Source organism: Nelumbo nucifera, chromosome 4, assembly GCF_055504915.1.
Source record: "Nelumbo nucifera cultivar China Antique chromosome 4, China Antique-T2T, whole genome shotgun sequence".
NCBI lineage: Eukaryota > Viridiplantae > Streptophyta > Magnoliopsida > Proteales > Nelumbonaceae > Nelumbo > Nelumbo nucifera.
In genome coordinates this window covers 5,382,781-5,454,365 of record NC_142652.1, presented here as the reverse complement: position 1 = coordinate 5,454,365, position 71,585 = coordinate 5,382,781, and the positions used below count along the sequence as shown (strand labels likewise).

Below are 71,585 nucleotides of genomic sequence, written 5' to 3'. Positions count from 1 at the left end.
AGGTAATCCTTGCTCTCTAACTCTCTCATTTCTCTCCAAGCTCCCTACAATCATAATGCTAACTTAGGCATCGGAGAGTCCCCGCCGAGAAAATACCCCCAGGTCCTCTGATTCAGTTCTCGCAGGTTCCTCAGCTCCCGCCACCTACAAAGGAGAGGAGATCACCTCATGCAGAGGGCAGTCGGGTTGCGCTACACCAGGGAGCTCCACCATCCCCTGAGTTACAGGCCGCCTAGGAGCAGGTCAAATGACGAGTCCACCCAAGTAGCTCTCCACCAGGGAGCTCGTTACCAGGTAGCTCACCACCAGGGAGCTCGTCACCAAGTAGCTCTCCACTAGGGAGCTCGTCACCAAGTAGCTCACCACTAGGGAGCTCGTCACCAAGTAGCTCTCCACCAGGGAGCTCGTCACCAAGTAGCTCACCACCAGGGAGCTCGTCATCAAGTAGCTCTCCACCAGGGAGCTCGTCACCAGGTAGCTCTCCACCAGGGAGCTCGTCACCAGGTAGCTCTCCACCAGGGAGCTCGTCACCAGGTAGCTCACCACCAAGGAGTTCGCCACCAAGTAGCTCATCACCAAGCAGTTCACCACCAGGGAGCTCCATCATCCTCTTGAGTCACAGGCCACCTGGGAGCAAGTCAAATAACGAGGTACTTAGCCAAAAAATTTGTACATCACAAAAAAATTGGTACGTGACTAGAAACAGTTACATCATATATATATATATATATAATATAAATAATATAACAATATATTTAATATAAATAACATTTAATACACACGCACAGAGATATATACATACATACATACATACATACATACATACATACATACATACATACATACATACATACATACATACATACATACATACATACATACATACATACATACATACATACATACATACATACATACATACATACATACATACATACATACATACATACATACATACATACATACATACATACATACATACATACATACATACATACATACATACATACATACATACATACATATATATATAAAATCGAGGTCAGGGTGGGGCGGGGACCTCAATCCCCAACCTCGATCGGGGATTCCTATCAATCCTCGTCCCTACCCCCGCCCCGCCAAAACAATCCCCAACCCCAACCCCAATGGTTCAAGGAAGTCAAGTCCCTGTTTGGGATGGGGATAATTGCCATCCCTAAAAGTGTGTTCTAATAAATGACCCTAATAGAAACACATAAGAGTATACAATTGTTTTATATTTTCAACTTTTTAAATAATTAATAATTATTCATATTTTATATACTACTTTTAATACATTTTTAACAATACAAAAATAACAATAATTAATTTCAGTTAGCTTTATTTATCAAACTGATGAAACCAACCAACCCAATTAACTCGACCTGAGTTGGTCAGCTTTCTAGTATTTTAGGTTAGCTTTGGTTCAAAATTTTCCCAATTCAACCAAGTTGGATCAGTTCCACTTTGGCCATTTGTAAACCGACCAAAATCAGACAACTTAACCATGGATATATATTAATATTTTATATTTTAAATATAATTTTTAATATGGAAAAGTGATAAATTTCCCATATTTCTTAGTCTAAAATGTTTAAATCATAAATATAATTTTTAAATTTATTTTTAATAATTGCACTGTAATTTTTTAAATTTAATTTAATTTTTAAGTTCAAATCTTTTGAATAGATTGACCAAACCAAAAAAATCGACCAAAACCAATACAACTTGAGTGGGTTGGTTTTCACAAAAGGTTAGTCGATTTCAGCTAACCAACTCCCTAACCTGACCAGGTCAATTTGGTTGGCCAAATAACCTACAATTGTACCGAACCAACTCATGAACACTCATAATTTCTGCTAAATTAATAGTCTTATCTCTAATAAATAACAATAGTTTAATCTCCCATAGTTATTGAAAATTTATAGAAAAATACACAATTATTGAAAATATATTGATAATGAAAACTACAATAATTACAAAAATTACAAAAATACAATAAGTACTAAAAATATATTAACTTAGTCAATAAATAGTATAATCTCAAATAATACTTTAATCTCTACTAAATATTAATCAATAACTTATAACAAAAACACAATAAATACAATAAGTACAATAAATTAATTTTAAAAATTTCAATGATAGTAATGTAATCTCCAAAAATTATTGAAACTTTTCTATTAAATAACTTAACAAAATAAAGTTATACATACTTATTGAAAATACATTTATCACAAAAGACAATAAATATTAATTTTATTATATATAATTATCTAATAAATATAGATTAAGAGTTTAAAATTATTATTAATAAATATTATTTTTTTGAAAGTTATTTTCTCGAATAATTACTTGTTATAAGTAAAATTAATTATTTATAATATTATGTAAAAATATTCAATTATTATTAATTTCAATATTATGTTATAACTATTTTTCTACTTTTTAGATTTATTAAATTTATTACATAATTTATTTATTTTAACTATTTAAAATCTAGTTATGTTAAATACTTTGTTATTTAAAAACTTAAATAATATGTAAAATATTTAAAATTTAAAATATTAATTATTTATTGAATTTAATTTTTCATAAAATCATAATTTATACTATTATTACATAATTTCCTGATTAAATTTGTAATATATTAAATTATTATTCATTTAAATATTATGTCATAATTATTTTTCTACTTTGAAGAAAATTTTTAAATTCATTACATAATTTCGTTATTCTAACTATTTAAAATCTAGTTATGAAAAATATTTAGTTATTTAAATATTTAAATAATTTATAAATTTTTTTGTTATTTGAATTTTATTTATTTAAAGCTATTACATATTATTAAATATTTAAAAAACATTTAAGTTGATAATCTAGAAAAACATAATTTAAATTGTTAGTACATAAGTTTGTGATATATTTTATAAAAATATCAAATTATTTTTTGTGCTTTTAATAAATATTTTAGTTATTTTATAATTTTGTTAGAATATTTAAATAATTCTTAAATTTTTTAATCCATACTTTCTTTAGATAGATATAGATAAAAAGTATGGGAGAGGATAAATAGGAATTAGAGATAATTTAGGAGATAAATAGGAATTAGGGATAATTTAGAAGATAAATAGGAATTAGAGATAATTTTAGAGAAAGTTGGGGATAGTGGGGGATGTAGTTTAGGAATAATTTTTGGAGAATAAATTATTTAGGTTATTGGGAAAGTGCATCTCATTGGTGGTTTCAAAAATGACGTGAAATTAAAAAGTAAAATATATATATATATATATATATATATATAAATAGTTTCTCTGAAATGAGAGACATGCTGACATGGCAAGACCAGTTTTAATAGATAAATAGATATTGAGACTCCGATTTTTCTGAATTCCGAGGTCCATGAGTATAAAGTGGAAGACTTCATAATTTGGTTGGGCTTGGGCGTCGCAAACAAAAAGTCAATAAATAAAAACAAAAATGAAATTTTGTTTTAAATTGAATTTCGTTATATTGATTTCTCGCTTTTTTAACAGATTTCTAGAAATCTCCATGATTATGTATAACATGTGCCCTTCCATAATTATTTCTTACCAATTAGGAAGGACAAGGCTTCTAAGTTGAAGCCGGAGATTTTTTATTGATTGATTTTTTGTTAGAAGTCTCCACAATCGTGTATCTCTTCTCACTCTCACACTGCATCCGGTCTGGGCCTCAGACCCACCCCTTGGGCCCGCTTGGTTTCCCTACCTCTCCCTTTCTTTCCTTCTTTTCCTTCAAACCAAATACAACATGAGAGTCGTACCGCCCGTGGCCCGGCACAACCCGTCACTGTAGCATGTGGGCCATTCCGGGCTTGGGTTTTTAGGCCCACAGGCTGGTGTGACATGGGCCCATATTATATTATTTTATTTCAATTGTATTGTACTTTTTTTATTTTTTTATTTATTATTTTATATATAAATAATTGTATATATCAAAATTCATATAAAATAAATTTTAGATTTTTTTATTTTGTCTATTTTGTTAATTTATTTATTTATTTATTTTAAATATACATTTTATAGCTTGGCCTGACCCGCAACCTAGACTGGCCCAAGACTCGGCCCATGGACCAGCACGGGCTGCCCATGATACACCTATGTTAGCTGTTATTGCTGCTGCTGCTGCTGCATTGTTTTAACTGTTTTGTTCAGCTTCAATTTGAACCATATTTACTTGAATCTCTCTCCCAAAACCAAAATAAGTGAGAACTCAGTTAGAGTTACTGGCTACTGGTTTCTGGGCCAACAGTTTGACTATCCAGTTTGAATAGATGGCCTATTTTGACAAAAAAATTAAAATAAAAGACAGTCAAAACCATTGAACGGGTAAACAGTTCAACCACCTGGATCAATGGGTTGTTGATCGATTCAACAATTTTTTGCCAGGGACCGTGTGGGGTAAAACAGAACTGGTTGCCTGAATGGTTCTTGGGCCGAACGATCTCACCATCCGGGCCAATGGCAATTTGAAAACCATAGTATCGGTAATTTATTTATTTTGGTAGAAATAAAAGAATTGGCCTACACAAGCCTGGGGTTAGTTGGAGTATCAATGACGCAGCGTGGAAGCAATGGAATACCGGAGCTGACTATGCGAGCGCCGGGTGAACGCTAGTTGCTAACGAAACTACACGATTTCTCTAGGAGAGAGAAAAGGTGGCGAAAATTGGAAGAAGAAATTTGAAGAAATTCTGGTGTCTATTAACTGGAAAATAGCAGTACTTATAATACATCTGGAAGTTGTAAAAGAACTAGGAAAGAACAACTAGGATAGATCCAAACATCTAATCTGATAGGATCGAACTCTTCTTGGTTTGATCTCCACCATTCGATCTCCCTTGATGCATGAATCTTGGATTATCTTGAATTCTTGGAAATCTTGATGGGTCTTGGATTCTTGGATTCTTGATGAGTCTTGAACCCTTGAATTCTTGGTGAGTCTTGAATTCTTAAATTCTTGATGAGTCTTGAATTCTTGGATGATTTATCTTTTCTTGAATTATCTTCTTGAATGATCCTATCCTTATCCTTATCCTATGGGCTGCCGCCCCCATGGTGAGATGGGCCTTGGGATTGGCCTCCATCATTCTCCCCCACTTGGAAAGAACTCGACCCCGAGTCATGACTAGGATAGGTAAGTGTCATCTCTGACAGGTAGTGGTGAAGAACAGCAACATTGAAGGTCTTAGAGATACCCATATGATTTGGTAGGTCCATGACATAGGCATTGTCGTTGATTTTCTTCACGATCTTGTATGGTCCGTACTTCCGAGGCTGCAACTTGTTGTATTTTCCCACGAGAATCCTTTCCTTCCTCAAGAATACCATAACTTCATCACCAACGTCAAATACTTGGGCCCGGCGATGCTTGTCTGCTACCAACTTATACCTGGCGTTGGTTTGTTCTAGTTTCTGCTTCACGACTTCTTGGATGGATTGGATCTGGTCCGCCATTTGTTCTGCGGATGCACTGACACCGGGGACTCTGGGTAGCTTCACTAAATCCAAAGCATGATTAGGAACCTTCATATACATGATGGAGAATGGAGATCTACCTGTCAAACTATGCACTGCATTATTATAGGCGAACTCGGCCTGGGCTATGGCGAAATTCCACTGTTTTGGCCTCTCCCGACATATACTGCGAATTAAATTACCAAGGGTTCGGTTCACCACTTTTGTCTGTCCGTTTGTCTGCAGATGGGCTATGCTGCTGAAGTTTAGGGATGAGTCAAATAACCTCTACAGGGTCATCCAAAAGTGACTTAGGAACCTTGTGTCACGATCTGATGTAATGGTCTTGGGTACCCCGTGTAAATCTCCCTGAAAAATAATTTGGCTGTCGCTGATGCATTTGTTGTCTTCTTGCATGGGAGGAAGTGAGCCATTTTAGAGAATCTGTCAACCACCACAAAGACGGAGTCCATGTTCCTTTGGGTTTTTGGCAAGCCTAGCACAAAATCCATGGACAGGTCTTCCCCAATAGCAGTAGGAACAGGTAGGGGCATGTAAAGACCAGTATTTTGAGTTTGTCCCTTAGCTGTCTGACAAATATAACATCTGCTTACAATAGTGGACACATCCCTTCTTAACTTCGGCCAGTAGTAACGCCCTTTAACTGCTTCAATTGTCTTATCCCTTCCCAGGTGTCCTGCTAATCCACCCCCATGCAGATCCTTGATGATCTTTTCACAGAGGGAGGTGCAAGGGATACACAGTTGTTCCCCCTTCATAAGGAACCCTTCATAGATGTAAAAGTCAGCTGCTGACTGTCTATTCACATATTTCTCCCATACCTGTTGGAAGTCCTCTCCTGGGCATATAGGTCTTTTAAGCACTCAAAACCCATAATCTCAATACTGAGGGTCTTGATGAGGGCTATACGCCTGCTAAGAGCATCGGCTACTTTATTTTGTTGTCTAGCCTTATACACAATTTTATATGGGAATTTGTCTAGGAAAGCAGACTATCTAGCATGCAAATCACTTCTTAATTGTTTTTGCCCACTGAGATATTTTAGGGCCTGGTGATCAGTGTAGAGAACAAATTCTTTTGCAATTAAATAGTGTTCCCATGTCTTCAAGGCTCTAACCACAACATAAAATTCTTTGTCATAAGTAGACCATTTTCTCCTGGTTTCACATAATTTTTCACTGAAGAAAGCAATGGGTCTCTCTTCTTGGGACAATACAGCCCCTATGCCAACTCCACTGGCACTACATTCAACTTCAAATAATTTATCAAAATTTGGCAAGGCAAGGACAGGAGCAGTACATAATTTATCTTTTATGAGAGCAAAACTTTGCTCTTGTTCTTCTCCCCATTGAAATTTTTCCTTTTTCAAACATTTAGTGATGAGAGCCATAATACTGCTAAAATGATTAATAAATCGCGTGTAGAAAGTTGCAAACCCATGGAAGCGTCTCACATCTGTGACATTTGATGGGGTCGGCCACTCCCTAATGGCTTTCACTTTTTCTTCATCTACTTTAATTCCTTCCTTGCTCACAATGAATCCCATAAATAATAAATTATCACTCATAAAAGTGCATTTCTTCAAATTAGCATATAATTTATTTTCCCTCAATGCTTGTAGGACCTTCCTAATATGTTCCACATGCTCAGTGATAGATTTGTTGTAAATTAAAATATCATCAAAATATACTACCACAAATTTACCAGTGAAGGGACGCAGTACCTGGTTCATCAGCCTCATGAATGTGCTGGGTGCGTTGGTTAGTCCAAAGGGCATGACCAACCATTCGAACAAGCCATCTCTAGTCTTGAATGTTGTTTTCCATTCATCTCCGAGACGGATCCTGATTTGATGATATCCACTCCTGAGATCTATTTTTGAGAAAACTACAGCTCCATTGAGCTGATCCAGCATGTCGTCTAGCCTAGGAATGGGAATTTGTACCCAATAGTAATTTTGTTAATGGCCCTGCTGTCGACACACATTCTCCAACTGCCATCCTTCTTAGGTGTTAGCAAAACTGGTACTGCACAAGGACTCATACTGACTTGAATGTGTCCATTTTTCAATAATTCTTCTACCTTCTCCCGTAAAATTTCATTCTCCTTGGGACTCATCATGTAATGTGGGAGGTTAGGTAGACTAGCACTTGGAACAAAATCAATATGGTGTTGTATATCTCTCATGGGAGGGAGTCCATTTGGTAATTCCTCTAGAACTACATCATGGAATTCATCAAGTAGTCCCTGCACTTCCACTGGAATTTTATTCTCATCATTAACATTTTCTCCCTTTACTACTAACAAATGTACTTTACGAGTATCCTTACATTCTTTTATAAATTTAGAATGATGAAGGGTAATGGTAAGGAAATTTTTCTCATGTGCTTTTGGGGCCTTTGTAATATTCTTTTCAGCCATGGGTAACAAAGTATAATGTATACCCTCTTTTTCAAGTTGGTAGGTATTCTTCCTACCCATGTGCCTTGCATCTGTATCAAATTGCCAAGGCCTCCCTAACAAAATATGGCAAGCATCCATATCTACAATATCACAATATACTTCATCATGGTACTTACCAATAGAAAAAGGTACCTTGCAGCGTTCCTCCACTCGTACGCCGCCTCCTTCCTTGATCCACCCAATTGTATATGGGTTTGGATGTTTTTCAAGAAGTAATTGTAACATTTGTATGACATCCCTGCAAATAATATTTTCTTGACTGTCACTATCAATAATTAAATCAAATAATTTACCCTTGACAGTACATCTAGTACAATACAATCTATGCCTTTGAGAAGTATCTTTATTTTTCTGGGACAACATTAATTTTCTCACAACACAGGTATACTCTTCATGTTCGTATGGACCCTCTTCATCTTCCCCATCAGGTCCACAGTATACTTCCTCCTCCCTTTCTACCATATTAACTGTCTTCCTCCTGGGACAATCACTGGATCTATGTCCAACCTCATTACATTTAAAGCATTTAATAGGAGCAGGCTTTGCATAGGGATTATTGGGTTTAGGAGGGTTGGAAGGGTTACCTCGAGTATGTCCTCCTGTAACAACCTTACCGGCGTTAGCTGTACTTGCCGGGTGAGAAGGTTGAACGGCCAGGACTGATTTGTTCCTATCAACAGTTGCCGGTCTGTTGTCGCTCCCGCTGTACCAACAATAATTATCATTACGTGCCTTATCTTGGAACATCAATTCTGCTTTCAAGGCTAGGTTCCTTGCTTCCTGCACATTAAGAACCATCTGTACACTAATTTTGTCTCTGATGGACGGTCTCAAACTGCTTAGATAACGGGCTGCCTGCTGGTTATCACTTTCAGATAATTGATTTCTTTCAGCTAATCTCAAAAATTCAGATGTATATTCATTAACACTACGAGAACCCTGCGCACACCGCTGGTAAGATTCAAACATGTATTGTTCATAATCTAGGGGTAAAAATCTACCTCTTATAAGTTGTTTCATGCGCCTCCAGGTTCGAACAGAACCCCTTCCTTCTCTGATCCGGGTCTCTCTTAGGCGTTCCCACCAAACAGATGCGCCTCCCTTTAATCGGAAAGCTACCAGTTTTACCCTTCGTTCCTCTGGTATCTCCATGTACTCAAAGAATCTATCGACTTCTGTGATCCAATCTAGAAGTCCTTCTATGCCAAGATCTCCACTAAAAGTAGGAATATCTACCTTGAGTTTAAATTCATCATTATTCCTACGGGGATGGAAATTACCTTGATTGTGCCAAGTTCTGTCGTTTTTGTCGTTGCCGGGAAGAACTGGAGCACCACAAAATTCTAAATCATCTTCACTGTCGTCGTCAAGAACTGGACGTTGGAACGCAGTATTGACGGGTGGTCTGTCGTGGTCGTCTCCTTCGATCTGATGTGGATTTTCCCGGTTCCGTGGAACAACCTCCCGTAACAGGGTTCGCAGTTGTTCAGCCATCTCTGCCAACTGTTGTTCGATGTTACGTGTGGCCGTATGCTATTCTTCGATTGCTCTCCAAACAGCTGGGAACCCCTGATCTCCGTCATGGGGTGGGTTGCGACTGCTACCGTCTTGGTTGGCCATCTGACTGGGCGAACTCCCTGCTCTGATACCACCCGATGCAGCGTGGAAGCAATGGAATACTGGAGCTGACTATGCGAGTGCCAAGCGAACGCTAGTTGCTAGCGAAACTACACGATTTCTCTAAGAGAGAGAAAAGGTGGCAAAAATTGAAAGAAGAAATCTTAAGAAATTTTGAAGTGTCTATTAACTGGAAAATAGCAGTATTTATAATACATCTGGAAGTTGTAAAAGAACTAGGAAAGAACAACTAGAATAGATCCAAACATCTAATCTGATAGGATCGAACTCTTCTTGGTTTGATCTCCACCGTCCGATCTCCCTTGATGCATGAATCTTGGATTATCTTGAATTATTGGAAATCTTGATGAGTCTTGGATTCTTGGATTCTTGATGAGTCTTTAACCCTTGAGTTCTTGGTGAGTCTTGAATTCTTAAATTCTTTATGAGTCTTGAATTCTTGGATGATTTATCTTTTCTTGAATTATCTTCTTGAATGATCATATTCTTATCCTTATCCTATGGGTTGCCGCCCCCATAGTGAGATGGGCCTTGGGATGGACCTCCATCAATCAACATGAGAAAAGAGTTGAAATTTTATTGACCTCTCCCAACTAGATGTTAGCCTAAAAAAGGGAGAATGACAATTCAGCCCAGGGTCAAAATTTGTAGGCTCAAAGTACTGTTGGAATAGGTTCCAGCTTAGAATTAATGCCAATTCACAAGCCGGCCTTGGTGCATAGTGTGGGTTGTTACCATTTTGAATATTTATAGCTCTGCAGTGAAAATCAGAAATCAACCGTACTTTTCCGCAAAAAAAAAAAACTTATCCAAAGCAGTTTCGTAACCAAAAACTTCAGTCCTTTAGACCTCCAAACGGACCCTTCAGTGGATTCGTGTCTCCATTGGCTTTTGCTCAAATGTGCTCATCATTGCTTGACCGTCCTATCGGTATTTCTTAAATCATTCTTTAGTTGTAAGTCTGAATTTTACCTTAACATTGAAATAAAATGTGAAAACTTTATAAACCCACAGGTTGATCCAAACTGAGTTACACTTACAATTGCAGGAAAACTAAATATCATACGATCAAATCTCATCCCTTTTTTTGGTAATCAAGGAAAAGAAAATTTCTCATCCTTCAATTTTGCTGAAATGCATCACTCCCCACTGGCCACCCATTTTCTTCTGCTTCTGAGGTTTTCTTTTCTCTCAGTGGTGGGCCTGGTGCTGGCTGCTGCGTATCTTCCATGAGTGAAAGTTCTTAAGCTGAGAAGCACGGAACTGCAAAATAAAAAGGAATTCCCCCTGGCTGGCCACTGAGAATCATGAAATATGAAATATCTCCTTTAGCCAACTTATCATCCATGGACTCATGATATTAAGGATAGCACAAAAACATGCAGCAATGCAATTACCCTTAGCCAAGCCAAGTTTCTATTGTCGCAACCTGGTTTTTAGCCATTAAATCGTTCAAAGGAACTAAATGTCTCACAAGGCTCACATGTTATTTAGCACTACCAAATAATTTGCATTGCAGCAATCTTCCTTCCCAGCGAGCAAGGGATATTTCATGAGTACCCCGTACAAATGTTGTATATTTAAGAAACAGTATCATACATTCAGAGATAATATAAACCATACAATCATCTAGTTGCAAGTATACAACAACTTTTCAGAACCAATATCCTTCTGCTCTTTTAAGTATACCAGTAGACCTGGATGAATCACACCAAGGTTTTGTTTCCATACTGTACTTGTATGGTCCTGCTATAAGCATAAGAATTATACGTGTCATATTCTGCACTGGTTCTCTGCATTCCCCTTTTCTGTGCTCCAATGCCTAGGAAGAAACAACATATAAAGTGTTTGATTAAGCAAGAAGGAAACAGCTGCATGACAAATGACCAGAGAAAAAAATGAAGCACCAACCACAAGGACCGCCTACAACTGATTTGCCAATACATAAAACAAACATGGACCATCATTACCCACAAGGACAGCACACATGCAATGGGTTGAACACGCCACTTTCATTAATAGGAGGTTCTAAACCAGAATTTGACAGATTAAATGACCTTCAACACCAACCCATTGCATCATCTTGGACGGCAATAAAGAAACCATAGAATTTGTCAGACTAGATGACTTTCATCATCATTGTATTGTGTTATATTGAATGCATAAAAAGGAATTCCATCATTCTATTGCATGATCTTGGATAACCATAAAACAATTAGAAAAGCATGACAACAGAATAAGAATTCGCAACTATATATTTTTTTTCTTCTTTCTTTCTTATTTTCGTTCCATTTTTTATTTTTTTGGGGAGAACTTCAACACTCTATGACAGTTGGATTAGGGTTAGATGGGACAATTTATAGTAAGTAAAGGACCTTCATTTCCCCATCAAAATATGGAGAAATTTTCACTTCTTAAAAGCACAAGATTCTCAAAATCAGTGCCAAACAGAAGCATTGAAGAAACACACCTTCATAAATCATCTGGATCTCTTCAAGCTGCAACCTCTCTTTGCCTAGTCTAAACTTTCTGAACAGAACTGAGCTCTGTTGCCTGTCTAAGAAGGGTTAAGTACTCTTGACTCCTTGACCATTTGTCAATCTCACGGGCACGTAGAACAGGCAAAGGATGGGAGAGCTGCCTTGTCTGAGCATTTCTGAAATGAGATGAGCATGTTAGTTTCAAAACCTCATTGTTCACTATCTCAAACTTCGCATGATATTTTGATTGTGTGAGTTACCTTATATACCATCCAACTGGGCTTGAAGAAGCCTTGTCATAAGATCGAGCTTGCTCCAAGAATGCATCCACATTAAGTTGATTAGAGAGGGAGGGACAGCCCCCAGCTAGTTTCATGAGAACAGAAATGACCACCTCTTGGTAGAATCACAACGCAAAAATCAGATTACCAACAGAGAAGCTACAGAATATAAATGATAAATTTTGTAATCTAAATATGTAATTTGTATAGAATATATATACCTTGGAATCCTGGGCTACAAGAAGGGCTGCTCGATCACATGTTAGTTCTGCTGCTCGGAGCCAGCGAAAGAGCTGTTCTTCCAATCTCTGAGCAATCAATCCACCAAACCCTGCCAATGGCATGGGTGTATCGACATGTGCACACATTAATTCAAGATGAAAATCCAAGCATTTTAGATATATTTTCAATGGAAAATATGTATTCTGCACTAAATAAGATTGGTCATAATTCATAACCGGGAAAGATTGGTCAGTGTCCTAGACCCCCTCAAGTGTTCACCATTTTTTTAGATACAAGTGACATTTAGAACATTTTATATGTAAGATGAATAAGTTTCCTACATCACCACTCTTTGAAATGAACAGAAAACCTACCAGGTACAGTGTATGCACCAAGCATAAGAATGTTCGCAAATGTAAGCCATACACCATGATCACATTTAAGATGACCCAGCTCGTGTGCCAAAACAGCCTATTCAGTAATTTTGATAAATAAATTAGGGGTCATGCTCTCAGGGGGGAAAAACATAGAAGTTAGAAAGCTGCATTCATTTATTCCCTAGGGTTAATCATGCAAGATTTTTCAGAAGATTGTGTGTCAACTTTAAACAAAGATTCAAAATATTTAGAAAGCTAGACAGCAGTAATCATATAAAGAAAGAAATGAATAGAAGACTAAGGAAGGAAAAAAAAAAAAACAATGATAAACCCAAAAAAGAATGTCTGCATTAAAAGGAAGGCAGACCTGCAGCTCCCTTCTGGTCAGAAGCTCCACAAGGCTTGTATGCACAACAACAAATGGTTTTCTACCACTGATGGCTAGAGTGTATGCATTGGGTACAGGATTTTGGCGAATGTACAAATCAGGAGCTTCAATGTTTAGTATTTTTGCCGCCTCAACCATCAATTCATGAATTTCAGAAAGCTGAAAAGTTGAAAGAAAATTCAAAATCAGTAGCAGATGAAGGAACATGGGAATCTTGTTGCTGATCTCAAGAAAGGAAACACGGGCAGAATTACTGAGGTATTTATAAGAGATCAAACTTATGCACACAATGAGTAAAGTCCCCTAATTTTGTTATGATTATTATTTATAATTAAAAAAATGACTAGTACATGCTACATATGCATACTTGGACATCAGAAATGTTTAAAACAAGAAAGATGGATTTTGTTATCCACAGCCCAAGTCACAAGATAGTTTTTCACAATCTACACCCTGTTGCAAACCCACATGGACAAGATTGAATTGTCCAGTTAACTCAAACAAGCATGTCTACCTTCATGCTTATATTACATGACAAATATCCCAGTCTTCCCAAACTACTCTGGTCCACTTTCTTCTTAATCCTCCTTTGTCCGTCTGGAATATTCACCTTGCATCGAATCACAAGATCATATAGATTCAACAGAATTAAAAATACCCAATACTGAACCTTAGTTGAAAAGTGGATCACAAGACCAAGGTTTTAAAAGGCTAAAGGTGTAGTTGAGGCATAATGGCCCAAAAAGGCGAGGCCTAAGCCTCAAAGCTTAAGAATAAAATTAATTAAAGTTTATAAATTGATAAAAATAACATATAATATACCAAGTTAGAATGATAGAAGATATAAATATCCATAAAATAAAATTTTATAAGCAATAAGTTCCATTGGTTAAGAATTAAATAAAATAACAATGAATCAACTAACAATTATAAACGCTTTACATTTCATGTCTCAAAATGCAAAGTTCTCAAATAATTAAAATTACCAATTTAGAAGAAAGAAAACATATGAAGAATCATCCATATAATTGGATATTAGACTTCTAGTCATTCAATAGTTTAAAAGAAAGAAAATAACTTAGTTAATTTGATTTTTGCAAAAAATAAAATAAAATAAATCCATTAGGAGAAGAAATGAGAAAAATAACTAACATGGGATGTTAGATCTAGAATGATAAGAAAAATCATTTGATATATCCAAGGGAAACTAAGAACTTGATTGGCCCTTTTTGCATTGAACTCTCCTAAAACACTATGAGAAACTAATAGAACTTGATTTCCCTATTAGCTTTTCATTTTTACTCTTTTTATTTATTTTTCTCATAATTACTGAAGTGCTTCTTCCATATATTTTGAACTATAAAAATGCAAAAAATATATTTTGTATTAAATCTCTAAATAATCATTGATACTTGAGGCTTATGCCTCATTCTGACAAAGGCTTAAGCCTCACATCAAAGGTGTGAGGCTTAAGGCTTGAGGAAAAATCTGTGTGCCTCGCCTATAGGCTTAAGCCTTTTAAAACAATGCACAAGACCTGACTGCTGAGAATTGGAAAAGAAACACACAAAGGGAGATTCCAATGGGAGCACCCACATTGAAAGATGAGAGTAGCCTGTTTACCATCTTTATGTATGCTAAGCTCCATAATTAACTTCAAAAAGAATAAAGCAAGATAAAACTTACATGATATTTTTCAAGAATATTAAGATTGAACTTAACAAACCATTTAGCTCATCTAAGTTTTTTTAATCATTTATCTCAACTAGTTGATTAAGCTAAAAAGAGAATTAGGAAACAAGTGCCAAAGTCGACAAGTAGTAGCAAAGTACTAGGAATTTTGCATACATTAGATATTGGGTTTTAGAACACAAAAATTCACTGCATCAAATATGCTTGATTGACCACTAATCAGATGCCTGCCCCCCTTGTTCTAGGTGTGGTAGCTGAATGTTCAGCTACAAAACCATCCACACCATATTTACAACAGTTGTCAGTAGATCAAATTTTAATATACAAAAAGGAAACTCATAAACTGTTCAAAGTACGCGTTATATGGATTTTTACATTAAGAGGGCATCTTACATGGATTTGTACATTAAGATACCTATCAAAACAATAGGTCTACCTGTGATGTTTGCATAATTCAAAGAGGTGCAAAAGTATAAAATTAAAAAAAAAAAAAAAAAACATTGATATTTATCTTTATCATAAATCTTCTTTTATGCCAGAAGCATTGAATAACCTGATTTTCACCAACAAGAACAGATGTCCCTATATTCTCAAGAAGCATGACCTGCTCCGTAACAGTTCCTGCAATGACAATATATTCACATGGGTTGCTTCAGTAAACCTCAATAGATTCTGAAATCATGCAGGCAGGACGACATTCTCACTCCAAATACAAAAGTATCTCATAATAAAGGCGACTAGTGGTCATTTAGATGAGATTTGGAGCAAATGTCTTTATGATGCAATTTTTATTTTGTGGAGGGTGGTTGGAGATGAATTCTAAAGTCAACTAAGAAGTGCTATTGGACGCATAAAAGTTCTTTTATTTTTCAAATTATTTATGAAGCAAAATGTAGTTGTTTTTCAATGATAGTATCTTTGCACTATTTCTCCCATTGTACTTAGGATAACAAATGCACAAAAGCTTAAACAAATGACCCCTAAATGTTGACATATTTATCTTCAAGAAATGAAAGTTATCACATAGTTAGGTTGAGGCACATTTCAAGTCAAACACCTGTCAACATCTAGCTCCCTAGGGAACTTATTCCATTGTATGAAAGAAATAATGTTTTGTAGTTTCTTAGAGTAGATGTGCACCAATAACATCATTTTAATATACAGCGCTGATTAAGGCTTCTCTATTATTAACACTGAAAGATTTTTATTGATGTAATGAGGAGAAAGAGCCCTTCTTTTTTATTACTTTAATGAACAAGGAATACCCCTGCTGTTAAGATATTCTCACAACTGGAAGCAGTACAAAAGATATAGAAAAGCAAACACTGATAAAAGAAAGAGTGTGAGAATAGCTAACAGTCTATGTATTATCCCTGTAGGTGTTACCCAGGCCCTAGTACTCACCATAGCAGGTCCTATCTACTAGCTCCTTCTCTTGCAAGTCCAACTGCTTAGGTGCTAGCTAATCCGGGGGTCCAACTGAGCGAATGGTTCAAGGAATTGGCTATAGACTCAGCTACTCTAACTAGGAACCTGAAAGCCCAAAGTCCATCCATTGCCACAGACATCCACTTAATTACAACTCAGCAGTCACCTTCAACTACAAGACCACTCTGGCCAGATGAATTAGCCAACTTTAACCCTTGTGTATGAGAGCAAGCATCTGATCTCTAAGGAAAATTCCTTTTCCCACCAAATGCAAAAAACCCATGAGGATGTTGCCTTTGTGATTTCTTAAGATGCTACTGCTGGAAAGACCAGGGTTCCCAATGCACTGTCATCAGAATTGAGTTTGATCACCCACCGTCTGGAGCAGTGCCCACTTGAAAGTTCAGTATACAATAGTCTGCAGAGTCCATAGACTCCATACACAGTTATAGTTTCACAACCACTCAAAATAAAATTCATGAATACACCTTTGAACTCTTCTCTCCCAGAAATCCAGCATGCTGATTAGGGAATATCCCATTTACTATGCTAGACCAAGTGCATGTTACACATACTACAAAAAGGGATAGAAGCAGGGCTGCAAATTATCGGATTTAATCTGATTTGAATTCAAATCTGAATTTATTAAGTCGGATTGAGATATCTGTTTAGCTTTAATCAGATCTGAAAATATAATCTGTTTATTAATCGGAGCAGACTCAGATAATGCTTGATCTGTGTGTGTGTACATACCCTAATGGATCCAAAAAAGGGGATGTAAATGAGAGGATGTACAAAAAGCAGAAGCTCAGAAGGCCAGATATTACAAAGGCATAGCGCTAGTGCTATACAGTCCCTATCAACCCCATTTATAGCTAAGGAATCAGCCAAAGTATTCAGTTCCCTAGGAATCCATATGAAGGAGAAATGGAGGAGAGCTGAGCAATCACAGATTTCATTCAGCACGTGGTCCAGTCTCCAAGGACCAACCTCCAGATTGGAGACCCACCCAATAGCTATCCATGAGTCACTCTCCATTGCTGAATGGCTGAAATGACTGGAGGCAGCCACCCTTAATCCAACCGAGCTCAAACTTCAGATTCAGCAGCATCTGTAGAACCAATCAGTCCATCGTAATCCCATAAAGCAGCCCCTGATGAATTAGTGATGAGACCACCAATCCCAGCCAGACGCTGCAGTTGGAATCTGCTTGACAGTTACCATCAAAATTTAGCAAGAACTCAAAAGTAGGACTAGTGACAGGCCGGGGGTGGTCTAAGGCTGATGAAAGAAGGAAATAATTGAGATTTCTGTCCAAATCCCCCCAAGAAATCCCTCTAAATGGTTGAGATTTATGTCTAATGACATATACTTTAGTATTAAAGTTCTTTATAATTTATGATTTGGATAAACTATTTTTTATTCATGGTATATATTTCTATTTATATATAATTTTATAAATGTATACTAATTTTGTAAAAAAATTATTGACATTTTAATCGAACCAGATATCCACATATGCAAACGAATCAAATCAAATCTATGTTTTAGATATTTGTCGAATATCAAATCAAATTTAGATCTCTTGGATTCTTTTCAGATCATATTCGGATATACCCCTATCCGAGTTTAATCTGATCCGTTTGCAGCCCTAGATGGAAGCCATCATCCTCTTAACTCCAATGTATGACTGATGGAGCATTCCACCTAAGAGCATACTATTTAACAAAGATACAATACTTTCGCATATTAAGTATCTTATGCATTGTAATGTCCTTGACTCCAAAAGATTTTGTAGGTTGAAAGGTGGGATCTGGAAATTATATATGAATAAAAAAGCAAGTCATGTTATCGAGTAAACTATTCAACAAAGTCTTGGTATTTGTAAGTTAAGGAATACTCCATATGCAAACATGTTTATCATGTTAGGAATTTATCTAAGAAGTTGCTACCCTATTCATAAAATAGTCCTCAAAATCACGTGAAAAGAGACTGGTAAGGCAAGTCCATAGTTCATATTAAACACATGACCAGGGACACCTCTGCAACAAGGCACAGAATGTGGTCACAAGTTGTTCACCCTAACTGTATGTTCAAGTATCTTGTTAATACGTGTGTAATGAATCTTTTACAGCACGTTGAATGTAAAAGTATGTCTCTAATTTGGAATAGAGGTGCAGGTGAACCCTTTCTTAATACTGTAACGTGAAATGCAATTATTGAGGTTCTTTTAACAAATATGGCATAGTGTCAATTGAATGACAAATTCATACGCAAGCATTCCAGCATTTAACATTACTTGCACTAACTAGTATTTATTAATCTTTTTATAAACATGAAAACTGAACAAAACTATATACCAAGAAGAAAAACATACTTGGTGATGAGCTGCAGAGATTATAGGCATCTTAATTGTTATTACCTAAAAGAACTTTGCCAAGTTCATTAAGACCTGGAATTGCCCGCAAAAGCAATGTGTTCTGGAAAAAAAAAATCAGAAACATAAATCAGAAATTGCGGAAACTGCGGATACAGTAGACATACGATAACACGATCATAAACAAATAAGTCTCAGGAAAATTATAGCCAGATGAGAACGGTAGTGGTAAATAAACACCAAAAACATCCAGAGAAACCAAAATTAATGAAACAAAATTTTCGATGTTATTTTTAATGGAATGCAAATTCGGGTATCAATCACCTGCTTATCGAGAGGATGGCGAAAATCGTCGGCATCGAGGTCACGGAAGACAACAGAAGCAGCCTTGCACATAGAAAGTCTGACTCTTGATTTCTTTATCGACCGGAATCGCAGAGAAAATGACCCGAACCGCGACCGATCCGTGGAATTCGAATCGAGAAACAGATATGCCGGTCTCTGAGATGAGCAGAACGAAGAAAGAGAGATAGAGGCCATTGAACAGGGGAGAGGAGTTGCAGATAGGCGTACTTCACACTTCACAGCCCTCCCTCGTCGTTTTGTTCAGGCGAAAGCATTTTGTTGGTCTAATTAAGACCGTAAACTTGACGGTTTTGTTTAAGCAGTTGTTGGCATCCACACAGCCGGAGACCGGAGTTATGGTAAAGCTTTACCGCCATTTCGTTTTCCTTTGACTGATATTCCCCTACGCTTTCTGTTAACTTAAGCGGAGTGTGTAATACGCACCTGCGGATTTTTACCCTTTTCGGATCGCCGTTGACTCGGACGGTCTGACCGTTGAACCGTTTGACTCGGGCAACGGTTTGTAATCCAATATGTTTTATTTAAATTTTTAAAAATAAAATAACAAAAAAGAATAGAAAAACAGAGAGAAGCAAAATCGATATTAGATCTGAGATCGAGAGAAAGATGATAGATGAGAGAAATCTAGAGATCATGTCATAGACCCTCCTCCTCCTCCTCTTTTCCCTTCTCTCAGCCGACAGACGTCAGACGTCATAGACCCTCCTTTCACTGTTGTTTTCATGCCCCTTTCTCGTAACATTTATATTCCACCGTACTCTAATATTCCAATCCAATGTGTATGATGAGATATATAATTAAAATGTTTGAATCACTTGACAAGGTGAAAATCGGTGGTCAAAGCGGTTTCCTTCCCATCAGTTTTCAAAATCTTGTTTTACACCACCCACGAATTCTGATGAGTATTGTTGATTGGTTATTTCGGCATTAAATACAAATATGTACAGGACGAATACAAGGTTTAGAAATTATTATTATACATAAATAGATAGATAAAGGAATAGGTTAATTTTATAAATATATCATACATATTTATAATTGCACTCTTTCCAAATTGAGAATTTCTTTTCAAATTTAACATTATGAAATTTTATTTTTGATCGTGAATGATACTATTTGATTTTCTAATCAAAACCTAAAATAAGGTTTTATTTTTATAATTAATGGTTATGTGGAAGGTTTTATTTTTCCTTTTAGAAGTTTAAGACAAAGTATAACTTTTTATATTGGGTATGGAAGTTCTTTCTCACTTGTTGGTTAAGGAAGATGAGTTAGGCAGGATCCATGGGCTTAAAATAGCTAGGGCAACTCTTTCAATTTCTCATCTTTTGTTTGTTGATGATGTGTTTCTATTTGTTAAAGCATTTAGAGATAAAATTCATAATCTGTTGCAAATTTGAAATAATCCAGGACTTTTCTCGTTAAGTTATTGATTATCAGAAATCAGGAACTTATTTTAGTAATAATCTGCACCATAAATATAGGAAATTATTAACTAGACAATTAAAGATGAATAACTTGGAGTTTCATTCTAAATATCTTGGTGTTACTCTTTTGTGGAATAAAAGTTTGAGCACTTTTTTTAATTTATATTTTTGATAAGTTTCAGTCCAAATTAAATGGGTGAAAGGCATCTAATTTATCCCAAGCCGGTAAATTGTTCCTTCTGAAGTCTACTTTGCAATCTATTCCCAATCATGCTATGGTAGTGGTTTCTTTTCCTAATAGTTTTATTGAAAATTTTGATAAAATTCAGAGGAAGTTCTAGTGGTATTTTGGGAGGAAATCTAATGGTTTTAAGTGGACTAATTGGTATCAGATCTGCTCTCTCGAATCTTATGGTAGTTTGGGAATTAGGAAAGTGGTGAAATTAATGAAGCTTTTCGGTTAAAATTGGCTTGGGTTTTTCTCAATCATGATCATAAATTGTGGGTAAGGTTATTAAGAAATAAGTATGTTCATCCTCATTGTATTTTTTCAAATCCTCTAACAGTTCAAGGATCTGGATAAATATTTATAAATCTATTCCTGTTTTGAAGCCCGATCGAAATTTTAAAGTGAATATGAATTTTTCTGTCTGGAATGTTCTTGGATTATAGTTGTTAATCAATCCTCTGCTCCTCTGGGGCCAAACAATAGACAAGTGAGTAATATTTTGTTCAGTGATTTAATGGCTCTGGAGGAAATTGGAATGATCGTGTGATTAGAGATGGCAATTTTTAACATCCACCCAATCCACCCAGTACCCAATCCGTCCATTTACTTGGCGGGTTGTGTGATCAACCCATCACCCAACCTATCCATTTAAATGGGTTGGGTTGTGGATAACCATTGGGTTAACTATTATAGATATAAGTATTAATTCTTTAGCCTTTTTTTTATTTTCTTCATTTAAATTAAATAATTTATAATTAATGTATTAATTTTATATTAATAATTGACTAAATTTAGTTTTGTCTTGAATCAATACACTTCACCCAACATAAATCAAAATCAATTTGACCCGAGCCCAGACCAATTCAACTCGATCTGGCCCGATCTAATATATACTGATATTGGTCGACCCGAATCCGCAATAGACCCTAGGCGGGATGGTTCAGTGCCGCTTGCTTTGTCCAATTTGGGCCATCCGATCCAACTAATATTCACACACATCGACCCAACCCGGTACAAGTCGATCCAGGGTCGACCCGAACCCAAAACGGCTTTGGACAGGATGATTCGGCCTCTGCATGCTTTGCCCGATCTAGACCGTCCAGCCGACCAATATCCACACAAACCGACCCGATTTAGCTACATTAACCCACTTCGGGTTAACTAGTCCGGTCCCAACCTCATGCACAAACCTGATATGGTCCAATCCAAGTCAATCCACCATTGACTGAACGGGTCCAGTCCGGTCCGACCGGATTGATCCAAATTAAAACAATTCAACCACCCTTGAACCTAAGTGGTTTAATTTGGTCTGACCGGTTTGAACCTAAGTGGTTCATTCAAACCCGGATTCCAAACATAATCAAATGGCTTTGCCGCTTGTGTAAAAATAACATGCATGTAATGTGATTTGAACCTTCACCACTTATGTAAATAATAACTACAATAACCACCAAGCTACAACCAACTTATTTGTTAAGAGAGAGAGATAGCGTTTATTTTTTAAGTCCATAAATATAAGATTAATGGGTTTGGGCGGATTGGATTGGGTTAAAGTGGATTTAGGTTGAACCCAACCCATTTAATTTTATATAACTGGTTCATTAATGGATTGACGGGTTAGATGGATTGGGTTGAAACTCAACTCAAACCAACCTGCCCAATTGCCACCCCTGTGTGTGATTAACATTTTGAGAGAAAATTGGGTCCCTTTTGTTTTAAATGTGCATATTTTTAGGAATATTCAGTTGGATAATTTTTGTTGGAAACTTGCAAGGAACGAATCCCTTTCTGTTAAGAATGCCTACATTTCAATTTGGAAAAAGAAGGGAATTTCGGCTTCCTTCTCATAGAGAAAAATTAATTAAAAAGGTGTGGTAGCTGAAAGTTCCCACTAGATATAAATTATTTTTATGGTGAGTTATTAGGAATTTTGTTCCTGTTGCCTCTCTTGTTGTGGATCGTGGATTTAAGTGTTCAAATTTGTGTTTTGTGTGATGAGAATGTGCTTCATTTGTTTTCTGAATGCCCAGTGGCAAAAGTTTTGTGGTTTTCCTCTCCGTGGAATTATAGAACTTTTTGGATGAAGATTTGGAAAGAGTTAAAGTTATTGCTTGATTGGCAATCGCGTGTTACTACATCTGGATTTCTAGGAATAATGTATTTTTTTTAGATCTCAATCTTTCTCTTTGGACCGTTTACCACTACCCGGCACAATTGGTGGTTTTTAAAACCTATTTGAGATCTTTTGAGCCTCATCAACGGACTAGGTTTCAGGGATCTTATTTTGGTACGGTACAATCTCTGAACGTGATCGGTTGTTATATATTTTGTGATGGAGGTACTGTTGATGCTAATCTGGGTACTTTTGGTTTTGTTCGTTATAAGTCTGACGGACCATGGGCGATCTGGAAGGATTTTTTGTCTGTGATTATCCTTTGGGACTGCTCTATCTCGGTTAATGCTCTAGATTTAGCTGATTTTGGAAGTTTTTCTTGGTCTTGTATATTATTAATGGACAAAGTTGTTGGTTTGTTTAAGTTTTTTATTTTCTAATATTCAATATGTCAATAGAACTATTAATATGCCTGCCCATATGGTTGCTACTTGCTAGGGAGGCCAAGTACTGTAAATCTGATATATTTTGGGGGGCCATCCGCCCGCGTTTCTGGACTCGTAGTGGCCTAGTGGGGTGTAAATACATTTTTATAATAGTAAATTAGTAATGTTGTTTTAGTAAAAAAAAAAAAACCTATCTTTTCACCAACATTTCCTTTTGCAATTGGAAATTGGAGATCAATGGCATGCAAATTGATGAATGTTGTAATTCATTTTCACTTGTCTATGTCAGTCAATTGCTTTTGTCGAAATAGCATCAATGCCCTCATATAGCACATTCAATGTTCAAAATATCGATACACACGATATGTCATTAGAGGTGTATTGGGCAATATTGATAGTTTTTTTTTTTTTTTTAATTTGGCTCAGAGGGGCCAATTTAAGGTCCATCCACCCCCTGAAAGGGTCAAAACCCCGATACACCCTCTGTAGCCTATAGGGGCATATCGAGAAGTTCCCGATACGATATTTATTGGCCAATATGGCCTGATATGTGTTAATACTTTGAACCTTTAGCATGTCCCATAGCCCATCCCATCCGTGTATTGGGAATATCTCCCCATGACAATTACGAGAAATGTTTCCAATGCACACTGAGATGTGCATGTGAGGTGCCTGTGGGGCATGCTCTCTAGGCACCAATCTTATCTCTTTCCGTCTTTCTTGTCTTCCACAATCTTAGAGCGGTGGATTTGTAAATTGTAGAATGACACTTTTTTGTTTTTCTTTTTTTTTGGGTGAGCATGGGTCATCTCAGTTTGGTTCTAAGGCACCTACTTAGTAAGGATTGGTTCCAAGTATTTTGAAATATGAACTTACTCTGATAAGGTTGGTTTTGACCTTAGTAGTTCCAGGGCTGATTCTACGGTCTACCCATGGGATCTATTACTTTTTACTCACCACCCCTCCCAAACAAAAAATGGAACAAGTTATTTAAAAACTTGATTTTCAATAATTATAATATATAATTGAAATTTTATATCATCTTTAATGATTAAATTAAGTATCTTATTATATAGATTTATCATGATATATTAATAATGATTCAAAATTTAATATTATAATTTAAAATTTGTCAACATTACCTTTTGCATTATTTATTATACACATTCAAATATTGAAATGAAAAAAATGATGAAATCACTTAAATGACTTAATGGCCAAGTGACACCATAGCCTTTAAACCATGAGTGTCTGGGTTTTGAATCTTTAAATGGTTAAATCTTGAGAGTATTTTGGGAATTATTTCAGTATAAGTTTGGTTGCGAGACTGGTTCAACCAAGGGCCAAGACCAATGAAGGTTGTTTTTTGAGTTGGTTTGGGTAAGGTAAATCCCTAAACACTAGAACTAGCCTGGGTAGGGGTCAGTCCCAATAATTTTGGAACCAAGCCTTACTCTGTAATTAGACCTTTTCATGAGCCGGGCTCAGGCCTAGTTTTTGCCAAAATTTGAATGGGCCTAGCCTGAAGCCCGAGCCTATCATAGTGTAAAGTCAAGCTTGAAGCCCAACCCGTGAACAGGTCTACTTATAATAGATTGGGTAGGGTTGATTTCGAAGCTAACTTGAGGGTAGTTCTATTCAGTTCCAAGTAAAACCTACCTATTTGTTCACCCCTAACCAGGGGTAGGGTGCAACCGAGCCAAATTGAGCCAAATTTAGCATGTCTTTGGGTTTGACCAAAACATTTGAATTCGATTTTGAGCTCGATATGAACTCTATTTTCCTGTTCAAATTTGGTTCAATTATAAATTCCATAAATTATAGATATTTTTTTCCGAGATGCATTGAACTCAAATCGAACTTCATTGAATTTGAACTTGAATTGTTAGATTTTTTTTTTTAAGTTTATTTAAAGCTTGAATCAATTACATCATCGCCAAAACCAACCCCAAAACCTTTATGAAGATAAGATTTAATCCCAATTCCCAAGTCTATACTACAAACAACTACAGACCTTACCAACTCAGCCAATTGGCATCCCAAGGTCCAGGTTATGAAAACCCAGACTCTAGAACATCCGACAGCATGGAAAGCCACCAGAGAGCATGCAGCGCTTACTAGGTTGAGAATAAGTTTTAGCACTTCCACTGTCCAAATTACCCATGCATGGTTTGCACTTTATTCTTTTTGGTCCTGAGCACTCTTAAGCATATTTTTCAACGCTTTAAACTTTTTTTTTCTTTCTTTTGCTTTCTTTTGTCATTGCAACTCAGATCCAACCTAAAATTCACATATAAAGAGAGGTGACACGTGAAAATAGATTGCTTATAGCACTTGGTGTTGGTGGTCAGATTAGCTTGGTACCAGTTCTTTATGACAGAGACAGGGCTATCAATGAATTGGGTGGACCGTGTAGACCTCTGCTAGAACCAGTTGTTGCATTTCAATTGTAATTCGTGATCCGGGATGGTTCGACCATGGAATTTGGACTGGGTTTGTTTGCATCTTTTCCAGTGCTTAGGAGTTAGGAATCACGTCCCTGTTAAGCAGGAGCATTTATGACAATGGAACTATGCAAAATAAGTAAAATTTATGAAAATGAAACCATGGTTTTTTTTTAGAGGGAAACCGGGACCCGGGAGATGAATTGAAGGGTCGATCCTTGAAACGGAAGCTTCAACCCTTCAACATCACCCATCTTTTGTCAGTCTGTCTTTGAAGGGAAAATTCATGCATATACAAATACCAAATCCTCCCACCATTCAAGGCATTTCTCCTCTGTCTGCTTAATCACTCCTTTTTTTTTGGTTTCTTATCAAGTTTGATGTCATTCTGATTTCTGACACAGGATTCAATAGCTGAGGTTGCTTATTGTTGTTGTTATAGAAAATTGTGTCCAAGTTTCAACAATGGGATCACTTAACATGCCAGTAAAAATGAGAAGCTCTACATTGGTAGAGACCTCTTGCGGATATCTGCTTCAGGAACTGCAGGTAGATTCACTTGGTTATGTCAGTTAATCTGCTTTTTCAATGATCCATATATACACAGGTAGATATGTGCGTACTTAATATGTTGCTGTTGTTTCTGCTTTCTCATATGTGCATATCTTGGAGCAGTTAATTTGGGATGAAGTTGGGCAAGATGAGTTTGAAAGGGAGAAGGTTCTCCTAGAACTGGAACAGGAGTGTTTGGAAATTTACAGGAGAAAAGTTGATAGTGCAAACATACACAGAGCTCACCTGCATCAAGAATTGGCAGATTTAGTGGCTGAATTCACCCATCTGCTCGTGTCTCTTGGGGAACGATCGTTCCTTGGACGGGTATCGAATTCATTACTCTCATATACGCCAACAGAACACAAATGTGCTTATGTTTGTTACTTGACATTGATTTTCCTTTCTTTCACTTTCTTTTTCTTGTATGACAGAACTGAACTGTACCTATAAATGAATATAAATGTACCAATGCAAGAATACGTGCATGTCAATTAACCAAAATATGAAAGAAACCTTCCTAAGTAAAGGATATGATAATTCATGTCTGGATAGGATGACAGGGGGAGTTATGTATCCGCCTATTACACTTTGACAATTCCTAGGGCACTTCAAAACATGAAATCCCCATACACGCATGATGCATCCAAGGAATTTTTTCTTTTACCATGAACTAGATCATCGAATATTATTAATTCCTAAAAAATTTTAGAGGAGCACAGCCTCTTGTGACCTTCCGGAGAAAGGTAGGGAGTGAAGTATAGTTGAAGGACTGAAAACCCAGAACCACTAATTCTACAGCTAATGCAAATATGGACCCAAAGGCCAAAGCAGAGATTGCCTATACACTCCCTCATTAGCTAGACTATCTGTGTAGGCATTTGCTGATCTTGGTTGTTGGTATACTATCGAACAAGCAGTTCAACCTGCATACATGGAAACATGGATTCTAATTTTTAAATAATTTTGTACAACAGCCAGAAAGATTGGCAGGAACACTGAAAGAGCAACTGGACTCGACCATCCCAGCCCTGCAAGAGATGCAGCTGAGGAAGGAAGAAAGGGTGAAACAGTTCCAAGATATCCAGATGCAAATCCAGAAAATATCTGCAAAAATTGAAGGGAATTCAGAGCTTGAAATTTCACTGTCAGATATCATTGTGAACGAGAATGATCTTTCTCTGAAGAAACTTGAGGAGTACCAGGTGGAGCTACAAAGGCTCCATGAAGAGAAGGTACAGAAAAACAATTCTTATCAGTTGCAATGTAACTATAGGCTAGGAACTATTGACTACATGTATGTCCTTGTTTCTTGACTTTCAGAGTTATAGACTACTCAAAGTAGAAACCTATATAAGTGCCCTCCGCAACCTTTCTGCAACATTGGTCATGGATTCCTCTGAGATCATCACAAAGGTTCATCCAAGCTTTGGATGAAACATGTGGACAGCAACCAAAAGACATAAGTGATACCATTTTGGCCAGGCTCAAGACTACTGTCAAATCTCTTGAAGAAGAAAAACACAAGAGGCTTGAGAAGGTAACTCTTACCAGTGCTTTCCCTTTGTTCAAACTGACCTGGAACCTGTGATACAGGAGAAATTAACTGGAAACATAAGCATGAAATTAACAACCGTACATCTGCGATGCATCAAAATTAACTAATTACAAATAAATACCTAATGAAGGTATATTCCTTTTTTAAAGTGATGGTGAAAAAATGATAATTGTTAAGGAACTTTGCTAGCCAATGTTGAGCTTGTCTTACACTGCTGGTACATATCCTGATAATGGAGGAGGGTTGTGTTAGGTGGGAAACTGGCATTAGAACTTTTTGCCTATACTCTTACGAGCATGGATCCTAAATGGATATGGATTCATGTAGACAACCCCATATAATTGGAACAAGGCTTGATTGAGTTAAGGAATTCCAATGTAGTGTGACAAATATGAGTGATGAAATTTGGGGATTTGGAAACCTGAAGCAATAGAATTTACAAATAGAAAAATGGAGTTTCAGTTGAGAAGAGCTATATAGGATTTTTGAACAGGTTAACTTGGGGTTTTATAAACCAGAATAAATATAGGACACAGGGATCTTGGGTTGACATACTGTAAATAAAGTAAAAGAATATGAAAGACTAAAAGAAGTTATCAGCTATTAGGAGTTTAGGGTATATAATTTTATACTTGGGCAAGATTTAGAGGTGAGTTTAAGGATTAGAAATGGGATCCATTAAGATATAAAACTAACAATATACGGAATCAAGAATCAAGTACCTGAAGTAAAGGTATCAAATTTGAACTCAATAAGAGGAAAAAAAAAGCAAGAATGAGGATATAGAATTTGAACTCAAGATGATGTCCTTCAGAGTATGACAAGCCATGGCCATTCATTGAACTAAATTGCCTAGACCATAATCGCACAATATGCACATTTCCCATCAACTAAGAAAAGTAAACAATAAAAAAAAAACTCGATTATCATTTAATTCATAAAATTTCTATCTATGCCGAAGCCGAATGATATGGCCAAATAAAACTTTATAGCATAGCACTAACTGTAAAAGTTGAAAAATAAGGGTTTTGGCTGTGAACTTTTGCAATTCTCTTAAAAATGACAATAAAATACTACATAAAGATAGAAATAAATATCATGCCTTATAAATTTTCCAAAAACTCAATTTTTTTTTTATGGGAGCTCCAGATAAATAAAAAATATCTGTTTTATCAATTAACTTGCAAATTTTGCAGCTTCACAAACTTGGGAAAGGATTGACAAACTTGTGGAATCTCATGGACATTCCCTATGAAGATCGTAGGCTATTTTTCCACGTGATCAATTTTATAGCATTCTCAGCAGATGAAATTTGTGGTCCAGGAAGCCTCGCCCTAGATATAATTCAGCAGGTCAATAAAATTATTAGCAGTTACCAAGACATAGATGATTATAACAAAGTCTCATCTGGTATTCCAATTTTCTAGGCTGAGGCTGAAGTTGAAAGATTGGATCAGTTAAAAGTAAGCAAGACGAAAGAGCTTTTCCTCAAGAAACAGATTGAACTTGAGGAGATATGCAAGAGATCACACATGCAGGTATTTGCACAGTCAGAGATAGATGACATAATAAACCTCGTAAATTCTGGTGAGATCAAGTGTTTATTTTATATTTTGTATTAATTATTGACTTATGTGGTATGCTTTTGCATTTTAAACTATCTCACTCACTAACACATACATATGTATTAAAGGGGAGATTGAACATGGTGATCTCCTCATGAGCATGGAAGAACAGATATCAAAGGCAAAAGAAGAGGCTTCTAGCAGGAAGGCCATAACGGAAAAGGTGGAAAAATTGATATTATCATGTAATGAGGAGCATTGGTTGGAAGAGTACAACAGGGTTAGTTTCTTTTGATCCACTAAGCTACAGAACTAGTCTGCAAGAGATTTGTCTGGCTCCTGTACAATTCATCTATCACATGCATGTTTTCAGGATGACAATCGATACTCAGTGAGCAGAGGTGCTCACAAGAAGCTGAAACGTGCAGAACGTGCCAGAATAACAATCAGCAAAATCCCTGGTGAGTATAATGAGTGAAATAATGCTCAGAGAATTCTAAGTCGATAGAAATTTGTCCATAGGAATTGGCTAATTTGACTTGAACATATCAAAACTCCTCAATTTGAATTAAACAAATTATTGGTCTAGCCATTAATCCTATTAATTGCTTTATTTATTTGCAAGAAAGGGATTAAAAAAAAAAAGAAATGGGAAGGAAAAGTAAACCAATAATAACCTCATCAATCAGAAAATTGCATGGAAGAATTGATAAAGAAATCACCCAATATTATTTTACATAGTGGAAACATGTAAATGATTTAATGCTTGTACATCTATATCAATTAAAAGTCTATTCTGGACTTTTCTGTTATGGGGATATTATAATGAATCAACTGACGATGATGATGACTATGACAAATCATATGTTTTAACATAGATGTTACAAGTGCAGCTTTGGTGGATACGTTGATAACAAAAACCAAGATATGGGAAGAAGAAAGGAAGAAAATCTTCTTATATGATTCGGTGAGACATTGTACCTTCTTTTAGTAAAACCATTTTCTTCCTCACTAACATTAATGGCGTGGCATAGAAACTTTGTAGTGTGATGCTGCAATTAATTTCCAATTCATCCTTGATTCTTTATCATTATGTTGAAAAAGATGCACTCTTTTATTGTTAAATGATCAGCAAATATGAGAACTAATGCACACAAATCTTGGAAAGCTTACTTGAGCTGAAATTGTCACATCAGAATGACTTGGAAATAAGCCATTGAAATTGTTCCTATTAATTCAAGAAACTATCAATATTTTGCTTCAATTTTAAAAAGGTGAAAACCCAGACGTTAAAGCAATCATTCAAACTAGAGATTGACATTTTTATGTCCATTATTTGGTATAGTTTTTAAAGAGTTAATGTAGAATAGTAGAAGATGCTATCAGTGGTACACAAACTCCATAATAAGATGGAATTTAATGTAAATCAATGTAAAGCTACTCTAAACCATGATACCCACACATGGACGCTAACATGGACAGACATAGGAAATGGGGATATGACTCCATTTCCTAAAATTCTGGACATGTATACGGTATACGTATTCCATATAATTGATTATGTCATGCTTCTGTATCTATTTTTTGAAGCTAAATTTTTATTTTCCAAGGCTTATGTCTTGTCAAATCTAATTAGATGTCCAATATATACACAATTTTTTTTTATAGTATGATTTAGTAAAACATACAACTCTACATATTTTGAAAGTGTTATAATGCCATATAGTATATCCAAAAGTGTCCATGCAGTATTTGCTATCGTACTGGGTACATGTTCTGTACAACACTGGTATGCTAGGCATGTACAGGTATCTGGGTTCCGTAGGTTCTTATATCACTAGAATGGCCTAAATCTGAAACATCATAAGATTATAATATTTATTCATTTAATGACAGGGCAAATTGAAGCAATCAAGTTTCATGTGTAATTATGGGTCTAAAACTCTGGATTCTAAAACGTGTGAGAGCTTCCAATTTTTATTGCCCTGCAGGACCAAATTCTCTTCTTGATAGGACTGATTATTCCTTTTTGTATAGATACCTCTCTTGGCAATGTTGGAAGAGTACAATTTGGTAAGGCAGGAAAAAGAAGAGGAGAAGCAAAAGCAAAAGGTAAGTATCACTTGGTAATAACAAAGTTAGAATATTATTTTGAAACAGACAGAATAGGTTCAATTTTTCTTCTTTCTTTGTTTCTTTAAAAAAGGAGCAGAAAGACAATGGCATGTTACTCAGAAATCAGAATCACTAACATGCTGCCCTCTTTATTGTCATTGATTTGTAATGATTCTTGTATAGGAAATTAAGAGGTTGCAAAGTCAGGTGACAGTTGAACAAGAGAACTTATTCAGATCACGGCCCAATACAAGCAATCAGCGTCTTCCAAACAGCAGCTCAAGTGGAAGTCTTGGCAGCGATATCCCTTTGAACAGGAGGCCTTCCATGGGGATCCATCAGCTAGGATCAGGTAGAATCATTTCATCAAAGCATGCCCATCACTCCATCATAAAAGAAAGTCAGAATGTACAGGGACAAAAGAAATTCATCCAAAAGAATTGAGTTGCACATCTTAGGGAAGATACAGAATCAGTGGTCTCAGCAACATATTCAAGCCCATTCTCCCTGGTTTTTAAGATGTAACATGAAATGAGGCAAGCCAATTTTTTTTGCCATCCTTTATGTAATGTTAGATGAAAGCCTGTTTCTCTTCAAATACATAAATCTTGTAAAAGAAAAACTCCAGCTTGTTTTTTATGGAAATACATGTCAGATCTTGTAAACGAATAATTCCATGCCCTTCAGGAGCAGAGGTGTTTCAGAAACCACAAAGGAATTTCTTAAGATAAGCAGGTCCTATATTCTCTTAACTATATATCTCTTGCAAAGATTAAAGCTTGCCTTCACTTACAGTCCTCCGTGAAAGATGACTGCTTGGTGGTGATTGGATGGCTCGAGTCTTGAGAGAGTTGCAGGCACATGGGTTCATAGACATCTCGTTAGAAAAGCAAAGGTCATGGCATCTGGGCTGAATTGCTCGTTCAGAAAGATACAACAAATCTCATTGACCACTGTTAATGAAAAATAACCTCAGCTTGTTTGGAGTCAGTTTAAGAAAATGCCCATGTAATGATAATTTGCCCCTGCATCAAAGTCCCCAACTAAAATCACAAGGAATTCCTGACTGCCAGTACAAGATTTATTGAATGGATGATTCCTATTTCTGAATGGATTTCTTTCAACTTAATAGGAATTCATAATCAATATGAAGTACATCATACAAACACGCCAGGCGTCTATTGCAAATAACTGCATCCCACATCATACACGAACCACTTCCTGCACTTCACATACCTTCATCATCTAGAGACACAGCAATGTGCACTTTGCAGTTCAAGTCTTCAAGATACCAGTTATCCTCATTGGGAGATATCAGAGAAAGAACAATCAACAATGGAAGAAAAACATGGCCAGAGTGTGGAAGCATGAAGAAACTAGAATTGATGGCTTGTTCTTGTTGTCTCAACCATGAGACATAAGGCGGACAACGACAGACTATTTTTGTATTTCCAGCCTACAGTTGGGTGTCTGTCATCATTTTGATGGTGATAAGATGCAACAAATGGATGGAGACAGAGTGAAAGGCTTGAAAGTGCAAAGTGAAAAATTTTGGAAGTAGACGAACTAACGGAGTGAAACTGTTTCCAGCCTTCCTGGTTTGTAGTACATGGGGACCCGGGTCACTGGCTCCTAGTCCCTGAACCCACAGTCCCACTATCCCATGAACCGGGGTGAGCCCAGTAGGGTTGGAGTTAAAGTCTTAACGAGGCCGCGGTCGTTCCTGTTCTAAACCGAACCGTTGGCAACTCCTAATAATGGTTTTCGGAGTTCAGGACATTCGAGAAAAGTGCGCGGGGAAGGAAAAAGAGCAAAGAGTCTGCACATTCAAGAGAGAGTGAAGGATGATGAAGATCGAAGAGGTTCAGTCAACCACAAAGAAGCAGAGAATAGCTACCCATACCCACATCAAAGGCCTTGGTCTCGATGTATTGTCTCTCTGGAATTATATATTAGTATTAACAATATATTTTACACAGTTATTTCTAGCGTCTGCAGCATAAAGGGAGTGGGTTTGTGATATTTTAGCTTTAGGAGTTCATGATTTAAGTTGGCGTCTGGTCATGTTTCTCCTTGGTTGTAACTAAATTGTGATGTTCGAACCTTCTCAAGTTCTTCTTCTTCGGCATTATGTTTATTATTTATTTGCGCTCACTGGTCACTGCATTTCTGCTCTAGCCCATTGGAAGAGCGATCTCTATGGCTGCTGGGTTTGTCGGTCAGCTGGGGGCTCGAGAAGCAGCTGGTCTAGTCGTTGATATGATACGGCAGAAGAAGATGGCTGGCAGGGCAGTCTTATTGGCCGGTCCTCCTGGAACAGGGAAAACTGCATTAGCCCTTGGAATATCCCAGGAGCTTGGAAGCAAGGTACTCAACTCTTAAGTTTTCTATATTCACCAACGTCTCGTTTCCTCGGTTACAACTGATTCTGTCCACGTTTTTCTTAATAATTTTGAGTTAAATTCTTTTTGCGGCTGCTCCTTTCACTACCTCTGGCTGAACTTTTAGCACTAGTGTTGCAATGTTGAAAACATTTCTTTGGTTATATTTAAAATGTAGGTACCGTTCTGCCCAATGGTTGGATCAGAAGTATATTCGTCAGAAGTAAAGAAAACTGAAGTTTTAATGGAAAACTTCCGAAGGGCCATTGGTCTACGTATCAAAGAAAACAAGGAGGTCTATGAAGGAGAGGCAAGCCCCCCCCTTTCCAATTCTATTTTCATCTCCAAATTTCCTTCCAGTTTCTGATTTGTTGGCTAACCTGTTCCTGTTTTAGGTGACTGAACTTTCCCCAGAAGAAACCGAGAGCACTACAGGTGGCTATGGGAAAAGCATTAATCATGTGATTATTGGGCTAAAAACTGTCAAAGGAACCAAGCAACTGAAGTTGGACCCAACTATTTATGATGCTTTAATTAAGGAAAAGGTTATGCCTTTTGGTTTGTTTATTTCTTTATTTTTTGGCATGTATGCTGAGTTGAATATTTTGAGTTCCTTTGCTTCACACCTTTTTCCTACACCATTAATATAATTGTTTCAATGTTATAGAATATTCTTTTACAAATTTGAGCATGTGTTTTTATTTACCTTTGCTGTTTTTTTTTTACATTAGCCCTTGTAATATTGTTGGGTCTTATAACATCCCTTTTGTAATTGCAGGTTGCTGTTGGTGATGTTATATATATTGAGGCAAATAGTGGAGCAGTTAAAAGGGTCGGTAGAAGTGATGCTTTTGCTACAGAATTTGACCTTGAGGCTGAAGAGTATGTTCCACTTCCTAAAGGAGAAGTTCACAAGAAGAAAGAGATAGTTCAGGTTTGCTTAAATTCATGATAATGCTACAGAATATTCATTTATTAGTAAATGTTTTTCTTTTTTGTGAAGATACTGCTATTATTTCAAAGAAACTTTAAAAAAGTGATAAAAATTTCAGGAGTTCCAAGTTCAGTTAGATATGGAGGCCATTGAGAGCCATATTGCAACTAATTGAGAAGACTAGTTCAAAGCCTGTAGCTTTATATTGTTATGTGTTGCACTCTAACCATTCACAGCCATGGTGCAATTTATCTTTGCCTATGGGTCTAACCTTTTTCATCTTTTCTGAGAAAACTTGAACAAATATTATCTAAAAGGAGGAATGGGTAGGTTTGTAGTCATTAGGTTTCCAATGCCAATGTTTTGCTTTGAATTCGGGAAAGTGTTTCTGGGTCAAAACTAAGCATGCTCATGTCATCTAATAATGGAGCTGTGGGTTGGGTTATAGCTTAGACATGTAAAGAAAATGATACTTGATCTTATATTCACTTTATATGTAAAATTTGTCTTCTATAAAAGAAGAAATGATTAAATTACAGCTCTTTTAAGTGGAGAGTTAGTATCTATTAAAATGTTTTTTGATTTCTGAATGATGCACTTATGCTGTATTTAGATTTTAAAAGAATCATATTGTAGAGAACACTGATGTGGGCCCCACAGCTATGGTCCCACTGTGTTCGTAGGGTAGAAGATGTTCTAGTCTGCCTAGGGTTAGCTATTGGTCATTTAGTTGTTTCAGTTGTTATTTATTTCAGTCTTATTTTTTGCTCTATTTGTTATGTAAAGACTAAGGGCAGATCTGTGCTTTCCATGTAATGAGCATAACCTATAAATATTAATTAAAGTGGCGGCGGCAGAACATTAAGCTTCTGCTCCTCCTTTCAACTCTTGTGTTCTACTGCTTCTCCTCCCTCTTCCTCTTCTTTCCTCTTACCTTTCTTCTTATTTTCGATCCTGAAATCCATTAGGGTTCAAGACTGATAACAGTCCTGAACTTCTACTTGGTATCAGAGATAGGGTTTCTCATGTGAGTCTAGTCCAGCCGACCACATGAGAACCATCTAAGGCTGGAAGCTGAGAAAGCAGAGTTCGTTGACTGGTTCTTGGAGATCTCCAGAGGATTAGCGGCTGTTTGAAGAAGTGCCACAGTTGCAACGAGTTGGTGATCAGGAAGAATCAGAGAAGGCTAGGGTTCGGGTAACCTTGGTAGGCAGCGAACTGCATCCTATTGTAAGTCTTTTATTTTTTGAGAGAAGTAATATCAGAGAAGATAGGTTGGACCTATCTAGCAAGGGTGGCCGAACCACTCTAGGGTTTTATCTCTCTATTCTCTAGGGTTTTGTCTTATCCCTGTGGAAAACCCTAGTATTGGACTGAACCTTGTGATCTTATCCCTGCGGCAAACCCTAATAGTTCTCCTCAACATTGATCAGTTTTAGGGTTTCATATTAACCCTAATACAAACCTTATCCGTACGGTACTGTCTGGAGTGTATGGCTTTTAGGACTGATTAAAACCTCAAATTGGCTTCAGCATATCAGATTGTTCTTCAAACTGTTTTTCAGTTTTCTTTTGGGGTTTCGAACACTTCTAAAGGGGTGAAAACAGTTTGGACTGTTGCTGTTGTATGTGGCTATTGATTTCATATCAGTTTTATACATGTTTCATGCACATCTACTGTGAGTACAGATTGGTTCTATACTGATTTTGTGATTGTGGTTGGTAGTCCTAGTGCTGGTTTTGACTGTAGAAACCCTAATTTTGAGACTTCTGGTTCTTGACCGAAATGGAGTTTAAGAATCCGGCAGAAGGCAGTTTTGGGAACAATAGTTATGGTGGTGGTTCTGAGACAGGTTTTCAGATTACAACCGTAAAGTTTGATGGATCAAACTATTTGGAATGGGCCCAATCAGCCATGATGGCTATTGGGGGAAGGGGCAAAGTAGGGTATCTCTTGGGAGATGTGGCAGAACCTTCCAAGGGAGACCCTATGTATACCAAGTGGGTCCAAGAAAACTATTTGGTTATGACATGGCTTTGTAATTCTATGCAGCCCCATATCAGCCGAAATTACTTATGGGCAAAGACAACCAAGGAGATATGGAATGTGATGAAAGAGACTTACTCCCAACCCCTTAATGTTGCCAGAGCATATGAATTGAAATGTGAGGTGAATTCCCTTAAACAAGGAGAGAAACCAGTGTCGGTCTACTTCTCTACCTTGAAGTCCCTGTGGCATGAGATTGATCACTTAGAGACTCTTGAGTGGGAGAGTCCCAAAGATGCTCAGATACATAGAAAGCACATCGAGACAAACAGAGTGTTTGAGTTCCTGGCAGGACTAAATTCAAAATATGATATTGTGAGGCAACAGATTTTGACCAGAGATAGTGTGACCCTCTCTCAGGCATACTCCTTAGTGCACAGTGAAGAAACCAGGAGGAAAGTCATGATGCAACCTTAGCCGCTTACACCTGCCTTGGTAGCTATCAAACCCAAAACAGAGGGTGATTCAGAGAGGGATAGAAAGAAGGAAGATAAAAGGGATGTGGTGTGTGAGCATTGCAAGAAACCTAAACACACAAAAGAAACATGTTGGAAGCTACATCCACATTTGGTCCCAGCAAAGTTGAGAAATAAAAAGGGTAATGCTCATGTGGCTATGACTATTGATTCAACATCCTCATCTGGCACAAGAGGCACACCATTAGAGACCTTAGCTGCAGTTCGGGCTGCTCTAATACAATTGGAGAAGGAAGTTGGCAGTTCAGCTCAGATACTCGAGCCTCAGCCTACCATGCCTCCGCTCCAGGTACTACTGAACCTTGTTGGGTAATAGATTCAGGTGCATCCGACCATATGACTAGCTTGCCCTCTTTGTTTACTACTTATTACTTATCTTCTGGTAGGGATAAAGTATCTATAGCTGATGGCTCTCTTGTCCCTATTTCTGGCAAGGGTGACATCAAACTGTCGGATACTATATCCTTGTCCTCTGTCTTGCATGTTCCTAAACTGGGTACTAACCTCCTTTCCGTTAGTAGTATTACCAAACATTTGAACTGTTCAGTAACTTTCTTTCCTGACTAATGTGTTTTTCAAGACTTGGAGACGAAGAAGGTGATTGGGACTGGCCGTGAGACGAATGGGATCTATCTGCTCGGGGAGAGTTCTCGTCGGGAAGAGTCAGTGGATAAGAAGTTACTTGTTTCTCAGGTTGTGAGTCCGGTTATGCTTTGGCATAACCGATTGGGTCATTTATCTTTTCGGTCCTTGAAGAGTCTGTTTCCTACTTTGTTTGAGTCTATTGAGTCATCTCAGTTGAAGTGTGAAAGTTGTGAGTTTGCTAAATATTGTAGAAACTCTTATTCATTGAGTAATAAAAGGAGTAATAGTTCTTTTGATATTGTGCATACTGATGTTTGGGGGCCATATCACATTCCTTCTATGGGTGGGTACAGGTATTTTTTGTTATTTGTTGATGACCACACCCGGTTTTCTTGGGTTTATCTTATGCGTTCACGAGATGAGGTGCCTGCCCTGACCCAAAACTTCCACCAAATGATCCTAACCCAGTTTGATGCCAAGATCAAAGTGCTTAGATCTGATAATGCAAAGGAATACTTTGCTAAGCCATTGGCATTGTACCTCCTTAATCATGGGGTTATCCACCAGAGCACTTGCCCTCATACACCTCAGGAGAATGGGGTTGCAGAAAGGAAGAATAGGCACATCTTGGAGGTGGCTAGAAGTATTATGTTTACCTCCAATGTCCCTATTCGCTTCTGGGGTGATGCTATCCTTACGGCGGTATATGTTATTAATCGGATTCCTTCCCGGGTTCTTGATATGAAACCTCCTTTTTCCTTTCTATACCTCAATGAGGAGTTGTTCACTATTCCCCCCAAGACATTTGGTTGTACCTATTTTGTTCAACTTCTCGGTCCCCATCACTCCAAGTTTGAACCCAAGGCCTCCAAATGCATCTTTCTTGGTTATGCACAAACTCAAAAGGGTTATTGTTGTTATGATCCTGTCTCAGGGAAGAAGTTTGTATCCATGGATGTCACTTTCTTTGAGGAGACACCCTACTATTCTCGAGTCTCTCCTCAGGGGGAGAGTAGTGAGCGTGGAGATTTGGGTCATTTTCTTCAGGGGGAGTGCAATGAGGACAGGGTTAATACTTTCGGGGTTGTTCCCTTACCTATTCCAGTTGGTGATGAGGGCTGTAGTAGCGAGGGTGGTCAGAGGGATCGGGAGTTGAGAGTCTATCACAGGCGATGCAGGCAGGTTGATCCCGGTCATTAGCAGTCCCGGCCAGCTCCAACCTCTTTTGCAGCTCCAAGTCCAGATATTACAGTCCCAGGGCCCACAAAGACTCCTTCCATTGTTGCTACCTCACCCTCTGCAAATGACCTTGACCTTCCCATTGCCCTCCGTAAAGGAAAACGGCATTGCACCACATCTACAGCCCACTGCATCTCCCAGTTTTTGTCCTATGATCGCCTATCTCCCTTCTACAGGTCCTATCTCACCTCCATTGCTGATGTCCCTATTCCGAGAACAGTGCAAGAAGCCCTATCAGTCCTGGAGTGGAGAGGTGCAATGCAAGTTGAAATGGATGCCCTGTTGAAAAATAATACCTGGGAGCTAATTGACTTGCCCAAAGGAAAGAAACCAGTTGGATGCAGGTGGGTATTTATTGTGAAGCACAATGCAGATGGTTCCATTGAGAGGTACAAAGCTCGACTAGTTGCAAAAGGGTTCACTCAGACTTATGGTATAGATTACTTGGAGACATTTGCCCCGGTAGCCAAGATGACCACCAATCGGGTTCTATTATCTCTTGCAGCAAGCTACACTTGGCATTTGTACCAAATGGATGTTAAGAATGCCTTCCTGAATGGGGACTTGCAGGAAGAGGTTTACATGCAGTTGCCTCCTGGATTCTATGATACAGAGGCAGGTAAGAAGGTCTGCCGGCTCAATAAGGCATTGTATGGTTTGAAACAGTCACCTAGAGCTTGGTTCGGCAGATTCAAACTAGCCCTTGGGAAGTTCGGTTATGTACAGGCCCAGTCAGATCATACACTGTTCATCAAGAGGGTGGAGTCATCACCGACACTACTTGCAGTATATGTTGATGATATTGTGGTGACAGGAAATGACAACCATGAGATTGAGTCCCTCAAACAGCTCCTTCATCAAGAGTTTGAGGTGAAAGATCTGGGTACACTACGGTATTTTTTGGGTATTGAGGTTGCTAGATCTAAACAGGGGATCTGTCTCTCAGAGGAAATATGTTTTAGATCTCTTGGCTGAAACTGGAAAGCTAGGTGTCAAACCTGTAGATACACCCATTGAACAGAACCACAGGATTAGTGCAGAGAGTGGGGAGCTGCTTGAAGACAAAGTTATGTTCCAGCGGTTAGTGGGAAAGCTCCTATATCTATGCCTCACCCGGCCAGATATCAGTTATGCCGTTAGTGTTGTCAGTCAGTACATGCATTCTCCTAGAACTACGCACCTTCTAGCAGCAAAAAGAATACTAGCATACTTGAAGAGATGCCCCGGTAGAGGTTTACTGTTCAAGAACAATGACCACATGAAGGTGGAAGTCTATACGGATGCCGATTGGGCTGGGAGTGTTGATGACAGAAGGTCTACTTCTGGATATTGTGCTCTTGTGGGAGGTAACCTGGTCTCTTGGAGGAGTAAGAAACAGAGTGTTGTCTCCCGATCCAGTGCTGAAGCTGAGTACAGGTCAATGGCTAATGGAGTGACTGAAATTCTTTGGCTGAGATCACTACTTGAGGAGTTGGGTATTGAGTATGAGAAGCCCCTGATGTTGTATTGTGATAATCAAGTGGCTATTAATATAGCACACAACCCAGTGCAGCATGACAGGACTAAACATATTGAAGTTGATCGACACTTTGTACGAGAGAGGGTCTCATCACAAGAAGTGTGTCTCCCATACATCACCTCCAACATGCAGCTGGCAGATATCCTCACCAAAGCTGTACCACAGAAGAAGCTAGAGGCAGATCTATCCAAGTTGGGAATGATAAACATTTATTCCCAACTTGAGGGGGAGTGTAGAGAACACTGATGTGGGCCCCACAGCTACGGTCCCACTGTGTTCGTAGGGTAGAAGATGTTCTAGTCTGCCTAGGGTTAGCTATTGGTCATTTAGTTGTTTCAGTTATTTATTTCAGTCTTATTTTTTGTTCTATTTGTTATGTAAAGACTAAGGGCAGGTCTGTCCTTTCCATGTAATGAGCATAACCTATAAATATTAATTAAAGTGGCAGCGGCAGAACATTAAGCTTCTGCTCCTCCTTTCAACTCTTGTGTTCTACTGCTTCTCCTCCCTCTTCCTCTTCTTTCCTCTTACCTTTCTTCTTATTTTCGATCCTGAAATCCATTAGGGTTCAAGACTGATAACAGTCCTGAACTTCTATATAAAAAGACCTCTGATTTAGACAATCTAGAAGACTTGTCAAGGTTGAAAGGGCATTAACTTGTAAGGTCCTAGTCTGGAATGTGTCATTGGGATTCTCTGTAGTGAACTCCGAGACATGAAGATTCTATGGTAGGTTGGACTTATAGTGCAACTGATATAGCTGAATTTCATCTTGCATTTATCATTGCAACATGAAGGATTGAGAGAGTAAACTTTTTCTAACTCTTGTAATATATACTAGTTTGACTATCAAATTATTTTGCTAGGTATATTATTTACTTTTCTGGATTTATGTTGATTCATTATTTTGCTCTTTCCCCATATCAGGATGTAACATTACATGATTTGGATGCTGCAAATGCTCGACCACAAGGAGGACAAGATATACTATCCCTAATGGGCCAGATGATGAAACCTAGGAAGACTGAGATAACTGATAAACTACGACAAGAGATAAACAAGGTTTTGTTTTATGATCTTTTATCTAATGACTGTGACCATTGTCTATTCTTTTTAATTTCAAGATAAAGTAATTTGGAGATTCCCAAATTCATATGGATTAAGCTTAGCTGAGGAGTTGTTGATGCTTGATGGCAGGTTGTGAACCGCTATATTGATGAAGGAGTGGCAGAGCTTGTCCCAGGAGTCTTATTTATTGATGAGGTTTCTATTTGTTCTGGCATTAGACTTGCTAAGGAAAGGAGAAGAGAAGAAAGAGAGCTGGGGTGGGGGTGGGGGGAGACAGTAGTCAGTCTGAAAAGAGATTAAACTGATCTCTCCCAATCAGCTGCTTATATATACTACTAAAACCGATTACTATACTGTTCTGTCCCTTATTAAGTATGGGACACCCTCATCAAGTATGGGACAGAACTGTACAACATAATATAAAGGAAAAAGACATAAACAACCCTGTCCACTCACAACTTAACACTTTTCCTTCAAACTTTTTTGCATTCTTTAAGCCCATTTTTGGATCAAGTTGTGAAAGGAGAGCATCACAGATTTCTGAGGTCAAACTGGTGGAATTTGTTCCTTTAAAATTCACCTACTTTTGCATTGAGCCCCTCATCTAATAGACTTGGCGGAAATGGAATCTGGTGAATCAGTTTGATTTTCCTTTTATTCCAAATTCCACCTTCTGTTAAGCATCCTAAAGAAGTTGTTAGCATTGATAGTTTCTCTGAATTATCCAATCATGATCTGCAGGTTCATATGCTGGATATGGAATGCTTTTCATACCTAAACCGAGCTTTAGAAAGCTCATTATCTCCAATAGTAATTTTTGCAACAAACAGAGGTATATGTAATGTGAGGTATGATTCTTAATCCTTCGGAGGTGTTAATGAATGTTGATTCTGCTTGGGCATTGTCCTTGCCAATTTTCAATTTGAGCAAGCCAGGTTTATGAAGAGTTTGGCAATTGAACTGTACCCCATATAAGGACCCAAGACCATATGTAATGGACTACACAGAAAGGGTGATGATTTTTTATATCCAGTGAAAAGACGGGAAATCCTTGTTCATATACTGTTAAGTTCTCTCCATCTTTTTGCGAGATTATACTGTTACTTGTCAGAAAAAAAAATGTGATAAAAATCAGTAGAAAAGGGTACCTTTGTCTTATTAAACAATTTCCGACCACTAAATGGGATTTGCTTTGTTTCCAAAAGATGTGGTGTGCCAAAACTACCATTTTACCGAGAATGTATATCCAGAAAGTAATAACTCACAAGTTATTTTTATTGTTATCATCATCCAAGTCTGATTTGAGTTACATGATTCTTTCTCAACCATTCTATTTTATATAGAACCATATCCTCTATTGGCACATATGCTTTCAAATAATTTTCTATTTCCTCAATCCTTATGTTACATGAATTTTTGTGTAGGTAGGTTGCTGGAATATGTCTGTGACCCCCGATCTTCGCATATGGGGACTTAGCTAAAAAGGGTCTGTCCATTAAAGAAAATGGTTACACTCTGTACACCCATGACATTTCTGTTGACTTGAGCAGCTAAATAGAATAGAGGGTCTGGAAATTAATTCTAGATCAGCATCCTCTCTCGGGCTTTCCTTTTGCCTGCTAGAGCTTTCTATCTGCATTGCCTCCAAAGGCCCTAGGGCAAAGGACAACCATGTCAAAACATTTCTTTTTTACCACCTATTTTAGTGACAGTGGAAATTCCTTCTTCTAAATAATTTGAATTAGATAGAAATGTATCGTTATAATTTAAAAACTAATTAAGGAAAACAGAAAGGTAATGTATAGACATTCCCGAATTCTACCTTTGTCCAATCACAAATTCCTCTTGTGTATAAGTCATCACAATCCAAGCCTTATCTCAACTATATGGAGTTGGCTAAATGAATTTCGTTTCATCATTTTATTCTGTTTAAAGCCATACCCATTTGTATTTCTTAAATGAATAGTGCAGTTAAAATAATTTTTGTATATGCACACATTATTTTCTGCAATGATGTGTTAGCCATGCCTTTTCATGAACATGTGCTTGCAGAGGCACAGATGTCAGTAGCCCTCATGGCATACCAGTTGATTTGTTAGATCGTCTGGTTATTGTACGGACAGAAACATATGGGCCTGCTGACATGATACAGGTTCTTTTTCTGTTATATATACATTGATATCATTGGAATATTTTTTTTAAAACTTTGAGGTGTAATATCAATTTCACATTTTAATGTGTTTTCTGGTTGGGCAGATTTTAGCAACTCGTGCACAGGTGGAGGAACTGGTAGTTGATGAAGATAGTCTGGCTTACCTTGGAGAGATTGGGCAGCAGGCATCTTTAAGGTCTTGTATTACGGTTGGATCTTTTTTTGGTCTTTCCATGGATTTCTGATTTGCTATGCTCCTTCATAGTATACCTTTCATGTTGCTAGGTTGATTGCTGTTAAGCCATTCTTGGCAGTAGAATGTACATAGGCCTTGTGCATATACATCATTGTACGCTAGATGATATGAAAATATACTTACTACAATGTCTAATACATGTAGTGACTCAGGTCAGTTTGCAGTTTTGCCCAACCTATTACCACCTGGCTACAAGCAGCCTGGGCCTAGACTCAGGTCCAATTCTAGCTTCCTAATTCTGGCCAACTTAACCATCTAGAGTTTGAGTTAGCTCAAGCAAGGTTCAAAATATCGATACGCCTTATACGCCGGTAGGGGCGTATCGGGCCATATCGGTACTTTTTTTTTCAAAACCGGTTCAAGGGGGTCGGTTTAAGGCTCCACCCCCTGAACCGGTCAGAACCCCGATACACCCCCTGTAGGGGCGTATCGGCTGATACGTGTCGATACTTTGAACCTTGAGCTCAAGTATCGAAGCTTAAAGCTGCGATGACAGCTCTATTCATAAGCTTGAATTCACTTTCTCAGAATTCAGAACCAAGGGTATTGAGTTAATGAAAGTTGGGGAAGTGTATCATCACAGGTGGGTGAGAGTTGTTGCCTGTTGAGTGAGCAGTAGAGTTGGGAAAGTGGGGGAGCGTAATTGGGCCAAGTTGATATTTGGGTCAGCTTTATGGCTCCTGCAGCAACTTTCTTTGAGTGACTATTTTCCTAGAGGGTGCATTTATAGATAACATGGCCAATATGTTTTGCTGGTAACAATACTGGACTCTTATGATTCAACAAAGCTTGCCTTCTCCTTTTCATGCAGACCTGCTGTTGTTTATATCTTCAGTGCTCCAGAATCAAGGACACATACATTGTTGTTTCCAGGGCATTCACATGGTAGAATACTGATATGTTTCATTCTATTGCCAATGGGCATATTTATACAGTAAGCTGCTGCAATAAATAGAAAGAAAGAAAAATAGAAAGAAAAGAAAATAGAAAGAAAAGAAAATAGAAAGAAGAAAAAATAGAAAGAAGAGAAAATAGAAAGAAAAAACTTTCCTTCCACAATCCTAGGAATATATACAATTCTATTTTCAGATCTGAACCAGTAACCCCACGTTTTCCAACACTCCCCCTCAAGCTGGTGAATAGAGATCCTCCATTCCCAGCTTGGCTATAATTCTCCGAAAGTCTGTACTATTGAGCCCTTTAGTAAGTACATCGGCCAATTGTCCTTTTGTAGACACATAGGGAGTGCAAATCAACTTGCTGTCCAGTTTCTCTTTTATAAAGTGTCGGTCAATTTCGATGTGCTTCGTCCTGTCATGTTAAACAGGATTGTGAGTAATATTGATGGCTGACTTGTTGTCACAATATAGTTTCATAGGCTCTTCTCGTGGAATCTTCAGGTCTTCTAAAATTATCTTCAACCAGAGTAATTCACACACTCCTTGTGCCATAGCCCTGAATTCTGCCTCTGCACTTGACCGAGCCACTACATTTTGCTTCTTACTCCTCCAAGTGACTAAGTTTCCTCCTAAGAAGGTACAGTAATCAGAAGTGGACCGTCTATCTACTGGAGATCTTGCATAATCGGCATCTGTATATGCTTCAAGAGTCAGTCCTCAATTTCTTCTAAATAAAATTCTTTTTCCTGGATTGGCTTTCAAATAGTGCAGAATTCGATAAGCAGCCTGTAGATGAACTTCTTTAGGATTATGCATAAACTGACTTATTACACTTACAACATATGCAATATCCGGTCGTGTATGTGTAAGATAAATGAGTTTTCCAACTAGTCTTTGGAACATCTCCTTGTCTACACTTGCATTCTCGTTGGCTTCTCCAAGTTTATGATTGGGATCTATAGGCGTGGAAGCTGGTTTACATGCCATATTTCCTGTTTCTCTCAAAAGATCAACAACATACTTTTGTTGAGAGATAAAGATGCCTTGTTTAGAATGTGCAACTTCAATTCCGAGAAAATACTTTAGTCTCCCCAAGTCTTTTATCTCAAATTCTCTGGCAAGGAAGTTTTTCAATGCTTCCTTCTCCTTTTTATCATTCCCAGTAGCGATTATATCATCCACATAGACTAATAGTGCAATAACTCCCCCTGAGGCTGTGTGTTTGATAAACAATGTGTGGTCTCCTTGACTTTGCTTGTAACCTGTACTCAGCATTACCTTCGTAAACCTTCCAAACCATGCTCTCGGAGATTGTTTGAGACCGTATAGTGCTTTCTTCAACCGACAAACTTTGTTCCCTTTAATGCCTTCTCCAAAATCTGGTGGAATGTCCATGTATATCTCCTCTTCTAGATCACCATGGAGAAATGCATTTTTTACATCAAACTGTTGCAAACCCCAATTATAGTTAGCAGCCAACGATAGTAACACCCTTACTGTATTCATTTTAGCTACTAGGGCAAAATTTTCCTGATAATCTACCCCATAAGTCAGTGTATATCCCTTGGCTACCAGGCATGCTTTGTACCTTTCTAATGACCCATCAGATTTGTACTTAATTGTGAACACCCATTTACAACCTACCGTCTTCTTGTTTCTTAGTAGATCCACAACTTCCCATGTGTTGTTTTTTTCTAATGCCTCCATTTCCACTCTCATGGCTTTTCTCCACTCCTTATTAGAAAGTGCCTCGACTAGAGTATTAGGAATTGGAATGGTGTTAAGGTTGGCTAGAAAACTTTTGTGGGATTTAGAGAATCTTTGGGATGATACATATTTGGCTAAAGGGTACAATGGGCGTTTGGTACATTCTTTGGTTCCTTTTCTCAGTGCAATAGGTAGGTCATACTCATACTCAGACTGTGAAGGTGTAGGTTCAGGATCTAAGCATCCCTCAGTTCTAGGATTAGGAGTTGAATCTTGGACTTGCACAGGTTGAGGATCTAGATTTGTCCTCCTAGAGTAAACCTGCATATATCTCACATTATCATGCACATCATTCGTGGGGTTAACAGTGTCCGAATTTGGTTCAATGGTCGGGTTGTTTGACTCTTGTTGAGACTCGGGAATGTGGGGCTCAGAGGAATGTGACTCAGAGGGATGTGATTCTTGACGATTGAATGTTTGTGAGGAGGGTAAAACATCTAGGGAGAGTAGATCCAAGGCCTTATCTTCCATTAATGAGGGCTCCCCCTGAAGATAAGGTTGAGTGAAAAAAGATTTTCCTTCCTCAAATGTGACATCGATGGAGGTGTAGAATTTTTTTGTGGCTGGATGATAACATTTATAACCTTTCTGAGTTGGGGAATATCCCAAGAAGACACACCTGATTGCTCGTGGGTCTAATTTTCCCTTATTATGGACATGAACAAAGGCAGTGCAGCCAAAAATTCTTGGTGTGAGATTATTTGAGGCTCGAATATCAGGGTAAATTTGAGAAAGGACTTGTATTGGGCTTCGGTTGTCAAGAACTTTAGATGGTAGTCTATTTATGGTGTAGGCAGCAGTAAGGACAACTTCCCCCCAATATTGTTTTGGCACCTGATTTTGAAAGAGAAAGGCTCGGGTGGTTTGCAAAAGATGGCCATTTTTTCTCTCAGTTACCCCATTCTGTTGGGGAGTGTTAACACAGGAGGATTCATGCACAATGCCTTTTTTCTGAAAAAATGGGGACAAATTCTGATTAAAATAATCTGTAGCGTTATTAGATCGAAACCTTTTAATTCTCACACCAAACTGAGTTTGGACCATGTTATGAAAGTTGGGAAGAATCGTACCCACATCAGATTTAGACTTAAGAAGAAAAATCCATGTGACCCTAGTGCAATCATCAATAAAGGTGACGAACCATCTGGAACCAGTAATGTTGGGAATTTGAGAAGGGCCCCATATATCTGAATGAATCAAATAAAAAGGAGTTGAAGATCTTTTATTGCTGATTGGGAAAGAAACCCCTTTGTGCTTAGCAAGTTCACAAACATCACAATGAAAGGTTTCAACATCAATTCCTTTAAACAAGGAAGGAAGCATTGTTTTTAAAATAGGAAATGAAGGATGACCAAAACGGAAATGATGACGCCAAATTAAATCTTTATTGGAGGTAGATAAGAATGACTCGCGTGACATGCATAACAGTGTGAGATGATTTGCTGGTTGCTTCAAGGTAGTAGAGTCCATCTCTTTCCTTAGCAAGTCCAATCTTCTTCCCCGAAACCTGGTCCTGAAATACACAGTAAGAAGGGAAGAACACAACATTGCAGTTCACATCCTGGGTGAGTTTATGTATAGAGATAAGGCTAGTGGATAACTTAGGAACATGAAGCACATTTTTAAGTAATAGGGATGGAGTAATTTGAATATTCCCAATCCCTGCCACTGTGGTGAAAGAACCATCAGCAACAAAAATTTTTTTATTACTAGGACAAGGTGTATAGGTGAGAAAATGTAGTGAAGAGGATGTCATGTGGTCAGTAGCTCCAGAATCAAGAATCCATGGAAAAACACTAGCTGAGGCATGTAATCCTAGAGATAAAGACTCACTTGAGAGAGCAAGAGAGGTAGAATCACTTCCTGGTTTCAAGGATTTCAGGAAGCACCTTAGCCTTTCAATTTCTTCATCATTAAATGGTCCCTGACTTGAGTGTTCTTGCTGCGGGGTTGTGGAGACATTATGGGCCTGTTGAACTCCTTTTCAAACTCCTCGATTTCCCCATTCCTTGCTGGATGTGGGAGGTTTCCCATGAAGTTTCCAGCACCGATCTTTCGTGTGTCTGGGCTTCTTGCAATAGGTGCACCAGAGATTATCGTTAAAGTCACGGGTGGTTGTGTCACGAGCCAAGTTGTGATTGTTCTCACCCTTTGAACCACTGTAACTTCCTCCCCTTGCCACCATGGCTGAGCCTTCGGGATCTTTAGACTCAAGCATGAATTCACGACAGCTTTCCTCAGCTCTGACAAGGGCTATGACTTCATTCAATGGAGGCACTTCTTCTTTGCCAAGAATTTGTATTCGGACCTGATCAAATTCAGCATTCAGTCCGACCAAAAAATCATACACCCTATCTCTTTCAATAAAATTCTTCAAGATCACAGCATCATCTGCGCACTTTGTCTCAAGAACCCGATAATGATCAAGCTCATGCCATAAATTTTGCAGCAGATTTGCATACTTTGTAACACTCCTGCTCCCTTGTTTGGCCGCCACAGTTTTCACTTTGATCTCATAGACACGAGCAACGTCATGAGCTTTGGAATAGGTTTGTCGGACAACATCCCAAATAGCCTTTGCAGAGGGAAGAAACATACAAGTATCACTGATCTCGGGTGTCATTGAACTCCACAACCATGACATAATCATGGAGTCCTCTTCGTCCCAAGCATCAAAATTTGGCTCGCCCAACCTTGGTCTTGTTCCAAGGAGGTGACTAATTTTTCCTTTTCCCTTCAAATAGGTACGCACTAGTTGTGACCACTTCAAGTAATTCTGGCCATTCAGTCTATATGTTGCCTGAATATTCTGCAAATCACCAGTGTGAGGATGAGAATTTGTTGCTCCTTCATCAGTTTGGACGGGAGCACTTGTTGCAGTCATGTCGGACATTGTTAAGGCCAACAGGAAAGGAGAATAAAGGAACACTTCTGGTTACAAATCAACACTGAAGGCCAGAAGAGAAAAACACAAAAAACTGGCAATGAAGGCCGAAAAAATCTCAAGGTTGACAAACCTAGAGCTCTGATACCATGTTTTGGAATGGTAGAATACTGATATGTTTCATTCTATTGCCAATGGGCATATTTATACAGTAAGCTGCTGCAATAAATAGAAAGAAAGAAAAATAGAAAGAAAGAAAAGAAAATAGAAAGAAGAGAAAATAGAAAGAAAAAACTTTCTAAATCAATCCTTCCACAATCCTAGGAATATATACAATTCTATTTTCAGATCTGAACCAGTAACCCCACGTTTTCCAACAACTTTCAATGTGGTATTCGGAATGCTTGATACATTTTGGTCATCCTTTTGTTCATTCTCAATTATCTGATGGGGATCTAAGTTGTATTATCATATTAAAGTAACTTTAACCGCCCCTTCTACTATCTAGGGCATTTTAATCACCGGTCTCTGGAAATCATCTGCTTCTGTTACATCATGATTATATCCTTGCCTTTTGCCTGGGGATGATTATATTCTTGATCAGAATTTTATGGCTGTTGATGGCTGTAATGGCTTCTTGAAAGAATAAGAGAGAATATAGGGAGAGAAAGAAGAGAGAAAATACCTGGAATCACTCACTATGCCATATCAGGACCTGTTGTAAGGCCTTCTTCTTTCTAGAATAAGTTTTCAAGGGTGCTGATTGATTCCTATCAGGATGATTTCACCCTTTTCCTCCATGTTGTTGCTTTCACTTATCCATTCTTTTGGTTGGCATTGCCTCTACTTACCTTTACCAAATGGCCCCTACAACACACTGGCACTTCTTGCAATTTGTGAATTTATATTAGAGTTCTTATGTATTAATGTGCTACATTAGCTCCTCTTTTTATCCATTCATTTTGTCTGTTTAAATATTTTGTTTGTTGCAAACGTAGCATTTATATTATGCAGAAAAATTTGCTTGCTCTTGTACTACCAGAATTATGGTAGTACATAGTTTATTTGATGCATTTGGTAGGATCTATTAAGTCTTTTCAAACTGAAATACAGAAACTGTTTATCCTTTTAGGAACCTATGGTAGGGAATTTTTTAATTGAGTTACAGAAGTAATATATCCCTTTTTTTACTGAATTCATAGTCTTCCTACTGGTTGCATCAAATAATAAACTAATCAGTTTGCAGTTGGTTAAATCTTCGGGTTAGACTATGATACCTGAAAGACATGATATCTGAAGAACTTATAGCCAATCAACAGGTATCATAAATCAGTTATCAAAAAAAAAATCAACATGTATCATAAAAGAAGTAATCAACAGGTGGTATTCATCAACATCACGGGGTGCTTTGATTGGTCAAATCTCTTGCAGTACTACATCTTTCCAGTATCATAGATTTTCCCTTAATCTTCAACATGAGCCTTGTAAACTGAAGGCTATGGATTCACAAATGTACTAATAGATTTAATAAAATGTACTTCCATACCAGAGAGCATGTAAACATGCCCATGCCTGAAATGGTTCCTCTATGTTTCCTGTTGCATTGAGCACAAACTTAAAAGCATCCATGCATATCCTACTGCTTGTATGCATGTAGAGTTTTCCTTGCTATCTTTTCTTACACAAACTGCAATTGTTGTTTATTCAGGCATGCAGTTCAACTCTTAGCGCCTGCCAGCATTGTGGCAAGAATGAATGGTCGAGATAACATTTGCAAGGTACATATAAAACTTTGTAAACTGGACCCTATGAACATTCGGAATTTCTCAACTATGATACCGGAAAGGTGTGATACCTGAAGAACATTAACCAATCAGTAAGGTTACCAATTGGATGATACTGGTTGATTGGTTATCAGTTTTTTTAGGCACAGTACCTTTTTAGTATCATAGTTGGATTCAGAAATTTCTTGATGCGATGACTATTTTATCTTTCCATTAACATAATTAAAGGCGGATCTCGAGGAAGTGAGTGCTTTGTATCTGGATGCAAAATCTTCTGCAAGGCTTCTTCAGGAGCAGCAGGAAGGATACATCTCTTGATTACTTGTACCCAGTTCATCTAATGCACTCATCAGAAATTCTCAAACAGTACCAGCAAGGAGAGTGATATGCCATCGGAAGATGCAGATATCATTGGATTCAATTTTGGTCCAAGATGATAGCTGCCGGTTCAACCTTTTGAACATTATTCTGATGTTCTTGAATGGTTAATATGGTATCCCCATGGGTTGTGCACGATTGGCTCTGCATTTTCATGGTATAATTTGTTTGATATGTTTCTTTGACAATCGGGGTTCTATGGTTTTCTGGATGGATATTCTTAGAGCTTCTGAGATATTGTATTTGCTGAGAGCATGTTCAGGGTCAGGGATTCTACTCATGATACAGAAACAGTTGATATTGGATGGTTCTTAAAGGTGGGATGGGGGAACAGTGTTGTCCTCGAAGCTCCCCTCATTCTTAGTTCCCACCCCATGACGAGTATTTGAGTGCATAGTGGCTGCATTTCGTTTCAGCGTGTCATATGTTCTCCTTGAACATGCATTCAGAAGACCAAAATTTGAAACTGAGGCCCTCAACGTGGGACTAAACTTAAGTTCTGAGTATTTACCAAAAAAAAAAACTAAAGTTCAGAGTAACAGGACCCACACCCACCATTAAACGAGTCCTGCCATGGAGATCTGATGGACAATCACCCATCTGGTTGAAACTGAAACATTGGTATTGGCGTTGTGTTTCCACTGTTTTTTTAATCTTTGAACAGACAAGAAATTTCCCAGAATGTCTTAGAATGGAAGTCCAGGTCCATGCGATCTCGAGAATGGAGGAAAGTTCAAAAGTGTTAAACGAGCACGTCCATTTGTTATTCTGAAACTGAAACCCTGAACCTGAAGTACCAGGATTTTGTTATATTCTATGGTTTGATTTCTAGTGTACTGGTTTTTAATGTAATGGCCTTTCATGAATGGAGTTCCTCTCGGATCTTCCTGGTTGGCATTCATGGACACAAACAAGCAGCGAAGCGTACATACTTGTTTTTTTTTTCCAATATTCTCATCCAACGGTTTATACAGGATTTCTTTGGTAGATGGGGGACTATTTTTGTACTCTACCACTCCAAAATTGAAAATTCGAATTCTAGGTTGGATAAACTGGATGGTCCATCCCATCTTTAACCACGCTCTTCCGATACCATGTCTTCAGGGTTGGAGAGTTCAGATAGGAGCGCATGTTAACTAGGACTAGGAGCCGCAACTTGGGGACACCGTGGGCGTGGGCCGATGCCATATCTTTTCGCTATTATAGTCATAGTTCATAGATTTCCCTTTTCTAATGTTCGTCTCGGCAGCATAAATTTTCTCATTTATTTCAGCTTTACAAAAAAAAAAAAAGAAAGGTGCCAATCGATTAGTTGGTAATAAGGTTTTCTGCTGGGGATCGAATGCTGCCTGCACATGGATTGGGAGTTTATGGGTTTGGGCGTTTGGATCAAATATGGACTACGGAGCACAATAGGATCAAATACGAACTACGGACCACAACCGACCGAAACCCGAATGTGTAAAGGTCCGAACTCGGAAACTCTTTCCTTTCCGGGTGAGCCGTGAGCGCTTCTCCTAAAAGAGATCCTAACCGTCTGATTCATTGATCAATTCTCACAGTGTCCCATAGAAAACAGAGACTGGAAAGTCGGTGCACAGAGCCCTTTCTTTTTCTTTTCCCCCTCATCTACTTAAAGCATTTTTTCTCCCGAATTTCCCGCAAACAGAGAAGCTCATTTCAATTTGCCATTCAAAGAAAACAGGAAGAGCGAGAGAAACATGTGAGTACATGTCAATTTCTTAATCTCTGCTCATTTCCTGTGGAAAACATGTACTGAGTTTAGAAATTAGAAGCGATTTCCTCTTTATTTTACTTTATTTTTCTTTCTTTTTCTTTAAATGTTGTCGCAACTGATTTTTATTTGTTATTAAGGAGGCCTTCAATCAATCGTCCCCCAACTCCAGAAGCAGAGGAAGATCAAGAAAAAGAGCCTACCCTTCAAGAAATCATTAACATCAAGGTATGTTTATTTTGTAAATAACAAAGGAGTCACCCCCCCCCCCCTCTTTCGATTTTCAATATTTGCAGTTTAATTGGGCTGCGTTAAATATCCCGACTTAAAGGTAATGAAGGAGGACGAGAGATAACTAGAAAGTCTGCGTTTTCCCCAAAATATTCCTTTCTTTTGTTTAGATTTTTAAGGCTCGAGAATGTTAATTACGCAATTCGTCTTCATTGGTCTTCTTAGTTTGTTGCCTTTTTTATCGTTACCAAAAAAACAGAGAGTTGGTCCCAGCTTTAGCTCTTGGGAAGGGTAGACTGGATGCCGTCCTAACAAGTCTTGTTTTATGTTGTCTTTTTTAATTATCATTGTATAACTAATTTTATGTTATTTTGGCCATTTATTTTCCTTTAGTTGATTGAGAGTGGAGAAAAAGAACGACTGAAAGAGCTTTTGAGGGAAAGACTTACAGAATGTGGCTGGAGGGACGAAATGAAAGCCTTGTGCAGGTTTTCTCTTGTTCAATCTTTATTGTGTTCTAAGTTGCTAGATTCTATTTAATTTTAGTTATCATTTAATCTGGTTGGTTAGTGCATCTTGATTGTAAATAATTTAATCATTTCAAATATATTGTTAATATCTTCTTACTAAGCATTTGGGATACTAAAGTATTTGATTTAGTGGGAATATAAAATGAATGCAAATTTTTAGGAAATTTGCGAAGTGGATGACATCCTGTTTGAAACTTAGAATTCTAACTCCCATCATAACTAGGGGAGAAAATTTAGAACTGTTTTTTTTTTTTTTTTTTTGAAAACTTAGAACTGTAACCTAGCTTAAAAGTAGATAATAGGTTTCTAGGTATAATTTTTTCCAAACCTGGGGAACTTCATAAAAAGGCACCAAAGTTTGGAAGAAAGGAAAAACAGCAAATAGAAGAGAGAACAGTTTTTTTTTCTTGGTTGAGCATGTTTAAGCTGGTATTCCTATTTCTTGACTTCCCCCTAACCCCATTTCACAACTTTCCTACTTTCTTAGATGGATCTTCATTAACAGCTTGCCAATATTCCTATTTTCTTACCAAAAAAACTTAAATTTTATTTTCTTCATACGGAGGATGGCTAAAACTTCAGTTTATTTTATAATCAATGACGATACTAAAGGTAGCAATGAAAAAAGAATGATCGCTCATGCCCCAAGTCTAATGGACATGTTGTGAGAGGCTCAGCTGAGAGCTGACAGTCTTGGGTTTGAACGTGTCATTGTCTCCATGTGTCAACCGTTACCTACATTTTTGTTAGATCTTGAATGCTTTTGATTGGTTGTGAGATGGTGAATGTTGTTTGGCATTAATTGTCTTTTAATCAAATGGTTTATGATTTGACCATGTAATTTTGAACTTGAGTGCATTGTATCATTTTTAAAGGTAAGTTCGAAGATCTGTTGTACCCTGTAGCACTTTGATAATAGTTCTGCTGGAGGTTTCTATAGATGTCTTCTTATCCTCATCCTGGTTAAAAGAAAATTATTCCTCCTAGGACTGTTTGTCACTGTTTCGAATGGTTTTATTCTCCAGGAGAAAGCAAACTCTGAAGTGTAATCCTGATTTGCCTTTTATGCGGTATGTCAGATCTTTGTAATATTGATGCAAGAAAGGAAAGAAAAATGACAGATATCAGGGTCACAACTCATACTTCATAATACAGTTAATTAGCAGATACAGATATCAAAGGTCTGAGAATATGGTTGTCTTGTGCACTTCTGGATGGTGTTCTTTATCAGTGGCTGATGCCGGAGAAAACAAATCAAATTTGGATTTTTTTTCTGATTTTATGTATTTTTTGTAATGTAGGGCTATTTTGGTCATTTTTATGTTACCTGTGACTCTGGCCTGGTTATTTGATATTTAGTTGTGTTTAAAAATTGAAAGCCATTGGTTAAATGGTTTAGGAGTATTGAGTTTTCTCATGATAGTGACAAGTCTGCATTTACTTCTCATAGGATTGACCACCCTATAATAATGTCTGTATGTATTATGTAAAGTGCAAAAGCTTAGAAGGATAAATTGCTTATCATACCAAATTGCTCATCCTTTTGTGCCAAGTCATCTCCAATTGCTTATTATACCAGATTTTATGTCAAAACTTTACTTAAATCTCTAGGTTTCCAGAATATTTGACTTTTCTTCACAAAACAGAATTTTTTTTCCTTTTATAAAACCATTCATTGAAGCCTACCAACCCCCCCCCCCCCCCCCCCCACACACACCATCTATCCAAGCTAAATCTACCTACAAATTTTCATCAAAACATTCCAACTTTGACCTATTCTCCAATTCACAACTTTTCACAATTTTTGGAACAAATCTGCAGTTGTTGCAATCAAGTCTTGAGATTCTTCCTAAGCTAAACCACTCCTACCTTTAGTTCAAAGGTGGTCATCCCTAAACCCTTTGTAGCCCGTCATTATCTTCCTAAACACATCATTGGGTCATTCCAGTCCCATATCATTTGCTATTAGTCCTACATTAATTGGTATTAGAGCTGGTGGTTCTACATCCATACCCTATACATATTTTAATCCCACACAAGAAAAGTTATAAGATATTTTCCTTTCTACTCTTTGTTCAAAGTTCTGAGCTGGTTGGACTGTATGTGGACCATGTAGTGTAGTGTCTGTTTCATTGTCTAGTGAGATGTAACTAACCATAAAAATTCTCTGTTAATATAATTGTCATACCATTTACAGAAAAGATATTTTGAGTGTGGTATTAGATTGTGTGCTGTTACTTCTGAAGCTATCAACCCTCCCTCCTCTTATAATCTTATTACTTCTAAAGTCTGAGTTACTGGGGTTAGCTCAACATACTCTCAAAAAATTAAGGTTTTATCTACAAGCAAATGGACCCTTCTATCATGTACCCTCCTTCCCCCTGTGGGAGGAACAATAGCATGGAATTGCTGCTATACAGTCCTCTTCTAACCCATTTCTCACCAAGTGCTCAGCTAAAGCATTATATACCATTGGGATTGATCTGAAAGATGTCGAATGCTCCCTTGTGAAAATTTTGATATCCCTGATGTGAAATGTCAAATCTCCATTTACCAGTAGCCTCTCCTTTGGCCTATCTAATGGCATTGCTAGAATGACCTTTGACTAAGAGATGACCAAATTACTATCTGCCTTCTCAGTTATTAGCCCAGAAGGAAATATGGTTTACTTAAGCTTCATTTAATCTACCTTTCAAGAAGACCAGAAGCCCATACAAAAGGACCATCTTGCCTAGAAAACATGTCTGTGTTCACAACAGGTTGATTTATTATAAAAAAAAATCAAAATTCAGTCTGATATGCTGGGAAAGGCAAAGGTTAATATCTCTGCACACTTAAGGCTGTCATGAAGATGCGTGGATGACGGGTAGAAGGTTTATTCAAAGCTCATTCAAACTTATTTAGTGAAACTCTCTGCAGGTTGAGGCCCATTAAATGAGTAAGCAAGTAATCCTATTTTTTTCGAAATTAGTGCAGAAACAGACTTGTTTTCAAATGTTTGGCTATTTCTGTCATCCCTAAAGAATGTAATTTCAAACAATCTTCCAGTATCTCACCATCACCTCACTACTTGTCAACATCTTCAATACTCCACTCTGAGGTTGGAAAGGTGGCCAGTAAGGCCTATATTGGAATGTTAGATATCCTGGGCAGTGGCTCATTCTAAGAAAATGCAGTCAACTTTTTCCCATCATCAAGGCAATAGAAGCAGGCCCAAGGAGAAATGAATTTGTGGAATTCTCTTCCTTGTTACTTGGCATCATGGTCTTTCCTTTAAAGGCTTCATAAGCCGTCATAGACTTTAGCTGTGTAATGGTGGCTGCAAAAATTTTGGATGGTTTCTCTATGTCTGGAAGTTGATCCAAATATTCTCAGTGAAATAAACATTCCTTTTCTTATTGTAATGTTCATAGCCACTTGCATTGACATGCAAAGCCATCATTTCATAATATTCGCAATAGTATCTTATATTCTTACTGTATGTTAGTGTTGTCTGCCAATGTATTAGATTGTCTCTTTAAGGTTGAAAGTTGAACTATCCTGTTCAATAACCTATTTCCTATTTTGTTGTGTTAGTGTCATCTATGCATCTTATGCAACATAAACTCTGGTTTTCATTTCTAATTACATAAAAATAATATTTGTTAACTTTTAGTTGCAATCAGCTAACTTTTTGACATGTCTCATTTTTCCTTGATCATGTATCTATAAGCTTGATCTCCAACTCTAATCACATTTGTCATGTAATATTTTGTTTGAATGTGATGCCATCCTCGATGTCTGAAGGGTTTATCTTTTCTTTTCTTTATTTTGACTTTTTGGTGGGTACTAGGGCATTTACCAGGAAAAAGGGAAGGAACAATGTTACTGTAGATGACCTTGTGCATGTGATAACTCCAAAAGGCCGAGGTGGGATATTCTTTCTTATGCCTACTTTATACATTGGGAAGGAACAATGTTCCTCATCCCCTTGTTTTTTGTTATATTTTTCTGTCACAAGGTCTTGATTCTTGTTTTCTGTTAATCAATATTTGACAATTTTTTTGTTAAGTATCATGTATCTTTTAAAAATATAATGCTGTAACCTATTTATTGATAAATGATAATGTATAGCAGCTCCATTGTTTTCAAGGTGCCAAGGCGAGGCTAGGCAACAGGGGAGTGCCTTGTTGCAGTAAAAAACATGTATCCTTGGGTAGTTCCCTAGGCTCCATAACCATGTTTCCTTAGTAATTATCCATAATTTTTCATAACAAAAGTATAAACTTCATGTTTAAATATAAAAAATCAACATATCCATGAGAAGAAAAAGAAGAAAGAAGAGATGAACCCCTATTTTTGTTATCGGAAAAGAAGAAGAAGAAGAAGATGTGTTGATTAGAAAAAAAAAAATTAAGTTCTTCCTTATTGGTTCAGGTTTTGAAGTCTTTGAGGGTTCAATACAGCAGTTAGCAGTGTCAGTGTTGATTAAACCCTAGAAAATAAGAAAATAATAAAAAGAAATTAGTATATAAACACACAAAACGAATATTTTAATTTAATAATGCCTATTTTATTATTATAATCTCAAAAAAATAAGAATATAAAAGTACAAAAGTTTTCGAGGCAAGCCTCTAAGGGCACCTTGTTGCCTAGGCGTTGACAACTATGACCATTCATCAAAAAGAAAAACAACTATGACCAGCTCTTATGAGTGATGTCGTAGCTACAGGGTTAATATTTATTGCAACTTCACTAAGACATTTTCTGCCAGTTTCCATCATGCTTAGAAGTTAGACCACTTTAGTTCTTAAGTCATTTTTCGGTATTTCAGATGGATGTGCAAAATTAATGGGATTATTCTCCAATTGTTGATAATTTATCTACTTATTATATGTATAAATATTCATGATTTAATTTCTTTAGTATCTTGAGTAGATCAATTATGTCCAGGTTTTCTTGTCTTAACTGCTACCTTATGCATAAAGTGGTCTTATGCATAAGGTGGCGATTTCGCCACCCAAAATTCATATTGAATATAACATAGGAATATTTCTTTATTAAACTATGTGATTGACATTTTATGGTTTCAATTGCTTTTTTTTTCCATGCAGCCTCAGTTCCTGATTCTGTAAAGGCAGAATTGTTACAACGCATACGGACTTTTCTCGTGTCAGCCGCTCTTTGATTCAACAGGCATATTCTCTGCAACTGCAAAAACTCCACTCGAGCTTCATAATTTTCTTCTAAGATGTGCTTCTATGCTCTACGGCTGGGAAGGTGTTTGAAGTCTTGCAATGTCAGTCCTGTTTAAAGTCTTGACGGAACCTGGCTGTCGTTTAGAATTACCCTTCTGCTTGGGTGAACTGTCTGTTGTATGCTTCAGGTAATGACAGTATAGCATACATGAGAAAGGAAACAAATGCCTTGCTGCAGAAGCTTCAAAGAACTGATGTTGTATTTACTTTAGGGCTTAAATGATTGGGGTTTAGTTGTATTGCTCTGATCTTTGTGTCTTACTTCATGGTTATAATCTTGGATGTGTGGTCCAATTTGGCTTTTGGCCCATCCATGGTCCATACAGTCCGATCTTTGGGTCACCTGTATCTTGGTCACGTTAAACTAATGAATCTTTATCAGTCTTGGTCAGTAGGTCACATGTCGAAGCCAGATTAAAGTAGCTTTTTCAGGATCTACTAGTACAGTAATATGCTTTCCCAACTTTACATCTAAGGAAGGAGCCAAGGGTAGAACGATAGGCTCAGGCTGCCTCCCCAAGTTGATGAAATGGGTGCTTCGCATAATCATATTTTATGTGTCGGACTCGTGCCCATTGCCCAACCACTCTAATTCCACGGATCGTCTAGGTGCCCCTTTTTCTGGGAGAAATCTCACTTTAACCCATCCTCTGAGTAAATTTTAACTGTATTCATATATATTCACAATAATTTAAAACTTTTCCCGTTTGTGACACGACGTATCCCCCGTTGTTGGTATCAACTATCAAATATCAATACACCAAATATCACTGTTCTGCAGCAAATTTTAAATTTGTTAAGTGGTAGTAAACGAATGGGCCCGGCCCAAAGCCTGAGTCTAATACAGTGTAAATCAGGCCAGAAGCTCGGCCTGTGAACAGGTCTATCTAGAGTCATTGATCCCAAACTTTATTTTGGACTTGTGGATTTCAGAACTTTGCTCTCACTCACCATTAGCATTCTATTAATTAATTTCATGAAATATTACTTTTAAACATTTTCCAAAACCCCAAACTTCCTTTGGGATATGAAACCATTTTTCCCTTTTAAATTAACTTTTCTAAAATCTTAGCTCTCGTCTCTCAGCCACCGATCAGTGTATTGACACTCGCAATGTGTAAATTTTGTGTATTGAAGAGTATGGGGTCATTGAAACTAGGGTTCGACTATGATATGGAAAAAATAACTGACCAATATTAATGGGTCAGGGGACAAAGTGAGTACAAGGTATATCATTGATTCCACAGCCTGCTACACAGCATTCACCCGTTCAGCTAATGCAATGGCCGAATCCAGCTCTCCATAACGAACTTACAATGAAACTGATAGGGAGACTTAAATACGTACTAGAGTGCAGAGCACAGTAGCTTTACCCTCTATTTTAATGAAACAAATCTGTGATTAAATCAGCTATTCGTTTTTCTTATTTTCTGCAAGACAGAAGCAGGACTTGGATTGTTTGGTACATAGAACCGTTTGCCATAAATGGAACCACCTCATTGCCACGCTGTTTCCGCAGAGGCGCAGACAACCTGGATTGCCTTTCGAAATTTTTTCGCACGTGGTTTGGACTTTGGCCGTGATGCCAGAAGAGGATGAGCAACCATAGAGGAAAGACTGGTCCTGACCAGGAAGGAGCCCTATGACCCTATCCAATGTCCGAATGGGCATGGACCTCTCGTCTTCTCATTTCACAGTGGTTTTTCTTTTTTCAAGTTAAATTATTTTTATTAACCGCATTTGACTAAAGTTAAAACCAGGGTATAAATTAGACGGTTAGGTCGGGTTAAAGGACCAATCAAGACCAAGCCCTAAAATTGCTGGCCCAAATCTAAACAAAATTCTATCATCTCCGTAGCAAAGATACAAGGAGCAGTTTTAACTCTTGACGCCCGCTAGTGAGAAGGTTAAAGTAGTAAGATAAATATAGCTGCAAGCAGGAGAATGAAACGAATAATCCCCGAACAATCTGGCGGAGGCAGGCTGTAATGTGAATAAATATGTAAAAGCACTCTTCTGCATCTATAAGGAGATGGATAGCACACAAACAATAAAGATGCCCACTTACAAGCACGTAAAAAAACTTGTTAACATATCAAAAGACTTGGCTCAATTTCACGGGCTTGGCCCTTACACGCTCTTCTTTCAACATTAAATTCTGTTTAAACTATAACATCATAATATAGGATTTACCCACTTCTGAGGTATCTTAACAGTACAATCTACATGACCATTCGACAGGCACGTATGCCTTCCCGGGACTCTTGTTGAGAAGTTCAAGTTCCAAGTTCCAACCCAACGGACTTAAGCCCCTAAGCTTGCGCTTCATGGAAAATCTGGGAAAACCACATATGACACACCACCACAGACAAAATACACAATTCGTCCTCATGTTCCCATAGCATGGAGAGCCAATAGACTGTTTCACATGCTTCCTTGTTCGCACAAGTCTAGTAAAGCCAATGTCTGTAAAAGCAAGAAACAGAGCTTACAACCATCAGCTTAGTAAGAGAATATAGCAATAGAACATGTAAGAGTAATGGCAGATGGCAGCTTCATACTACTACATAAAATATAAATGGAAAGCAATGATCAATAGAATGTGTGAGAATGTTAATGCAAGGGTTGATATGAGAAAACTTTGTATGCCATCACTCAACAGATGACAATCATGAGAGTGCGCGGATTGGTGCCTGAAGCAGAAATGAGAAGAAGATGCTGAAACATGGGATTATGGCCAAATCACGCTCAACATTCTTTCAATCTCACCTCTGGAACAGAGAGCTCAAGACGAAACTTGGGACCATCATAGTGATGTAAAACTGGCCTGAAAGCATCTTCCTCCAACGCCTTGCAGAGCTTCCTAACACGGATCCTTACCTACTTGGAAGAAAAAGGAAAAAAAGTTAATGCTCTTGCTCTGGCAAAAGACAAATGGTTCCAGTTCAGCCATACTCAATTTACCTGTGCAGGAAACCTTGATTCACCTTTACATTTTTTATCTTCCCAGGCTGTCGGATCGATGTTAGATCCCCCAAAACTTGCTGCCTGTAGGAAAGCACAACCAAATAAGACAGAAGAACAATATCCAATTTATCCACAAATAAATAAACTTGCTGCCTGATTACTGACTCATCAGATTGCCTTGGGATATGAAAATGAAATAAATAACAGGCATAAGAGCGAACCTCAAATATCCCATGAAGTTGGTGAGTGGTATAGTTATAAAGAAAGAGGGGCAACCCAGGTGTTATTGCCCGAACAGAATCTCTGTATCTTGGTGGTAAACCTGCCATGCCAAGAAAACAATCAGCTTAAATTAAAAACATACATTGTAAGAACCCCTTCAAAGCATTTTCTCAGAAAACTTAAAGCCTAAAAACGGACCAGACTGGACGCATGTAAGCATTTTCTCAGAAAAGAAAGCAAATGACAAAGAAAAAACTTAATCTGACCAAATAATTGCCGCTTCAAATCTTCCTGCATTGTGTCATTGTTACACACGAAAATGTATCCTCCAAGGACCTCATTCCGTGGAAGTGTCTCTGTCGAAGGCAAGGTCTTGAACCTTTTATCAACAGCATTGTTATTGTTGTTGTTGTTGTTGTTATTGTCATTGTCATTGTTGTTGGTGTTGCTGCCGTTAAGATCTTTGTTGTTGTGATTACTGTTGCTATACTTGCTATTGCCAATTGCCATGTTTACATTTATGGTATTATTTCCGCTGCTTTTCTGATACAATGTGTTGATATTATAAATGCCAGTTCTCAAAGAACTCTTGTTCAGAGTTTCATTGATTTTGGAGTCCAAACTCAGCATGCCGAAATTGAAATTCTGAAATTTGTTGTCTTCTTGAAATCCACTTTTCTCTCTTGGCCTTGTTTCCACTGGGGCCTTTGAAAGATCAAGGTTGTTTGTACGTTCTCCCTTTGACTTCATCTGCTCTGCAAGTTTAGAAGCAACCATAAACCACTGGTGATCCTCCGAAGCCTTAGATCGTCCTCGAAGCTCATCGCCCAACTGCCAAAAACTATACTGGCTCTCCATCATTCTGAACCCTAAAAAGATAACAGACATGATAGATGCACGGTTAGATAGATTGATTGATCGTTAAGTAAATGGCACAATCATTTTAGTCCAAAACTCATGTCATTGAAATATACTCCTGAAATATATACAATAGAAGCCATGTCAAAGCCTCGTCAAAAACATAATTATATTGTAAAACGGTTGGTGATTGATCTTATTTAATTAGATTGCACAGAGCTGACTATTATGATCATATGAGAAAACAAGAGAATAATACAATTGGCATCGCCATGTTGTGACCTAACCATTTTCACATGCTTATGAAAGAACTTCAAACATGAATTAAAAAAAGAAAAAAGAATTTCAAACAAACAACAAAAAACAATTGCAAAATACAAAGATGACTACTGGGGAAACAGGGGCAGGATATTACTAGTCCTGATGTATATCCCCCCGCCCAATGGTTAAAAAAATTTAAAAAAAAAAAAAAAAAAAAAGAAACGTTAGCATTCTAATAAAACAAACAAAATTATACTAAGAAATTAGGAATGGAAAGGATAGGGCAAAAAAAAGGAGGAAAAAAAACTGCAGTCCATAAATCATGAGCCCGACAATATTATCCTAAACGCATTTTTATGGGAACATCAAAACATGTCCCACCCTTCACGAAAATGAAGCCATATTCAGTTTTTGACCCGCTACCATTGCGCTTCCGTTCTGAAAACAGCTAAAATATATCACAGCTATTTTAATCACCGGGATGGCAAATCTCACTTCAACAAATATAGAGAAACATTCATGAAAAACAAACTCCACGAGAAGAAGGTTACATATACAGAACCAAAGCTAAACCTGCTTAAATGAAACTCATTTAATATTATTTAGTTCGGTTGGCATTTTGTTCCAAAAAAACGACAGAAAGAAAGAGAAAGCCATAAAATAGGCAAAATTCTGAAACCTGGATCTAGCATCAGCTCATTAACACCGGAAACACACACGGGAACCAGAGACAAGAGTATCAGAAGATAGGTTTAACTGAAAATGCAAACAAAGCATATCTCACTGACCTTAATAAGAGAACGATAACGGAGAAATTTAAGGCTCGATCTTCTAGATCTGCTACAATAAACTCTTTAATAGGAGGAACCCTAGATTTGGGGATCCAAATAAGAGAAGAAACCCTCCTTTTTCTCCTCCGCCCAGCAAGGGAAAACACGACAGAGGAAAATTGAAGGCTGATCCTTTTTCATTTATAGTAGCAACGATACGAAAAGGCCCTTGAGGCTTTAGAGAATTACATTTATGTCTTAAGTTTCGAAATTCGCTTTAGTGTGACGAAATTGCCACTGCCACAATCCTTGATCTTCCTGGCTTTCGTGGCCCGTGGCTCTCGGAATTGCCGAGATGTCCACGTCCACTAGGCACCTGAGTAGCGAGTACTCTGGAGATGTGAACTCCAGAGTAGCAGTGATTAGCTGACGTCAGGAGTTGTCACTCAGCTGTTCTGTTCAAAAGAAGACTATCCAATAAGGCGCTCTCATCGGTACTCCCACGTGTATATCGAATTCACATCTGCGCCTCAATAACGCCCCACATACACATCTCAGCGTACATAACGAACATTTTCATACTTATATCATCGGGAGATGTTCCTAATACACGGTTGGGATATGTTGTAGGGCGTATTGTGGAAGTGAAGTTGTGTATATTTAGTATTAGATTTAAAATATATGAATAAGAGTGTCAATGGACCAATTTTGGACTGAATTGGAGGATTGGATGGATCAACAAAGCATATTACTGGTTCAAAATATTTATTACATTTAATTGGACCTTGTCCATTCGTAATAATTTTATAATGGGTTAGATTGGATTAAGCCAACGTAGGATTGGCTCGTTGGTGTGTTAGCTGGTTTGTTTTAGTATTGGTGTAGAATCAAATCCTTCAATCATTACTTTAGGGAAAAAGAGATCAGGGGAAAGTTATTAATGGTGTATAGCATAGAATACTAACAAAATGGACCAGGATTGGATTGAAATCAATCTAAATTAAAACGAATTTGAACTTGAACAATCCAACATTGAATTAGACTGGTCCAAAATATTCATTGGATTGGATTAGACCTAATCCATTTATAATAGACTTACATTAGATTAGAACGAATTTGACCAAATCCAATCCAATTGACACTCATATATATATATGAACTTCTCAACCAACGAATGATAAACACGTAGGCACTCAGTGACATAATGAAACTATCACTCTAAGCAGCTAAATGTTGTATCCGTGGTTGGATTGGAATATCTTGTGATCAAACATTCTTGGATCATGATCACTAAGTTGGACCGTCGATCTCTGACTTTTGGGCCACCACCCATCGAAGATGCAGTCACCATGCCAGTTGATGGCTTATTATTTTGTGTGATTTTGAAACCTTGAATTGAGGTGGGACCTCTCGGCTAGATTAATGCATGAATTGAAATCACATAGTAACCATATGAAATGCTACCTTGGGGCGTTAACCAACCAAATAATATGGGATATTTATTCCCAACTTACTTATATTAAGTTTGTCAATTTTAAATTAATGAAGTGGCATGTAATGGACATAATGATCAAAATTTCGAAAACTCCATATAACTATGACGATAGTGGATAATCAATTCTTTGGTAACATTCTCATTTTTAAATCCTTGGGCTCTTCGTCTTTGGTAGGTAAAAGCAGTTACAACGTTAACATTTTTGGTGAAGACTCCACATCCATTATCTACTTCACACTTGAAACTTGAGAGCTTTTCCCGCTTTCTTCAGTTCCTCTCTCTCTCCCTCTTTCCTTCTACCAACTTTCTTTCATCAGCTTGATATATCATCATCTGCTTTTAATTTGATGAAACCAAAAGCCGTGCATTGTTCATTTCAGATCATCAGACTGTAGAAAATACGGCCGGCCGCCTCATCTCTCAAAGTTGGTGACGTGCCTTTGTTTATTTCTTTATCTCCCATTGGAATAATGGAAAGAGCCTTCCTCTCCTTGTCCATGTACTTATTGCAGCGCCCGAGTGGAACAAACCTTCATCCATTACCACATTTAAGTTTTTAAGTTTAATCCATGTTGTTTGCTCAATGTGGCGGAGAAGGTAAGCTAGGGGGAATGGGATTTCTTCACTGTTACATTAGTTTGTAGTCGCTAGCAGCCTACGTCAAATAAAAATGAACACCCATATATTCTAAAATCAATATAGAACATTTGGCATTTTATCGCCTTTTTACGGTTAAAATGTCCCTACAAATATAGAGTTTTTAACCGCAAAATGAAGATAAATCCTTACAATAAGAAATGTCAAATGCGTCTTAAATGCTATTATAAGTTAATTTTAATTAGTACAGAAGTGGCTTTTCTGTCCAGCTAGCACTATAGTCAATGGTATTATGGAAAGGGGAGCCGATTCTGAGTGGATTTCCCGGACGTCGTGTATAAAGAAACCATAACTACATTCCTCACATCTATATATGGTAGTTTAACGGGTGCCAAATGCCTATCAATCGGAGATCAAACATTAATGCATTAACTTCAATTTCACAGCAAGGAAAAGAACTCAGAAAATAAAAAATAAAAAACTGACTGTTCACATTCGACAGCATCTGCCGTCTAGAGGGCTCGTAATTACCATGTGGACAGCAGACGCTATGGATTATGGAACGTAAATATCACATTTTTCCCAAAAAAGAAAATAGATATATCATTATTTATGGCGTCAATACTCAATTGATGAGGGCGGATTTGGCCCTCCAATGATATTGTGACACATGGCACCTCGAAATAATTAGGTGACACCTGGAATCACTTAAGCAACAACTTGTCTTAGTCAAATTGATGGTGTCTCACCTGACGGCCTGGCACGGGTATGAAATGGCGGCCTGTCACAGGCACGAACTAGCGGCCTGGCCCAGGCGCCGACCTAGCGACTTGCGAGACGTGCTCACTGACAAATGAGGCATGCATATCCTAACACTCCCACGATCCTTAGAAGTTGGCCCACGTGCCGAACAATTCGGAGGGTGGTCAACGTGCATAGCGGTTGCCTCAGGGAATCTCGGAAATCTCGGATGCGGTGGATGAAGTCCACGCCAAACAATGCCTATATAAAGGCACCAACCCCAATGGCATAGGGGGAAGTAAGCATATTCTAGCTCTAATACTTTTGTGATTTTTATCTCGCAGTCTACTATAAGAGTACTGACTTAAGCATCGGAGCGACCTTGCCGGATTAGTCACCCCGGGTCCTCTAACATTAATTCATTGTAGGTCTCTAAAGAACTACGAAGCTCAACAATCAATCCAGCTCGGCACCTAACCCGCTAGCTCGGCCCTGTCAATTCGGCACCTAACCTGCCCAGCTTGACCCAATTAACTCAACACCTAATCTACTCCCAACTCAACATCCAAGTCCTCATCCAGCAAAAATTCATTTCGACCTCTGAATCATCAACCACTTAAAAGCAGAACAAATGATGAATTACTTAGAAAAAAAATTAATACATCACCAAAAATCGATTCATCATTAAAAAAAAATGGTATTCAAATGAACAAAAATTTCAATAATACCCACGCTAATTCACGTGAAAGAAACAGTTTTGGATGGGGCTGAGCTTTAGCATAAACTATCAAACAAGTCAAAGTATGTGGTGGGATATGTAAATATATTGACAGACGAGATGAATGTTATCAATCTCTGCATCAAATTTTAGTGGTATTAATTGCCCGCCACTGGTTTTGTGGGGAACATCATCATTCACGGAACCTTCACATGATTTTGAAATCAGATAAATGGGTAAAACTATGAATGCCGGAAAAAAGGTCTGATATGCTAAGAGATTTTGACCAATCAAACCGCCACCCGTGAACTTTGAACTTTGGATGAATACCCCTTCATTGGCTATCACTTTTAAATGATAACTTAGCGCTGCATCTGCTCGTGAACGTGACAAAATTAAAAACTCTCTTTTTCTTTCACCGATCTTCACGGTCACTTAGTATAGACTTTTGGCTGCCCAACACAACCTTAGAATAAATGATGAAGCAAGAGCCATATAATTCTCATAAAAAAAGTCAAATAAATCAATAACCATAGATATGGCAATTTGACTTGTCTCAGTAGGGTTTCACTCCACCCTGCCTTCGGTTGAGGCGGTTTTTTTTTTTTTTTTTACCAACTGATCAGTATTTGGGATGGGTATCAGGGAAACATGAACTCTGAGGACCGGGAACAGGGTGGGGATGATATTTGTCCACCCACCCAACCCTAACCTTAAAATCCCGAGTTAGATTTCAAAAAATAAATAAATAAAATAATTTTATTTAAGTTTCAAAAAAATAAATATATACATATATAAATAAAAAATGATGCGAACAGGGCAAGACAAATTCGGAGATGTTTTTAGCCCTAATTTGAATTTGGGATCAGATATATAACATGCAAAACCCAGCCTTGCCCCACCCTGTAATCATTTCTGAATAACGACAAGACTATTGAAATCTGAACTTGATAACTGTTTTATGGGCAATGGGAACAATCATTTTGTTACATGTCAGATATAAATACAAACGAGCGATTGAGTGGTGTGGGCCATGTGCACCTTGTGATTGGCATGGAGCAGAATAACTGATCCCACACCTTATAAAACAATTATCAAATTCATTCATAAAACTATTTGTCATAGGATTTTTTTTTATTTTGTATAATTTCCAAATATTAAATACTGCAGGGAGCCAATGAGGGAAGAGAGGCATGGCTGATCTGAACCATTCATCAAAGAAGACTTATGCTATAAGGAGTTAATTAAGGGCCCATTTGGTTCAAATCGGAATGGGCCATAATGATTCTGATCCCCCCCCTTAGAAATGAAATCTCACTCCAAATTGATTTTAATTTTTTATTCAAATTCATGTCTGAACCAAACATATTATGGAAATAGACCATTCTAATTCTATTTTTAAGGGATTTTGATTCCGATTCCAATTCTGACCATAAACCAAATGGACCCCAAGAGTTATTTGATTTTAATCGAGATTGTATACCAATGACCCACACATTCGTATCTCCCATTCGTTCCATGTCCTATATTTTTCCTTTTTTTTTCTTCTCTCTTTTTTTTAATTTTCTAGTTAACAAATTCAATTTTCAATTAAAATAAATTTAATATGGGGTTTTAAACTTTTTCTAGTAAAGTGGAATTGGACTATACTGAAACTATCATCCATGTAAATGAGTGTGAAGTAGACGTGCAACCTATTTCTAGCTTGTCATATGTGAGATTAAGGGTCTGTTTGGTTCACAGGAATAGGAGTCTAGAATCGGAATCGGAATGATCCAACTGTTTGGTTGGACTAAATTGAAATATCATTCCCATTCCTATTAGAATAGTACTTCTCCATTTAAGAGAATGGCCATTCTCTCCCCCTCCTTTGGGATGAGAATGCATTCCAGCTAATTTTAATTTAAATTCACATTCTCACCTGAACCAAACATACAAGGGGAATAGACCATTCCAATCCCAATCCCAATGGATTTTCATTCCAATTCCAATTGCGATTCCGACCATAAACCAAATGGACCCTAATAACTTATTAGATCCCTTCTCCAAAGTCATAAGTAATAAATATAAAAAGTAAAGCCATAAAAGGGGGTATAGTTTCTTTCATCATGTTATGCTGAGATTACCAGCTGGCTAAGACATCACATGATGGGAAGGGGCTTGATGAATATTGTTCATCCCATGATGTGTGTTTTTTATTCCAATATGCAAATAAAGCTCAGTTTAGGAGGAGTAACCTAAAGCAATGGTGTTTAATTAAGAGAACTCGGATGATGTCAATAGATCGAGTTAAATGGTAAATCATCCTTCACCTGGCGCTATCTAGTTAATAGAAACTTAAGATCGGCTCAGTCCTAGCTAATTGGGCTTGAACTGATCATACAGGCATTTAAACATCTATAAATATAGACTTTTTTATAAGTATTATAAATATAAACATGGCCGAGTATAAATGTACCATTTGTAGAATAGATCGTGCAAGGCTCAAACACCAAGGAGAAAAGGCATTAGATAAGTTGGACTTGGTGAATTTTGGATATAATGTCTTGAGGACCAAATTGGACAGATAACGGATGTAAGACAAAATACTTTTTTACTTTCGGGGAAATTAGAGGGATAAGGGCCTTGGTATAATATAGTATTAGACCCATGGGCTGTCAACGGGTCTGGATGGAACCGGATCCGATTCAACAAGAAATATTAACTGTAACCGAATCAGACCTGATAGTGTCTGTAATTTTAGAGACAGTGTCGAAGTGATCGGTTATCGAGGTAATTAGGTCTGAATTTATTCGGTTTTGGATAGAATTAATTTCAATCAATAATAATATATGAAAAACCAAAACTGATCCATTGTTATAATATCCTGGAACCAGTACCGGCCCGATTCGTTCAAAGCCCATCAGGTTCATCGGCTTGGACCCAACCCATTGACAGCCCTACCCTTGATCCATATCTACTACTTAAGGCCATACATCCTGATAAAAATCCCACCCATTCTCTATCAGCCCTACAATCTACATGATAAGATCGAGAGAACTTTGACTCCTATTAAATTGTAGATTTGTAGGTACAGTCACCTTTTCACTGTGGATTTAAAGCCACTTCGTCAAGCATTCAGAAATTTCGATAAAAACAAAGGAACATTGATTCATC

At 37.7% G+C, this 71,585-nt stretch overlaps 4 protein-coding genes, 1 long non-coding RNA gene and 1 pseudogene across 10 annotated transcripts; 3 read left to right on the top strand and 3 right to left on the bottom strand.

The window, feature by feature from the left end:
- Positions 1-11,127: 11,127 nt before the first annotated feature.
- On the bottom strand, positions 11,128-19,597 carry LOC104591708 (Peptidase family M48 family protein). The gene is made up of 9 exons (XM_010250689.3): positions 19,208-19,597; positions 18,929-18,986; positions 15,632-15,699; positions 13,366-13,545; positions 12,996-13,092; positions 12,621-12,730; positions 12,379-12,512; positions 12,109-12,294; positions 11,128-11,460 (listed from the first exon to the last, which is right to left on the bottom strand). Exons 1-8 carry the CDS (start codon positions 19,421-19,423, stop codon positions 12,159-12,161), a joined length of 999 nt encoding a protein of 332 aa, XP_010248991.1. The 5' UTR covers positions 19,424-19,597; the 3' UTR covers positions 11,128-11,460; positions 12,109-12,158.
- Positions 19,598-26,048: 6,451 nt separating this feature from the next.
- On the top strand, positions 26,049-32,320 carry LOC104591711 (65-kDa microtubule-associated protein 8-like; annotated as a pseudogene). The gene is made up of 12 exons (XR_016085537.1): positions 26,049-26,231; positions 26,351-26,457; positions 26,584-26,787; positions 27,438-27,695; positions 27,784-28,000; positions 29,215-29,370; positions 29,446-29,605; positions 29,712-29,863; positions 29,957-30,044; positions 30,477-30,550; positions 31,621-31,695; positions 31,882-32,320. The product of XR_016085537.1 is annotated as a 65-kDa microtubule-associated protein 8-like (transcript).
- On the bottom strand, positions 27,749-32,629 carry LOC148791981 (uncharacterized). The gene is made up of 3 exons (XR_016085539.1): positions 32,492-32,629; positions 28,012-28,045; positions 27,749-27,887 (listed from the first exon to the last, which is right to left on the bottom strand). It is a non-coding gene; the product is annotated as an uncharacterized LOC148791981 (long non-coding RNA).
- Positions 32,630-33,389: 760 nt separating this feature from the next.
- Positions 33,390-52,398, top strand: LOC104591710 (ruvB-like protein 1). 3 transcript variants are annotated; one of them, XM_010250693.3, is made up of 12 exons: positions 33,390-33,626; positions 33,877-34,065; positions 34,258-34,389; positions 34,475-34,624; positions 34,858-35,013; positions 41,807-41,941; positions 42,077-42,142; positions 42,689-42,795; positions 44,000-44,099; positions 44,204-44,295; positions 51,614-51,683; positions 51,971-52,398. In XM_010250693.3, exons 1-12 carry the CDS (start codon positions 33,543-33,545, stop codon positions 52,028-52,030), a joined length of 1,341 nt encoding a protein of 446 aa, XP_010248995.1. In that variant the 5' UTR covers positions 33,390-33,542; the 3' UTR covers positions 52,031-52,398. The 3 variants fall into 3 exon arrangements, with proteins under 3 accessions (XP_010248995.1, XP_088759380.1, XP_010248994.1); XM_088903254.1 differs by having other exon boundaries at positions 51,922-52,398; XM_010250692.3 differs by having other exon boundaries at positions 51,918-52,398.
- Positions 52,399-53,156: 758 nt separating this feature from the next.
- LOC104591709 (transcription/mRNA export factor) lies at positions 53,157-60,199 on the top strand. The gene is made up of 5 exons (XM_010250691.3): positions 53,157-53,790; positions 53,943-54,030; positions 54,427-54,521; positions 58,396-58,472; positions 59,657-60,199. Coding segments are annotated over exons 1-5 (336 nt in total). The 5' UTR covers positions 53,157-53,788; the 3' UTR covers positions 59,731-60,199.
- Positions 60,200-61,875: 1,676 nt separating this feature from the next.
- On the bottom strand, positions 61,876-65,060 carry LOC104591712 (uncharacterized). Of its 3 annotated transcripts, none has more exons than XM_088904188.1 (6): positions 64,897-65,060; positions 63,256-63,965; positions 62,989-63,089; positions 62,765-62,848; positions 62,570-62,680; positions 61,876-62,266 (listed from the first exon to the last, which is right to left on the bottom strand). In XM_088904188.1, exons 2-6 carry the CDS (start codon positions 63,875-63,877, stop codon positions 62,225-62,227), a joined length of 960 nt encoding a protein of 319 aa, XP_088760314.1. In that variant the 5' UTR covers positions 63,878-63,965; positions 64,897-65,060; the 3' UTR covers positions 61,876-62,224. The 3 variants fall into 3 exon arrangements, with proteins under 3 accessions (XP_088760314.1, XP_010248997.1, XP_019052290.1); XM_010250695.3 differs by having other exon boundaries at positions 63,256-63,858; XM_019196745.2 differs by having other exon boundaries at positions 63,256-63,851; positions 64,897-65,059.
- Positions 65,061-71,585: the final 6,525 nt, after the last annotated feature.

Bases quoted from the DNA above. Each gene is read 5' to 3' on its own strand.
- LOC104591708 (XM_010250689.3), bottom strand. From the start codon at position 19,423: ATGGCCTCTATCTCTCTTTCTTCGTTCTGCTCATCTCAGAGACCGGCA. The intron at 15,700-18,928 runs GTAATAACAATT...TTGTCATTGCAG, and splicing joins ACTTGGCAAAGTTCTTTTAG to GAACTGTTACGGAGCAGGTC. The intron at 12,295-12,378 runs GTAACTCACACA...ATCTCATTTCAG, and splicing joins CCAGTTGGATGGTATATAAG to AAATGCTCAGACAAGGCAGC.
- LOC104591710 (XM_010250692.3), top strand. From the start codon at position 33,543: ATGATGAAGATCGAAGAGGTTCAGTCAACCACAAAGAAGCAGAGAATA. The intron at 41,942-42,076 runs GTTTTGTTTTAT...GCTTGATGGCAG, and splicing joins TACGACAAGAGATAAACAAG to GTTGTGAACCGCTATATTGA. The intron at 42,143-42,688 runs GTTTCTATTTGT...CATGATCTGCAG, and splicing joins GAGTCTTATTTATTGATGAG to GTTCATATGCTGGATATGGA.
- LOC104591709 (XM_010250691.3), top strand. The intron at 54,522-58,395 runs GTTTTCTCTTGT...GGTGGGTACTAG, and splicing joins GAAATGAAAGCCTTGTGCAG to GGCATTTACCAGGAAAAAGG. The intron at 58,473-59,656 runs GTGGGATATTCT...TTTTCCATGCAG, and splicing joins GATAACTCCAAAAGGCCGAG to CCTCAGTTCCTGATTCTGTA.
- LOC104591712 (XM_088904188.1), bottom strand. From the start codon at position 63,877: ATGTCTGTTATCTTTTTAGGGTTCAGAATGATGGAGAGCCAGTATAGT. The intron at 63,090-63,255 runs GTCAGATTAAGT...TTGGCATGGCAG, and splicing joins TTTGAAGCGGCAATTATTTG to GTTTACCACCAAGATACAGA. The intron at 62,849-62,988 runs GTTCGCTCTTAT...GCTTTCCTACAG, and splicing joins AACTTCATGGGATATTTGAG to GCAGCAAGTTTTGGGGGATC.